Source organism: Oncorhynchus nerka, linkage group LG3 (genome assembly GCF_034236695.1).
Source record: "Oncorhynchus nerka isolate Pitt River linkage group LG3, Oner_Uvic_2.0, whole genome shotgun sequence".
NCBI classification, from domain to species: Eukaryota; Metazoa; Chordata; class Actinopteri; order Salmoniformes; family Salmonidae; genus Oncorhynchus; species Oncorhynchus nerka.
In genome coordinates, this window is record NC_088398.1 from 81,755,049 (window position 1) to 81,827,137 (window position 72,089).

General features: G+C 42.5%; 3 protein-coding genes and 2 long non-coding RNA genes across 6 annotated transcripts; 2 read left to right on the top strand and 3 right to left on the bottom strand.

Moving 5' to 3' along the window:
- Positions 1-8,380: 8,380 nt before the first annotated feature.
- Positions 8,381-11,735, top strand: LOC115116173 (granzyme B-like). Its single transcript, XM_029644659.2, has 5 exons — positions 8,381-8,504; positions 9,639-9,789; positions 9,912-10,059; positions 10,419-10,679; positions 10,891-11,735. The coding sequence occupies exons 1-5, from the start codon at positions 8,459-8,461 to the stop codon at positions 11,074-11,076; spliced, it is 792 nt and encodes a 263-aa protein (XP_029500519.2). The 5' UTR covers positions 8,381-8,458; the 3' UTR covers positions 11,077-11,735.
- Positions 11,736-14,764: 3,029 nt separating this feature from the next.
- LOC135570064 (uncharacterized) lies at positions 14,765-19,368 on the top strand. The gene is made up of 2 exons (XR_010463417.1): positions 14,765-15,078; positions 18,211-19,368. It is a non-coding gene; the product is annotated as an uncharacterized LOC135570064 (long non-coding RNA).
- Positions 19,369-28,794: 9,426 nt separating this feature from the next.
- On the bottom strand, positions 28,795-31,419 carry LOC135570075 (uncharacterized). Of its 2 annotated transcripts, XR_010463421.1 has the most exons (3): positions 31,391-31,419; positions 30,120-31,335; positions 28,795-29,846 (listed from the first exon to the last, which is right to left on the bottom strand). It is a non-coding gene; the product is annotated as an uncharacterized LOC135570075 (long non-coding RNA). The 2 variants fall into 2 exon arrangements; XR_010463420.1 differs by having other exon boundaries at positions 30,120-31,399.
- A 1,372-nt stretch (positions 31,420-32,791) lies between these two features.
- LOC115113696 (E3 ubiquitin-protein ligase TRIM21-like) lies at positions 32,792-37,501 on the bottom strand. Its single transcript, XM_029641631.2, has 11 exons — positions 37,392-37,501; positions 37,062-37,177; positions 36,094-36,147; positions 35,857-35,961; positions 35,387-35,488; positions 35,119-35,280; positions 34,863-35,000; positions 34,690-34,741; positions 34,266-34,292; positions 34,138-34,164; positions 32,792-33,983 (listed from the first exon to the last, which is right to left on the bottom strand). Exons 1-11 carry the CDS (start codon positions 37,408-37,410, stop codon positions 33,448-33,450), a joined length of 1,338 nt encoding a protein of 445 aa, XP_029497491.2. The 5' UTR covers positions 37,411-37,501; the 3' UTR covers positions 32,792-33,447.
- Positions 37,502-67,705: 30,204 nt separating this feature from the next.
- Positions 67,706-71,141, bottom strand: LOC135563580 (glycerol kinase-like). Its single transcript, XM_065006390.1, has 5 exons — positions 71,074-71,141; positions 70,474-70,594; positions 70,043-70,186; positions 68,867-69,229; positions 67,706-68,599 (listed from the first exon to the last, which is right to left on the bottom strand). The coding sequence occupies exons 2-5, from the start codon at positions 70,580-70,582 to the stop codon at positions 68,589-68,591; spliced, it is 627 nt and encodes a 208-aa protein (XP_064862462.1). The 5' UTR covers positions 70,583-70,594; positions 71,074-71,141; the 3' UTR covers positions 67,706-68,588.
- Positions 71,142-72,089: the final 948 nt, after the last annotated feature.

Genomic DNA, 72,089 nt, shown 5'->3' on the forward strand with positions numbered 1-72,089 from the left:
AAACATCTCCAATCGAAAATCAAATCAAGAGTCGGCTTTCTATTCCGCAACAAAGCCTCCTTCACTCACGCCGCCAAGCTTACCCTAGTAAAACTGACTATCCTACCGATCCTCGATTGTCATCTACAAAATGGCTTCCAACACTCTACTCAGCAAACTGGATGCAGTCTATCATAGTGCCATCCGTTTTGTCACCAAAGCACCTTATACCACCCACCACTGCGACTTGTATGCTCTAGTCGGCTGGCCCTCGCTACATATTCGTCGCCAGACCCACTGGCTCCAGGTCATCTACAAGTCCATGCTAGGTAAAGCTCCGCCTTATCTCAGTTCACTGGTCACGATGGCAACACCCATCCGTAGCACACGCTCCAGCAGGTGTATCTCACTGATCATCCCTAAAGCCAACACCTCATTTGGCCGCCTTTCGTTCCAGTACTCTGCTGCCTGTGACTGGAACGAACTGCAAAATCGCTGAAGTTGGAGACTTTTATCTCCCTCACCAACTTCAAACATCAGCTATCCGAGCAGCTAACCGATCGCTGCAGCTGTACATAGTCTATTGGTAAATAGCCCACCCATTTTCACCTACCTCATTCCCATACTGTTTTTATACTGTTTTTTTTATTTATTTATTTACTTTTCTGCTCTTTTGCACACCAATATCTCTACCTGTACATGACCATCTGATCATTTATCACCCCAGTGTTAATCTGCAAAATTGTATTATTCGCCTACCTCCTCATGCCTTTTGCACACATTGTATATAGACTGCCCATTTTTTTTTTCTACTGTGTTATTGACTTGTTAATTGTTTACTCCATGTGTAACTCTGTGTTGTCTGTTCACACTGCTATGCTTTATCTTGGCCAGGTCGCAGTTGCAAATGAGAACTTGTTCTCAACTAGCCTACCTGGTTAAATAAAGGTGAAATAAAAAAAATTAAAAAATGAACCAGGATCTCTAGTGGCACAGCTAGCAACTGCCTGGACATGAACCAGGATCTCTAGTGGCACAGCTAGCAACTGCCTGGACATGAACCAGGATCTCTAGTGGCACAGCTAGCAACTGCCTGGACATGAACCAGGATCTCTAGTGGCACAGCTAGCATCTGCCTGGACATGAACCAGGATCTCTAGTGGCACAGCTAGCAACTGCCTGGACATGAACCAGGATCTCTAGTGGCACAGCTAGCAACTGCCTGGACATGAACCAGGATCTCTAGTGGCACAGCTAGCATCTGCCTGGACATGAACCAGGATCTCTAGTGGCACAGCTAGCAACTGCCTGGACATGAACCAGGATCTCTAGTGGCACAGCTAGCAACTGTCTGGACATGAACCAGGATCTCTAGTGGCACAGCTAGCAACTGTGATGCAGAAGCTCCCACTTGTCTCCAGTTCCACATCCTAACCCCCTCTTCCTGGCCTGGAGGTAACACTCTCATCCTGGCCTGGAGGTAACACTCTCATCCTGGAGGTAACACTCTCATCCTGGAGGTAACACTCTCATCCTGGAGGTTACACTTTCATCCTGGAGGTTACACTCTCATCCTGGAGGTTACACTCTGATCCTGGCCTGGTAGGTAACACTCTGATCCTGGAGGTAACACTCTCATCCTGGAGGTAACACTCTCATCCTGGAGGTAACACTCTCATCCGGGAGGTAACACTCTCATCCAGGAGGTAACACTCTCATCCTGGAGGTAACACTCTCATCCTGGAGGTAACACTCTCATCCTGGAGGTAACACTCTCATCCTGGAGGTAACACTCTGATCCTGGCCTGGAGGTAACACTCTCATCCTGGAGGTACTCTCATCCTGGAGGTTACACTCTCATCCTGGAGGTTACACTCTGATCCTGGCCTGGAGGTTACACTCTGATCCTGGCCTGGAGGTAACACTCTCATCCTGGCCTGGTAGGTAACACTCTGATCCTGGAGGTAACACTCTGATCCTGGAGGTAACACTCTCATCCGGGAGGTAACACTCTCATCCAGGAGGTAACACTCTCATCCTGGAGGTAACACTCTCATCCTGGAGGTAACACTCTCATCCTGGAGGTAACACTCTCATCCTGGAGGTAACACTCTCATCCTGGAGGTAACACTCTCATCCTGGAGGTAACACTCTGATCCTTGCTTTGAGGTAACACTCTCATCCTGGAGGTACTCTCATCCTGGAGGTTACACTCTCATCCTGGAGGTTACACTCTGATCCTGGCCTGGAGGTAACACTCTGATCCTGGCCTGGAGGTAACACTCTCATCCTGGAGGTAACACTCTCATCCTGGAGGTTACACTCTCATCCTGGAGGTAACACTCTCATCCTGGAGGTAACACTCTCATCCTGGAGGTTACACTCTCATCCTGGAGGTAAAACTCTCATCCTGGGGGTAACACTCTCATCCTGGAGGTAACGCTTTCATCCTGGAGGTAACACTCTGATCCTGGCCTGGAGGTAACACTCTGATCCTGGCCTGGAGGTAACACTCTGATCCTGGCCTGGAGGTAACACTCTCATCCTGGAGGTAACACTCTCATCCTGGAGGTAACACTCTCATCCTGGAGGTAACACTCTCATCCTGGAGGTAACACTCTGATCCTGGAGGTAACACTTTCATCCTGGAGGTAACACTCTCATCCTGGAGGTAACACTCTGATCCTGGCCTGGAGGTAACACTCTGATCCTGGAGGTAACACTCTGATCCTGGAGGTAACACTCTGATCATGGAGGTAACACTCTCATCCTGGAGGTAACACTCTCATCCTGGAGGTTACACTCTCATCCTGGAGGTTACACTCTGATCCTGGGGGTAACACTCTCATCCTGGCTGGAGGTAACACTCTGATCCTGGAGGTAACACTCTCATCCTGGAGGCAACACTCTCATCCTGGAGGTAACACTCTCATCCTGGAGGTAACACTCTCATCCTGGGGGTAACACTCTCATCCTGGAGGTAACACTCTCATCCTGGAGGTTACACTCTCATCCTGGAGGTTACACTCTCATCCTGGAGGTAACACTCTCATCCTGGAGGTAACACTCTCATCCTGGAGGTAACACTCTCATCCTGGAGGTTACACTCTCATCCTGGAGGGGCCACTCTCATCCTGGAGGTAACACTCTCATCCTGGAGGTAACACTCTCATCCTGGCCTGGAGGTAACACTCTCATCCTGGCCTGGAGGTAACACTCTCATCCTGGGGGTAACACTCTCATCCTGGAGGTTACACTCTGATCCTGGAGGTAACACTCTGATCCTGGCTGGAGGTAACACTCTCACCCTGGAGGTTACACTCTCACCCACGTGGGTGATGCACAGCAACCATTTTGAGCCAGAACCACAATCAGACTGCCGGATGTAAATGACAATGTTTGAGAGTGAAGATTCTGGATAGCAATTTATTGGATTACATTACAGTTCTTCTGTCTTGATCAGCCTGGAAACAGTGGGGGACACAGTGAGGAGGTATGTATACTACATGGTCAAAAGTATGTGGACACCTGCTCGTCAAATATCTCATTCCAAAATCATGTGCATTAATATGGAGTTGGTCCCCCTCTCTTTGCTGCTATAACAGCCTCCACTATTCTGGGAAGGCTATCCACTAGATGTTGGAACATCATTCAGCCACAAGAGCATTAGTGAGGTTGGCCACTGATGTTGGGCGATTACGCCTGGCCCGCAGTCGGAGTTCCAAATCATCCCAAAGAGGTCAGGGCTCTGTGCAGGCCAGTCAAGTTTTTCCACACCGATCTCGACAAACCATTTTTTGTATGAACCCCGCTTTGTGCTCGGGAGCGTAGTCATGCTGAAACAGGAAAGGGCCTTCCCCAAGCTGTTGACACAAAGATGGAAGCACAGAATAGCCAAGAATGTCATTGTATGCTGTAGTGTTAAGATTTCACTTCACTGGAACTAAGGGGCCCGAACCATGAAAAACAGCCCCAGACCATTATTCTTCCTCCACCAAACTTTACAGTTGGCACTATGCATTGGGGCAGGTCGTGTTCTCCTGGCATCCTGTCCTGTGCTGCTGACCTACTGTCCTGTCCTGTTGATCTCCTGTCCTGTCCTGTTGACCTCCTGTCCTGTCCTGTTTACCTCCTTTCCTGTCCTGTCCTGTTGACCTACTGTCCTGTCCTGTTGACTTCCTGTCCTGTCCTGTTGACCTACTGTCCTGTCCTGTATTGTTGACCTACTGTCCTGTCCTGTTGACCTCCTGTCCTGTCCTGTTGACCTCCTTTCCTGTCCTGTCCTGTTGACCTACTGTCCTGTCCTGTCCTGTTGACCTACTGTCCTGTCCTGTATTTCTGACCTACTGTCCTGTCCTGTTGACCTACTGTCCTGTCCTGTTGACCTCCTGTCTTGTCCTGTATTGTTGACCTACTCTCCTGTCCTGTCCTGTTGACCTCCTGTCCTGTCCTGTTAACCTCCTTTCCTGTCCTGTCCTGTTGACCTACTGTCTTGTCCTGTATTGTTGACCTACTCTCCTGTCCTGTCCTGTTGACCTCCTGTCCTGTCCTGTTGACCTCCTGTCCTGTCCTGTCCTGTCCTGTTGACCTACTGTCCTGTCCTGTCCTGTTGACCTACTGTCCTGTCCTGTTGACCTACTGTCCTGTCCTGTATTGTTGACCTACTGTCCTGTCCTGTCCTGTTGACCTACTGTCCTATCCTGTTGACCTACTGTCCTGTCCTGTTGACCTACTGTCCTGTCCTGTTGACCTACTGTCCTGTCTTGTCCTGTCCTGTTGACCTCCTTTCCTGTCCTGTCCTGTTGACCTACTGTCTTGTCCTGTATTGTTGACCTACTCTCCTGTCCTGTCCTGTTGACCTCCTGTCCTGTATTGTTGACCTCCTGTCCTGTCCTGTCCTGTTGACCTACTGTCTTGTCCTGTATTGTTGACCTACTCTCCTGTCCTGTCCTGTTGACCTCCTGTCCTGTCCTGTTGACATTTACATTTACATTTAAGTCATTTAGCAGACGCTCTTATCCAGAGCGACTTACAAATTGGTGCATTCACCTTATGACCTCCAGTGGAACAGTAGTGCATCTAAATATTTTCAGGGGGAGGGGGGGTGAGAGGGATTACTTTATCCTATCCTAGGTATTCCTTAAAGAGGTGGGGTTTCAGGTGTCTCCGGAAGGTGGTGATTGACTCCGCTGTCCTGGCGTCGTGAGGGAGTTTGTTCCACCATTGGGGGGCCAGAGCAGCGAACAGTTTTGACTGGGCTGAGCGGGAACTGTACTTCCTCAGTGGTAGGGAGGCGAGCAGGCCAGAGGTGGATGAACGCAGTGCCCTTGTTTGGGTGTAGGGCCTGATCAGAGCCTGGAGGTACTGAGGTGCCGTTCCCCTCACAGCTCCGTAGGCAAGCACCATGGTCTTGTAGCGGATGCGAGCTTCAACTGGAAGCCAGTGGAGGGAGCGGAGGAGCGGGGTGACGTGAGAGAACTTGGGAAGGTTGAACACCAGACGGGCTGCGGCGTTCTGGATGAGTTGTAGGGGTTTAATGGCACAGGCAGGGAGCCCAGCCAACAGCGAGTTGCAGTAATCCAGACGGGAGATGACAAGTGCCTGGATTAGGACCTGCGCCGCTTCCTGTGTGAGGCAGGGTCGTACTCTGCGGATGTTGTAGAGCATGAACCTACAGGAACGGGCCACCGCCTTGATGTTAGTTGAGAACGACAGGGTGTTGTCCAGGATCACGCCAAGGTTCTTAGCGCTCTGGGAGGAGGACACAATGGAGTTGTCAACCGTGATGGCGAGATCATGGAACGGGCAGTCCTTCCCCGGGAGGAAGAGCAGCTCCGTCTTGCCGAGGTTCAGCTTGAGGTGGTGATCCGTCATCCACACGGATATGTCTGCCAGACATGCAGAGATGCGATTCGCCACCTGGTCATCAGAAGGGGGAAAGGAGAAGATTAATTGTGTGTCGTCTGCATAGCAATGATAGGAGAGACCATGTGAGGTTATGACAGAGCCAAGTGACTTGGTGTATAGCGAGAATAGGAGAGGGCCTAGAACAGAGCCCTGGGGGACACCAGTGGTGAGAGCACGTGGTGTGGAGACGGATTCTCGCCACGCCACCTGGTAGGAGCGACCTGTCAGGTAGGACGCAATCCAAGCGTGGGCCGCGCCGGAGATGCCCAACTCGGAGAGGGTGGAGAGGAGGATCTGATGGTTCACAGTATCGAAGGCAGCCGATAGGTCTAGAAGGATGAGAGCAGAGGAGAGAGAGTTAGCTTTAGCAGTGCGGAGCGCCTCCGTGATACAGAGAAGAGCAGTCTCAGTTGAATGACTAGTCTTGAAACCTGACTGATTTGGATCAAGAAGGTCATTCTGAGAGAGATAGCGGGAGAGCTGGCCAAGGACAGGCACGTTCAAGAGTTTTGGAGAGAAAAGAAAGAAGGGATACTGGTCTGTAGTTGTTGACATCGGAGGGATCGAGTGTAGGTTTTTTCAGGAGGGGTGCAACTCTCGCTCTCTTGAAGACGTTGACCTCCTGTCCTGTCCTGTTGACCTACTGTCCTTTCCTGTATTGTTGACCTACTCTCCTGTCCTGTCCTGTTGACCTCCTGTCCTGTCCTGTTGACCTACTGTCCTGTCCTGTCCTGTTGACCTACTGTCCTGTCCTGTATTGTTGACCTACTGTCCTGTCCTGTCCTGTTGACCTACTGTCCTGTCCTGTATTTCTGACCTACTGTCCTGTCCTGTCCTGTCCTGTTGACCTACTGTCCTGTCCTGTCCTGTTGACCTACTGTCCTGTCCTGTCCTGTTGACCTCCTGTCCTGTCCTGTATTGTTGACCTTCCTGTCCTGTCCTGTTGACCTACTGTCTTGTCCTGTATTGTTGACCTCCCGTCCTGTCCTGTATTTCTGACCTACTGTCCTGTCCTGTTGACCTCCTGTCCTGTTCTGTTGACCTCCCGTCCTTTCCTGTTTTGTTGACCGACTGTCCTGTCCTGTCCTGTTGACCTACTGTCCTGTCCTGTATTGTTGACCTACTGTCCTGTCCTGTCCTGTTGACCTACTGTCCTGTCCTGTATTTCTGACCTACTGTCCTGTCCTGTCCTGTTGACCTACTGTCCTGTCCTGTCCTGTTGACCTACTGTCCTGTCCTGTCCTGTTGACCTACTGTCCTGTCCTGTCCTGTTGACCTACTGTCCTGTATTGTTGACCTCCTGTCCTGTCCTGTTGACCTCCTGTCCTGTTCTGTTGACCTCCCGTCCTGTCCTGTCCTGTTGACCTACTGTCCTGTCCTGTCCTGTCCTGTTGACCTACTGTCCTGTCCTGTATTGCTGACCTACTGTCCTGTCCTGTCCTGTTGACCTCCTGTCCTTTATTGTTGACCTACTGAGCTGTTCTAATCTACTGAGCTGTTCTTATCTACTGAGCTGTTCTTATCTACTGAGCTGTTCTTATCTACTGAGCTGTTCTTATCTACTGAGCTTTCTATTGTCTATTAATGTTCTGTATCATGTTTAATGTTTTTTTGTGGAACCCCAGGAAGAGTAGCTGCTGCTTTCTCAACAACTAATGGGGATCCTAGTAAATTACCAAAGAACTATGGACCACCTCTTCTCCAAGGACCCACTGACGAAACGGTTCTAGTACTTTATGGAGCAGACTGGGACAAGTCAACTGGGACAAGCCAACTGGGACAAGTCAACTGGGACAAATACGTTGCAGCTCAACTGGGACAAGTCAACTGGGACAAGTCAACTGGAACAAGTCAACTGGGACAAATACGTTGCAGCTCAACTGGGACAAGTCAACTTGGACAAGTCAACTGGGACAAGTCAACTGGGACAAGTCAACTGGGACAAATACGTTGCAGCTCAACTGGGACAAGTCAACTTGGACAAGTCAACTGGGACAAATACGTTGCAGCTCAACTGGGACAAGTCAACTTGGACAAGTCAACTGGGACAAGTCAACTGGGACAAGTCAACTGGGACAAGTCAACTTGGACAAGTCAACTGGGACAAGTCAACTGGGACAAGTCAACTTGGACAAGTCAACTGGGACAAGTCAACTGGGACAAATACGTTGCAGCTCAACTGGGAAGTTGAAACAGTTTAAAGCACATTGAATCGATTCCATGTGGACAATTATATGATGTGTTTATTTGGCTGTTAACTTACTGTATTTGTTTCTAAATGCAAGTTTATTTTTTGCAATAAATGTAAGTAATAAATGAGGTAATTTGTCAAACTTAAATTTAAAAAGATGCTTTTGGAAGGAATTATCTGAGAATTTCCAAGTCTATCACATACCTCTATCTCAACCTTAAGCTTTCACTTTCAGTATGAATAGTCGGCTAGACCACCAAACACCTTCTTGCTGTGTATGTGGGTAGTATGGAAGGGGGGGAGATGATGTTAAGGTGGTGTATATAGAGAGGAGAAACCTGCAGTCTCTCTAATCATCTAGATCTCTGCCAGTCCACCACCATGTACCTGAACCTCCTCATCCTCCTCCAACTCCTTTCCTCTGCTGGTGAGTTGATCTATTCTATACATTATATATCTACGAAGAACCAGCTAGTAAAGAAGGTATAGCTGATTATTCTCTATATAAGAACCAGCTAGTAAAGAAGGTATAGCTGATTATTCTCTATAAGAACCAGCTAGTAAAGAAGGTATAGCTGATTATTCTCTATAAGAACAAGCTAGTAAAGAAGGTATAGCTGATTATTCTCTAAGAGGAACCAGCTAGTAAATAAGGTATAGCTGATTATTCTCTATATAAGAACCAGCTAGTAAATAAGGTATAGCTGATTATTCTCTATATAAGAACCAGCTAGTAAAGAAGGTATAGCTGATTATTCTCTATATAAGAACCAGCTAGTAAATAAGGTATAGCTGATTATTCTCTATATAAGAACCAGCTAGTAAAGAAGGTATAGCTGATTATTCTCTATATAAGAACCAGCTAGTAAAGAAGGTATAGCTGATTATTCTCTATATAAGAACCAGCTAGTAAAGAAGGTATAGCTGATTATTCTCTATATAAGAACCAGCTAGTAAAGAAGGTATAGCTGATTATTCTGTATATTAGAACCAGCTAGTAAAGAAGGTATAGCTGATTATTCTCTATATAAGAACCAGCTAGTAAAGAAGGTATAGCTGATTATTCTCTATATAAGAACCAGCTAGTAAAGAAGGTATAGCTGATTATTCTCTATATAAGAACCAGCTAGTAAAGAAGGTATAGCTGATTATTCTCTATATAAGAACCAGCTAGTAAAGAAGGTATAGCTGATTATTCTGTATATTAGAACCAGCTAGTAAAGAAGGTATAGCTGATTATTCTCTATATAAGAACCAGCTAGTAAAGAAGGTATAGCTGATTATTCTCTAAGAGGAACCAGCGAGTAAAGAAGGTATAGCTGATTATTCTCTATATAAGAACCAGCTAGTAAAGAAGGTATAGCTGATTATTCTCTATATAAGAACCAGCTAGTAAATAAGGTACAGCTGATTATTCCCTAAAAATAATCACTTGGTAGCAGACAGTAAAGGAGATAGCTAATTGTTAACCAAATTGAACACAAATGATGTTGTTGTTTTGGTCGTTGTGTGTCCCAGAAGACATAGTTAACATGGTATCCTCTTTCCTCCTCCTTCCAAGGAGCCTCTGAGAGTGGTATTGTGGGTGGTAAGATAGCTAAGCCCCACTCAAGGCCCTATATGGTCTCTCTGCAACACAGAGGACACCGTGTTTGTGGAGGAATGCTCATCCGGGAGGACTTTGTCCTGACTTCAGCACACTGCTTGGAAGGGTGAGTCAACAACGGATACAAATGCATCGTGTTACATGTCTCTTGAAGGGGCATCTATGAGTAATAACTCAATGTTGACTGTCTTGTTGTTTTAATGAGACTCGTTTCGATTTGTTTTTTAGTGCTTACCCTTTAACGGTGGTTCTTGGAGCTCACGACCTAAACAAAGAAGAGAAGAAGAGTCGGCAAGAGATTCAGGTGGTACATCACCATCGCCATCCTTTGCACAGACAATATAGCCAGCTCGCTTATGACATCATGCTACTCCAGGTAAACTTTAGAAAATAAAAAAACATATTTCTTTTATACATTTCTTTGCGGTATTTACTTTTGACAGTAGATTAGCTTTAAATTTAGGGTTTATGATACGGATTTTTGTTTTACCTTCAATACGATCATTTGAAGGTTTCAATATTTTTGATGTTTTTTTGTCTGATTTCTGTCTGAAGCTGTATAATACTATAATAATAATAATAATATAATAATAATAATATAATATAATAATATAATATAATCTAATAATACTTATGTAGATAAAAAAAAAAACACTAAAAAAACCCACAACTAAAATATCTGAAGTGGTTCATACAATTTAAACCCCATGTGTTATTTTTTTTGTCTTTCAACAGTTAAAGACTAAAGCAAAACTGAACAGGTATGTAAAAGTCACTGGACTCCCAAAGAAGGATGGATCAACCCCAGCAAACATCAAATGCTCCGTAGCTGGTTGGGGCAAGACTAACTCGAACAACAACCAGGGTTCTGGCGTTTTGATGGAAGTGGCGGTGACGGTGGAGGATGACTCTGAATGCAAGAAGGTGTGGCAGAAATACTTTGACAAAAAACAAATGATGTGCACTCGTACTACCGGAGGGAAAGGATTTTGTCAGGTAACTAAATTAAATTTGGATCAAATGATTATAGTAATAGTAGAAACAGAGGACAACCAGTACAGGTTTTAGTTGGTCAGATAAGCAGTGTTTATTTATCTGTAACATTACTGTACTAAAACAGCTAAAACAGCCCTGGAAGTGTTCACTCATTCTCCTTTCACAATCTCACTTCTGTCTCTTCTCTAATTCCTGTTGTTCTGTGTTCCAGGGAGATTCAGGGGGACCTCTTATTTGTAACAACAAGGCACAGGGTATCGTTGCTTTTAATTATGCTGAGAGATGTGATGATTCCCGATATCCTCATGTGTTCATGAAAATCCCTTTCTTTCTGCCCTGGATTAAAGAGGTGTTGCACGGATATGGTGCCAACATGTCTTTAGACAAGCAGGAATAAAGGACTAGGAAGGACATTGATTATAGTGTACTAACATAATGGTATCTATTCCCAGGAAGTACATTGATTATAGTGTACTAACATAATGGTATCTATTCCTGCATAAATACACTTCTCATCATACCCTGGATAGAGGACATGTTTCTTATTTTTATCATTTTGTTTCCATTTAAAACACATTTGTAACTGATTTTAACTGATTATACCTGATTTTCTTGTTTAGATAGTGTTTTTATATATATTTTTTGCAATGAGTAATTAGAAAATAATTTAATTTAGTCTGTCATTGTTGCTATTTTTTTGTGTGCTATTTTTGGATAGTCCATCTGTGTCACGCCCTGACCATAGATTGCTTTGTATGTTTCTATGTTTAGTTTGGTCAGGGTGTGATGAGGGTAGGTATTCTATGTTTTTGTTCTATGTTTTGTATTTCTATGTGTTTGGCCTGGTATGGTTCCCAATCAGAGGCAGCTGTCAATCGTTGGCTCTGATTGAGAACCATAGTTAGGCAGCCTGGTTTCTCCCTTGAGTTGTGGGCAGTTATTTTCTGTTTTGTGTGTATCACCTGACAGAACTGTTTCGTTCTCGTTATTCCTCGTTGTTATTTTGTTTAGTGTTCAGTTTTGATTAAATTTACAAAATGAACACTTACCACGCTGCACCTTGGTCCTCTCCTTCTTCCACCTACGACGATGGTTACAATCTGGTCATACTACCAACAAACTATGTGTTGATATTCAACTGCTTGCTAAGGTTAGGGTTATGTTTAGAATAAGGGTTATGGTTTAAAGTTTAGCATAAGGGACTAAGGGTTAGGTTTACGTTCTTGGGTTAGCGTTAGTAGATAGTTAGTTGGGATGTTACAGAACTCTGTTGGCCCCATAATGACATCACAATAGCCCATAATGACATCACAATACCCCATAATGACATCACAATACCTCAAATACCCATGACCAGCCCAATTTTGATATTTAAAGAATGCGAGACCCACACCATGTAAAAAAAAATATTATGTAATCAATTTACTTTTTTTTTTGACAATGACAATTGCTATGACAATCGAAAACAAATACGTCTGACAGTATTTTTGACAGCATTTCAATCTGAAGACAGTATGGTTTTGATGTGACTGAAATGGTTCTGAAAGGTATTGGGATGTTCAGAAAATCATCAGGCAATAATGTTGTACGATCTTCTGTGCAGTGATGGGGTCAAATTGGCGTCATGATAAGGGCTACACCAAATGTTTGATGTTTTATAATAATTGATTATGCTTATGTTGTATTAATAGAAGTGGAAGGGTTATAAGACCCCTCCCCCACTACATTTATAGGGTCCTAGACTACAAATGAACTATATATATGCATTATAAGGTTTTAAATAGTTTCACAGTTATTTTCCAGTCTCTGCCGCCTATAAAGAAAAGGTCTGAGAGATGTTTGAGTTATTGCATGGGGTCTGTGAGAAAGCACTTCAAAGATAAACACAGAACCCTGTTGGGGAGTAAAAGAGTTGAGAGACTAGTCAGACCTCTATAAATCAACTTGGGGGAGTGGACATTTACTGCTGAGCCCTTAGAAAACACTGGAACTATTGTATCTCTCTTGCAAGTTTGTATAGCTGTGTATGCATGGGCTTGGTCTGTTGAGTAGAAGGTAATGACGTATGCAGTGACATTACTAGGGCTGGACTTCGGGCTGGACTTCGGGACTTTTCCTATTTTGCAGAACTCAGGAGAGACATCAGTTGTATGTGTGATGTTTGATCTTTGACTTCTGTCGACAGCTGTATTTTGATAAAAATTGTTATGATTTATAAGTACACATTTTTAGTGTTCCTTATTCGTTGAGTAACGGAGCACAAAAAAACTGAACCAACATTTGGCGAGCTTGCCAGGAGGGAGTGAGCGCAACGCTACTGGACGGAACCTGAACCCCCCTTCGCTGATCACCAAATTGTAAGGTAAGCAGACACCTGTTATATCGAAGTCTGTAATTTAAAAGAAGTGGGTGTTCAGTGTTTCGCTGGTATGTAAAAGCGCCTCCTCCCTTTTGTAATTGTAGAAACAAAGGAACCTAAAAAATGTGCATGTATAAGTCAATGAATGTGTTATAATTGCTGTATGTCAATGTGTGTTTATATGTTTTATATATATATATATATATATATATATATATATTAAGAACAGTAGCTTACCTTCTAGTGTATTCGGGGTGCTGGGGTTCTGGGAGGGTACTCAAGAGTAGTTAGGGAGCAGAAGCTGTATCTATCTAGCGTGAACATTCTGAAAACAGGCGATAAGGATAACATATAAATAATATCTTGGTGTGAGTGAAATGCACAGTGGGTGAGGAGATTAACCAATCGAGAATTGGTTATTTGGTCTGAGGACTGAGGGACCGTTATAAGTGGATTTTAGATAAAGAGGAGGACGAGGAACCATATATAGATAAAGGCGTTGCATTGGAATAGTATAAGAAAGTGATTTTTAGGACGTGAGGAACGGCAGGAACGAGTTCTGTCATTGTATAAGAAAAGGCGGGTTTAATAACGATAATACCTACAAGACGTATATTACCCTACACCCTGAGGAACTAGTAATACCCTCAACATTGGTTGAAATACGACCTAAAATTACTTGTAGAAGGATAGTTAAGGAGCCTTTTAAGTAGAATTGGTGGAGGTTTTGATTTATGGGAAGACAGGAAATAGAGATACAACTGATACAACATCCACTGATATTATTTCAAGTTAGATAATAGGTAGGAAAGGCAATGAATCATGGAGCTGAGTTACTATCATTCTTGATGTCATTAATCTTTGTTTCAAAGTGATAACAACCTTGGGCCCGATTCAGACTTAGGCACCTAGACCATTATCATTACACGACTGACTGTCAAATAAAACCAAACCGACGCTCACCATGTCTGCAAAGGCCTGTAAAAGTTTTTTAAAATTAAGTAATGGCCCAATGGTGGGATAAAAAGTTAGGAAGGACAGAAGTTATTTGAATAGAAGGTTGAACATATTTGTCAGTGACACTTTCCTACCGTAGGAGATGTACAACCCATAATATACCAGTAAAATTAATACAAGGAAGTTGAGATTTTCATAGAACATTATTTTGTGACGCAATCACCAGGGGGAACTGGTCAATAACATATTATTGTTACTCTACACCCATAAGATATAATATTAGGAATTGACGTCTAGCATGCGGTTGTCTCTGTGAGGCCCGTGTGTGAAATATATTTGAGTTTAGTAGAACCATTTACTCTAATCTGGTTGTTAAAACTTGTTAGGGATAGGGGGCAGCATTTTCACTTTGGATGAATTGCGTGCCCAAACTTAACTGCCTCCTACTCTGTCCCGGATGGGAATATATTCATATTAGTATTACTGGTGGATAGGAAACACTCAGAAGTTTCTAAAACTGTTTGAATTATGTCTGTGAGTATAACAGAACTCATTTGGCAGACAAAAACCTGAGAAGAAATCCAAACAGGAAGTGAGAACTTTTCAAAACAGTGCCATTTGCAGTCCATGTTAGTTATGGATGTGCATGCACTTCCTAGGGCTTCCACAAGATGTCACCGTCTTTAGATTCTGGTTGTATGATTCTACTATAAAGGAGGAGCTCTTTTACGGAGTGGTCTGGCAGAAACCCTCGGTCTCATTGCGCGCGGTCACGAGAGAGTACCCTCCCGTTGCTTTTCTTCAGACAATGAAATTCTCCGGTTGGAACCTTATTGCTGATTAATGTTTAAAACATCCTAAATATGGATTGCATACATCATTTGACTTGTTTCTACGACCTGTAATGGAACTTTTTGAGTTTTTGTCTGGAGGAATTGCTCGTACTTTATAAAGATTGAATGCTGGGCTGAACAAGCTAACAACAAGTGGCTAAATGATGGGCTTTATGGAACTTTATAGAACAAATCTATTTATTGTCGAACTGGGATTCCTGAGACTGCCTTCTGATGAAGATATTCAAAGGTAAGTGAATATTTAGTGTTTTTTGTAGCTTCTGTTGATGGCAAAATGGCGGCTATTTCTTTGGCTAATTAGGGTTCTGAGCGCCGTTCTCAGATTCGTCTTTTTCCGTAAAGTTTTTTTGAAATCTGACACAGCGGTTGCATAGAGGATACGTTTATCTTTAATTCTGTGAATAACACTTGCATTATTTCGGGCAAAATCACCGGATGTTTTGGAATCAAAACATTACTGCACGTAACGCGCCAATGTAAACTGAGATTTTTATATATATATATGCACATATTCGAACAAAACACACAATACATGTATAACATGATGTCCTATGAGTGTCATCTGATGGAGATAATCAAAGGTTAGTGATTCATTTAATCTATATTTCTGCTTTTGTGACTCTATCTTTGGCTGTGAAAAATGGCTGTGTGTTTTGGGATTTGGTGGTGATCTAACATAAATATATGTTGTGTTTTCACTGTAAAACCTTTTAAAAATCGGACACGATGGGTAGATTAACAAGATGTTTATCTTTCATTTTGCTGTATTGGACTTGTTAATGTGTGAAAGTGAAATATATCAGCTGAATGGGTGGGGGGGGGGTTCCTTTTGAGGGATTCCTAGCCATAACAAGTTTTAATACACACTGAAAGGAGATAGAGAATAATTTACATAGGCATGTACATACATATTACACCCACTTTAGGATAACCCTAAAGAAATTAGGTTGGATTGAGTCAAGGAGATAATTCAGACAAGAAAAATTGACCAAAAGAAGAGGAAGAAGAAAAGCGCCCTTGTATCAGAAACTGTGATGAGGAATGATGATGCTGGAAGGACAGATCTTCATGAACAAGGCTACCCGTGACCATAATTTAAAGCTGGAGAGAACAATAGCGAGAAAGGGACGAAAGAAAGAGAGAAGAAAGAAGACTGGAAAACGATAAGTTGTATACATTATGAAAAGAGATGAGGAAGTTGATAGAAGATCTGCAGGTGCTAATTGCTGATACGATTAAAAGAGACACAGATGATGTGGTCTAAAGAAAAAAGCTAAAAGAGGAGGTCGGGACAAGCCACGGACACGGTAAAGACAATACCAGAGGGAGATAGAAGAGTGTGACGAAGAGGACTAGACACTGCACTGAAGAAGGCCCAGCTTGCACAGATCGAGACAGGAAGTGGTTATTTTACTCACAATATGATGGCTGCTTAAAGTTGTTTCTACAGGCTCACCACAACTACAGCCTGCAGCTCCCCCACAGTCACACTCAGTGAACACGGTGCCTGCAAGGTATGTGCTTTTCACCACTGAGCATTATGGTGACCCACAAACATGGACTGGAAGAGGTGAGCCCGCCAGAGTCTTTCGTGACTAGAACAATGCTGGACCTGTGGGCAGTTGGGGCATGTGAGTTTGCAGAGCGGGGGAAATGAAAGAGGAAGAGGTGACTAGAACAATACTGGACCTGTGGGCAGTTGGGGCATGTGAGTTTGCAGTGCGGGGGAAATGAAAGAGGAAGAGGTTACAACAGGGGCAGAGGAAACTTTGGGTATGGCAGAGGTAGAGGAAACTCAGCCACAGTACCACTCGCCCGGAGCTGAATATGCTCCCCTGAGCCACCTATGGACAAGGAGGACAAGTTAATGATAAAGGAAAACCACGGCCAATGGGAAATCAGAATGCCAACAGTTCTTATTTCCCTCAGAATCAACAACGAAGACACCCGACTCCCCTGCTCAGTGTCCCCTGTACGAATCCAATGACGGAAGAGAAGAGCCAATGGTTACTCTTAATGTTAATGGACGTGATCTACCATTTCTAATAGACACTGGAGCTCACTGTTCCTGTTTAGGCAAACCTGGACAAGTTGTTGGAGAGCTTCCCTGAGCAAATCATCAGTAACAATAACAGGGACATCGGGACAGCCCAGGAATGTGCACCGGACAAAGACTTGTTTTGATGAACCTCTGCTTGACTCTGACATGGTGCTGTTCGTTGCTGGTTTACTAATACCACAGGCACACCTACTAAAAACAGACCTTATGTTGAACAGTTGATTGAAGCTATGTGAAAACCTAACGCATTGGCTATTGTTAAGGTTGTGGCACACACGGGTTGGTGTGATTATGCTAGAATTGGTAACAGCATAGCTGATGAGGCGGCCAAATTGGCTGTTTAAAGTTGTCACACACATGCATTTTATTTTTAGTAGTTTGTGTCCATCTGAAACTACTGAAACAGCTGCAGGCTGATATTCTCAGTCACCAGGTGTGGAGGGAGAGAGGCTCTCTGTCCTAGGTCTGGCTAATGGCTATATCTTTTATCTGACATGCCCTGTTTACCATCAATCAGGATCTCTACTATTTGCCAATTGGCTCATGGAGTGAGCCATTCGTCAAAGGGGGGATGTGGGAAAGGAGGAGGAGAAGATTTCGGCCCAATGGTTTTGCCAAAATTTGAATCAGCACGTGAAACAGTTCATTTATCGTTGCGCGATATGTTTGTTATATAACATAGACATGGGAACTCCACTACAACCAGGGAAGTTCCCCACTCCAAATGACCTTTTGTCCACCTAGCTATGGGTTTCATAGACACGATAGAGCGAAAACAAAGAGAGAGATACTGCTTGGTGATAATTGACAGGTTTACCAGGTGGGTGGAACCATCCCACCCACCAACTGTTATGCGCAAACAGTTGCAAAATTACTAGTGACGGAAATCATACCCATGTTCAGAGTGCCTGAGGTTTTGTCTGCAGACAATGGGACCCATCTCATAGGAGATGTGGTTTCCCAAGTGACCAAAATGATGGGTGTTGACCAGAAGTTTGTGTCCATCTATCACCCACAGAGTAACGGGATTACAGAGAGGGCTAATTAAAGGATCAAAAGCCTGCCATTCCACAAAATTGAGCTGGGTGGAATGCTTGCCCTTGTCCTCATGACAACGTGCAGCAGCCTTAACAAAGGTATTGGGCGTACACCTTATGAAATGTTAAAAAGACGACCAATGAACACCCCAGGGGTGAGACCTATGACTGACCGACAGATAGGCATAACTAAAACATAGTGTGACCATCTTGAGTACATGAAGGAACTAACTTCTGTTGTATGTTTTCTCCACTCTAACACTAGGAAAGCAGCAGAACCAATCCCAGGTGAGGATCCAGATGCTCTGACCATCTGCGTAGGAGACTGGGTGAAACTACGAGTCCATAAAAGAAAATGGAACCAGCCAAGATGGATGGGACCCTTCCAGGTGACCATGACAACTGATGAGGAAGGAACAGAGGAGAAACGGGGAAGAGGACAGCCAGAGGGCCCGAGAACAAAGGCAAAGAAGAACCAACAGAGGGTTCAGCCACAGGTCCTGAACAGTCATCAGATGTTACCATCATACACATCATAAACAAGAAAATCGCACCCATAGAAACACACATGCAGGGAATTTATTGTTCTCCAAATCCAACTCGTTCCCTTTGTGGACGGGGATGTGGAGACCAGTCAATGTGTGAAAGCAGTGACATGCATAGGATTACAGGGGAAGGGGAACACATCTGGCACACGGGTAATGACTTCCCAGAAATCCACCTCCACAGCCTTTCTGTGGGTAGTATCAGGTCATCTATAAGACTACGCTAGGTAAAGCTCCGCCTTACCTCAGCTCACTGGTCACGATAACAACACCCACCTGTAGCACGCACTCCAGCAGGTATATCTCACTGATCATCCCCAAAGACAGCACCTCCTTTGACCGCCTTTCCTTTCCAGTTCTCTGCTGCCAGTGACTGGAACGAATTGCAAAAATCACTGAAGCTGGAGTCTTACATTTCCCTCACTAACTTTAAACACCAGCTATCTGAGCAGCTAACCGATCGCTGCAGCTGTACATAGTCCATCTGTAAATAGCCCACCCAATCTACCTACCTCATCCCCATACTGTTTTTATTTTATTTTCTGCTCTTTTGCACACCAGTATCACTACTTGCACATCATCTGCTCATCTATCACTCCAGTATTCTGCTAAATTGTAATTACTTCGCTACTATGGACTATTTATTGCCTTACCTCCTCACGCCATTTGCACACACTGTATATATACTTTCTTTTTTTCTATTGTGTTATTGACTGTACACTTGTTCATTCCATGTGTAACTCTGTGTTGTTGTTTGTGTCGCACTGCTATGCTTTATCTTGGCCAGGTCGCAGTTGTAAATGAGAACTTGTTCTCAACTGGCCTACCTGGCTAAATAAAGGTGAAATAAAATAATAAAAAACATACCAATTGGCAAAGGAGCAATACCAAGGTTTTGACAAAGAAACAGCAGTTATACTATTCTGATGTTGGTCACTGGAGGGAAGGAAGAAGGGAAGGTGAATTATCCACTAGGACAACAGGTAATAGTTCAGATGCAGCTAAAGAATTTAAGGAGGGTGGGCCATTGAGACTAAATGGTACTCGATTACATATTGGTGCCTGCAGGGCCCTTGGAATAGATGATCAGGATTACTGTGTCATGTTGCTTCCTGACTCCTCTGACAACATCACAGCGTTTATTGATGACCTGGCTAAATTAGGAGTTACTCTGTCAAAAACTGTCAACACCATCTATGACCAAATTTGGACACTGGTTTAATGGTGTATTTGGATACGTGATGGGTAAGGTGATGATGTTCATCTCTGCCATGATCCTTCCACTTCTGGTAGGACTACTGTGCTTTGCTGTTGCTTTCTGTATAATAAATTGCTTGGCTAAAAAGACTGTTAAACATTTGGTGATAATGGGACACGTGTATGTCGGGGTGGTCACAAGAAGGGGGCAAATTTACCTAATGTGGTAGAAGGAAGATATGGGAGATACTAGAGCTTGTCGTGTATATATGGGTCAACTGAGAGCATATAGTATAGTGATAGGAGAAACTATGCTAAAATGTGACTTTAGTGTAGTAGATGTACAGCAAAAGGTGACAGGTATAAAAATGTCCAGGATAGAGGAAGGCATGGGAGCACCTTTTGGATGTGGGTATGTTGTGACAAGGGGTACCTCACTTTACCTCCTGGATGGGGGGTTGTTATTTGGGGAGAACAGAAATGTACATTTTAAGAATTCCAGTCACCTATCTTTTCAATAAAACAGGCAAAACCAACTCTGGGGAACTGAAGTGTACCAAACGACTCATTCCAGACAGTCAGGAAGCCTATGGTCATGTCCTACACCCGGGTGAGATTTTTTGGTATGTCAGTCCTGGGGTGTGGCTTTCCTGGGAAAGTGGGTAAATAATTTAACCTCAATCTTTACAGGCCCACATGAATTTAACGATCCGAGGATTTAGCCAACTCTCATTAGATGTCCAAAATCTGAAAGCAGTCGTCGGCCGCCATGAGTTGGCTTTAGATGATCTTTTGGCGAAGGAAGGAGGACACTGCAACGTACTAGGTACTATTGATCCTGAAAATTGTGTTATGCTCCTCCCTGACTCCTCTGAAAATATGACTGCGATAATTGATAGGATTGCTGATCTTGGTAAAACTCTCTCAAATCTGAAAAATCTGTTTTTGACTAAATTGGTGACTGGTTAAATGCACAATTTGGAATTGTAATGGGGAAAGTTTGTTGACTTTGTTTTCATTGTTTACTCCTATACTTGTAGGAAGTTTGGTGATTTTGGTTACTGTTTATATTTGTAAGAAAATGACTGTAAACTGTAACTGCTCTTGAACATGCTGGAGTGATGGTGTTGGTGGAAGTTGATACAAATCGTGCTGAAGGTGAGACTGGTGCATTTCTGGTTTCTCTTAATTCCATTGTTTATTCAACTCCATGGTTCTTCCCAGGACTCAGGAGGAATGGGAGTATAGACAGACTCACCCCACCTCCACCAGCATTCCAGGAAACTCATTTTATAACAGGCCATCCCAAATGGTTCCGTGGGCCAAATCTGATTTGATTTCAGAGGAGAATTTTATGATTGAAACTCTGGGTGAGTCTCAAAGGGGGGAATGATGGGGTCAAATTGGGGTCATGAAGGGGTTGAACCAAATGTTTGATATATTATAATAATTGATTATGCATATGTTGTATTAGGTGAAGGGGAAGGGTTATAAGACTCCTCCCCCACTACATGTATAGGGTCCTAGACTACAGATTAACAATATATATATATATATATATATATATATATATATATATATATAATAAGGTTTAAAATTGTTTCACAGTTCTTTTCCAGTCTCTGCCGCCTATAAAGAAAAGGTCTGAGAGATGTTTGAGTTATTGCATGGGGTCTGTGAGAAAGCACTTCAAAGATAAACACAGAACCCTGCAGGGGAGTAAAAGAGATATGGGACTAGTCAGACCTCTATAAATCAATTTAGGGGAGCGGACATTTACTGCTGAGCCCTTAGAAAACACTGGAACTATTGTATCTCTCTTGCAACTCTGTATAGCTGTGTATGCATGGGCTTGGTCTGATAAGTAGAAGGTAATGACGTATGCAGTGACATCACTAGGGCTGGACTTCGAGCTTAATAAAATAACTTGGGACTTTTCCTATTTTGCAGAACTCAGGAGAGACATACGTTTTTGGGACAACCCTAACGGTCGCTCGCTCAGTGGGAGGGTCTTATCATCTGGGAAGGCTCCAGGGTTGAAAGTGATCCAGCGACCTTATAGCTGTGATGTATGTGAGAATAGTTTTACTCAATCAGGAAACCTACACAGACACCAAACAGTACACTAACAGTACACTAAGTACATCAGACTGATTTAGTGCCTGGTCTTGTCCACTCGGTTCTAAAGGCTTATGGGCATAGTAGAGGGAAACAGTATATACAAACGTGTTCCTGAGTCTCTTATCTTTCAGTAATGGGTTCATAATATTTTGTAGCTTAAACCATTCAAAAGATAGACTCATTTGTAGGAAGAAAACAGAAACTGCTCTGTTTACCGGAGGCTACTGACATAACCCCGGTTTTATGAACAAAGCGCAAATGTTCTCTTATAATCCCAGTTTCAAAGTCTTTATGCCAGAACAGCAGCATACCACCCTGCATCCCACTAATGGATTACCTCTGAAGTTCAGCCGGATTGGTCCTGGTCATCCCTGGATGGGAGACCAGATGCTGCTGGAAGTGGTGTTGGAGGGCCAGTAGGGGGCACTGTTTCCTCTGGTCTAAAAAACATATCCCATGATTGGGGACATTGCCCTGTGTGGGGTGCTGTCTTTCGGATGGGACGTTAAACGGGTGTCCTGGCTCTCTGGTGTTATTTAAAGTTCCCATGGCACTTATCGTAAGAGAAGGGGTGTTAACCCTGGTGTCCTGGCTAAATTCCCAATCTGGCCCTCATACCATCATGGCCAACTAATCATCCCCAGTTTCCAATTGGCTCATTCAGCCCCCCTCCTCTCCCTTGTAACTATTCCCCAGGTTGTTGCTGTAAGTTAAAATGTGCTCTCAGTCTTCTTACCTGGTTAAATCAAATAATCAGGTGACCCCACAAGCCCTAGTTTGGGAAACCTTGTTGTACAGATGGATTATCCAAATAAAGTGTTAAAGGATGTGATGCAGAAACAAAATATTCAATCAATTTTATAATATAGCCAATTGTTCAATTACATTGGTCTGAAGTTGAAAAGCACATTATGCATTTTATAAATCTACTCCTATATAATTGTGACAGGCTCAAACCAGTCTCATGTAGCAAAATTTGAAATAGTTTTTAAATAAATAGTAAATTAATGTACAGATATCCCCCCCCCCAAAAAAAATACCTAAGTAGTACTTTACACCACTGCCCAAATGCCTTCACACCAGTACATTAGCATAATTTATGTACTTTTACACAGTATTCCATACATAAGTTAAGGCCATGCAACCTGAGTTGAAACCTGAGGTGCACAAGTACAGTACATGTACAGCAAAAAAAGAAACGTCCTCTCACTGTCAATTACATTTATTTTCAGCAAACTTAACATGTGTACATATTTGTATCAACATAACTAGATTAAACAACTGAGACATAAACTGAACAAGTTCCACAGACATGTGACTAACAGAAATTGAATAATGTGTCCCTGAACAAAGGAAGGGGGTCAAAATCAAAAGTAACAGTCTTGTACCAGGTGTGGCCACCAGCTACATTAAGTAGCGCAGTTCCTCCTCATGGACCGCACCCGATTTGCCCATTCTTGCTTTGAGATGTTACCCCCCTGCCGGTGATGTCTGGTGAGGACCTGCCTCACAACAAGCCTACAAGCCCTCAGTCCAGCCTCTCTCAGCCTATTGCAGACAGTCTAAGCACTGATGGAGGGATTGTGCAATCCTGGTGTAACTCAGGCAGATTGTTGTTGCCATCCTGTACCTGTCCCGCAGGTGTGAGGAACATCAGCTGTCCGTCCTGTCTTCCTGTAGCGCTGTCTTAGGCGTCTCAAAGTCTGGATGTATTGCCCTGACCACATCTGCAGTCCCCATGCCTCCTTGCAGCATGCCTAAGGCACATTCATGCAGATGAGAAGGGATCCTGGGCATCTTTATTTTTGTGTTTTTCAGAGTCAGTAGAAAGGTCTCTTTAGTGTCCTAAGCTTTCATAACTGTGACCTTAATTGCCTACAGTCTGTAAGCTGTTAGTGTCGTAACATTTCTTTGGGACTGGGGGGCAGTATTGAGTAGCTTGGATGAATAAGGTGCCCAGAGTAAACTGCCTGCAACTCAGGCTCAGTTGCTAATATATGCATATTATTATTAGTATTGGATAGAAAACACTCTGGAGTTTCTAACACTGTTTGAATGATGTCTGTGAGTATGACAGAACTCATATGGCAGGCAAAAACCTGAGAAAAAATCCCACCAGGAAGTGGGAAATCTGAGGTGTGTAGTTTTTCAAGTCATTGTCTATTGAATATACAGTGTCTTTGGGGTTATATTGCACTTCCTACGGCTTCCACTAGATGACAACAGTCTTTAGAACCTTGTTTGAGGCTTCTACTGTGAAGGAGGGTGTGCCATGAGCTGATCACGCACTCTCACGTGAGAGTGACCTGCGTTCCATTGCATTTCTACAGACAAAGGAATTCTCCGGTTGAAACATTATTGAAGATTTATGATAAAAACATCCTAAAGATTGATTCTATACTTCGTTTGACATGTTTCTACAAACTGTGATATGACTTTTTGTCTGAACTTTTGCCTGGACTTGCCCGCGCCTCGTGAGTTTGGATTGTGTACTAAACACGCAAACAAAAAGGAGGTATTTGTACATAAATGATGGACTTTATCAAACAAATTAAAAATGTATTGTCGAACTGGGATTCCTGGGAGTGCATTCTGATAAAGATCATCAAAGGTAAGTGACTATTTATAATGCTATTTCTGACTTCTGTTGACTCCACAACATGGCAGATATCTGTATAGCTTGTTTTGTTGTCTGAGCGCTGTACTCAGATTATTGCATGGTGTGCTTTTTCGGTAAAGATTTTTTGAAATCTGACACAGCGGTTGCATTAAGGAGAAGTTCATCTAAAGTTCCATGCATAACACTTGTATTTTCATCAACATTTATGATGAGTATTTTTGTAAATTGATATGGCTCTCTGCAAAATCACCGGATGTTTTGGAAGCAAAACATTACTGAATGTAACGCGCCAATGTAAACTGAGATTTTTGGATATAAATATGAACTTTATCGAACAAATGTAAATGTTATGTGGTGATATTGTTTAAAAAAACATGTTGCAATGTATACTCTTTAGTATGTTTACTTAAATGGAAAATGTAGGTTTGACTAGGTAATTGCTTAATTAATTAGGGTTAATTGTTCTGAGGGGAAGGGCTAGCCCTACAAAAGGAGCCTCTCTTTCAGTTCATGGAGAGGCCATTTTGGATTGAGCTGTGAATGGGGCAGCATTGTTTTTTTTGTGTGTTTTCTAATATTTTTTTTATATAGCTGTCTCATAAGGTATATGTTTTGATGGCAGTACTGTAGTTTTTGTTCCGGAATCACTTTGTAAATAAACACCCAGAAGCGCAGAAGAACATTTGCGGCTCCGCCATCTTCTTTTATTTTGATAGAGGTCAGGTTTTCCAGTATAGACTTCTGGCCTACTCTACGTGATAGAGGTCAGGTTTTCCAGTATAGACTTCTGGCCTACTCTACGTGATAGAGGTCAGGTTTTCCAGTATAGACTTCTGGCCTACTCTACGTGATAGAGGTTAGTTTTTCCAGTATAGCCTTCTGGCCTACTCTACGTGATAGAGGTCAGGTTGTCCAGTATAGACTTCTGGCCTACTCTACGTGATAGAGGTTAGTTTTCCAGTATAGCCTTCTGGCCTACTCTACGTGATAGAGGTCAGGTTCTCCAGCCTTCTGGCCTACTCTAAGTGATAGAGGTTAGGTTTTCCAGTATAGACTTCTGGCCTACTCTACGTGATAGAGGTCAGGTTTTCCAGTATAGACTTCTGGCCTACTCTACGTGATAGAGGTCAGGTCTTCCAGTATAGACTTCTGGCCTACTCTACGTGATAGAGGTCAGGTTTTCCAGTATAGACTTCTGGCCTACTCTACGTGATAGAGGTCAGGTTTTCCAGTATAGACTTCTGGCCTACTCTACGTGATAGAGGTCAGGTTTTCCAGTATAGCCTTCTGGCCTACTCTACGTGACAGAGGTTAGGTGTTCCAGTATAGCCTTCTGGCCTACTCTACGTGATAGAGGTCAGGTTTTCCAGTATAGACTTCTGGCCTACTCTACGTGATAGAGGTCAGGTTTTCCAGTATAGACTTCTGGCCTACTCTACGTGATAGAGGTTAGGTTTTCCAGTATAGCCTTCTGGCCTACTCTACGTGACAGAGGTTAGGTGTTCCAGTATAGCCTTCTGGCCTACTCTACGTGATAGAGGTCAGGTTTTCCAGTATAGACTTCTGGCCTACTCTACGTGATAGAGGTCAGGTTTTCCAGTATAGACTTCTGGCCTACTCTACGTGATAGAGGTCAGGTTTTCCAGTATAGACTTCTGGCCTACTCTACGTGATAGAGGTCAGGTTTTCCAGTATAGCCTTCTGGCCTACTCTACGTGATAGAGGTCAGGTTTTCCAGTATAGCCTTCTGGCCTACTCTACGTGACATACTTGTTACTTTTATTTCTTAGTCTACACCCGTATTCGGCGCATGTGACTTTAAAAATGTGATTTTATTTGACACCATAGACCCACTTCAATTTGCTTACCGCCCCAATAGATCCACAGACGATGCAATCGCCATCACACTGCCCTATCCCATCTGGACAAGAGGAATACCTATGTAAAAAAACTGTTCATTGACTATAGTTCAGCACTCAACACCATAGTACCCTCCAAGCTCATCATTAAGCTCGGGACCCTGGGTCTGAACCCCGCCCTGTGCAACTGGGTCTGGGACTTTCTGACGGGCTATGTGACTCTAAATTGAGCTCAGGTCCATCCTGTTTCCTTTGATCATCCGTGAGATGTTTTCACAACTTTATTGTAGTCCACCTGTGGTAATTTCAATTGATTGGACATGATTTGGTAAGGCACACACCTGTCTATATAAGGTCCTACCTTTGACTGTGCATGTCAGAGCAATAACCAAGCCATGAGGTTGAAGGAATTGTCCGTAGAGCTCCAACATAGGATTGTGTCTAGGCACAGATCTGGGGAAGGGTACCAAAAAATGTCTGCAGCATTGAAGGTCCCCAAGAACACAGTGGCCTTCATAATTCTTAAATGGAAGAAGTTTGGATCCACCAAGACTCTTCCTAGAGCTGGCCAAATTGAGTAATCGGGGGAGAAGGGCCTTGGTCAGGGAGGTAACCAAAAACCTGATGGTTACTCTGACAGAGCTCAAAAGTTGCTCTATTTAGATGGGAGAGCCTTCCAGAAGGACAACCATCTCTACAGCACCCCACAAATCAGGCCTTTATGGTAGGGTGGCCAGACGGAAGCCACACTTCAGTAACAGGCACATGACAGCCAGCTTGGAGTTTACCAAAAGGCACCTAAAGACTCTCAGATCATGAGAAACAAGATGTTCTAGTCTGATGAAACCAATATTGAATTCTTTGACCTGAAGGCCAAGCTTCACATCTGGAGGCAACTTGACACCATCCCTACGGTGAAGCATGGTGGTGGCAACATTATGCTGTGGGAAAGTTTTTCAGCCGCATTATGGGGTATTGTGATGTCATTATGGGGTATTGTGATGTCATTATGGGGTATTGTGATGTCATTATGGAAACTAGTCAAGATCGAGGGAAGGCTGAACGGAACAAAGTACAGAGATCCCTGATAAAAACCTTCCAACAGGACAAATGGGAGAACCTTCCAGAAGGACAACCATCTATGCAGCACTCCACCAATCAGGCCTTTATGGTAGAGTGGCCAGACAGAAGTCACTCTTCAGTAAAAAGTACATGACAGCCTGCTTAGAGTTAGCCAAAAGGCACCTAAAGGACTCAGATCATGAGAAACCAGATTCTCTGGTCTGAAACAAAAACAAGATTGAACTCTTTGGCCTGAAAGGCAAACATGACGTCTGGAAGAAACCTGGCACCATCCCTACTGTGAAGCATGGTGGCAGCATCAAGCTGTGGGGATATTTTTGGGAGACTAGTCAGGATCGAGAGAAATATGACCAGAGCAAAGTAAAGAGATCCTTGATGAAAACCTGCTTCAGAGCACTCAGAACCTCAGACTGGGGTGAAGGTCCACCTTCCAACAGTACAACAACCCTAAGCACACAGCCAAAACAACGCATGAGTGGCTTCGGGACAAGCCTCTGAATGTTCTTCAGTGGCCTCGCCAGAGCCCGGACTTGAACCCGATCGAACATCTCTAGAGAGACCTGAATATAGCTGTACAGCAACCCTCCCCATCCAACCCGACAGAGCTTGCGGATCTGCAGAGAAGAATGGAAGAAACTCCTCAAATACAGGTGTGCCAAGCTTGTAGCGTCATACCCAGAAGACTTGAGGCTGTAATCGCTGCCAATGGTGATTCAACAAGTACTGAGAAAACGGTCTGAAAGTTATGTAAATGTAATATTTCCGGGGGGGGTTTTACATTTGCAAAATTTTCTGAAAACCTGTTTTTGCTTTGTCATTATGGGGTATTGTGATGTGATTATGGGGTATTGTGATGTCATTATGGGGTATTGTGTGTAGATTGATGAGGAGGAGAAACAAAACAATTTAATCCATTTTAGAATAAGGTTGTAAACTAACAAAATGTGGAAAAATTCAAGGGGTCTGAATACTTTCCAAATGCACTGTACATTGACCTTTAACGTAATATCGATAATTCATGGTCATTTTGTTGTTTTTCAAATAGCATTTTTTTAATTGTGTAAAACTACAGTAAATGAGCTATAACTTCCAGACAATTCCCCCATAATCCACCCCACCTTGTTTTGCCGTACCCTAGGTTTAGCTGTGGTCACGTTCCCCTGCTCAGACGTTGCATGCATCAACCAATGTTTGCTTGACACATCATCAACTGCCAGGTCGCTATAACATAATGATTTGGTGAGACGCTGAGATGTGAAATACCTATCCAGGCGTTGTAAGATCTGAGTCAGCAATGCTTTAAAAGATGCCATGTATCTTCATTGAGACAATGTTGAATCGAACAAAGTTAGGCTGCTAACTCCTCAATCTGCTTTCATTCATATATATATATACAGAACCAGTCAAACGTTTGGACACACCTACTCATTCAAGGGGTTTTCTTTATTTTTACATTGTAGAATAATAGTGAAGACATCACAACACTGAAATAACACATATGGAATCATGTAGTAACCAAAAAAAAGTGTTAAACAAATCAAAATATATTTTATATTTGAGATTCTTCAAATAGCCTCCCTTTGCCTTGATGACAGCTTTGCACACTCTCTCTCTCTATATCTATATATATACCCCTCAAGGATCACCATGGGAGTAATCCTACAGAAGCGTATTAGTACCAACTGATTATTTTTTAGATTAGTTTCATTACTGAATAAAGTTTAAATATGTTTTTAAATTGTGGAAATAATATTTCAATAATGAAGCCAAAAGATTTAGAGAAGAAAGTCAGACGGGCTCAGTTTTTCTATGATTTTGGGATTTCTATGTTTCGGCCTAGGATGGTTCTCAATCAGAGGCAGGTGTCATTAGTTGTCTCTGATTGAGAATCATACTTAGGTAGCCTGGGTTGCACTGTTTGTTTGTGGGTGATTGTCTATGTTGATTGCTGGTGTCAGCACAGTTCTCATTAGCTTCACGGTCGTTATTTCGTTGAATTGTTTTTGTATAGTGTGTTTCAGTGGTTTCTTTATTAAAATTCATGATGAACACATACCACGCCACATTTTGGTCCTCCGATCCTTCTCACCTCTCCTCTTCAGATGAAGAGGAGGACGTCCGTGACAGAGCCAATGCGCGGCAGGGACATAAAGGCTCATCTTTAAATATTTAATCTGAACAATAATTGCCAGTTGGCTGTGTTTACACAGGCAGCCCAATTGTGATCTTTTGCCCAGTTATTGGCAAAAGAGCTGATCTGATTGATCAAAAGACCAATTTGTGGAAAAATAATCAGAATTGGGCTGGAGGTGTAAACGCAGGACCTGCACTTCCATAGAATCCTAATCCACATTCATCAATGTGCCTGGTTTGAAAACGTTGAGAAAGCATTGTGCTCCCAGAGACCATCAATTGGTGTGGTATTGGTGGCGTAGTGGTGGCGGGTGGTCAGGCTACCTCATAAACACGGTCCTACCTCATAAACACAGGCGACCTCATAAACACAGTCCTACCTCATAAACACAGTCCTACCTCATAAACACAGGCGACCTCATAAACACAGTCCTACCTCATAAACACAGGCGACCTCATAAACACAGTCCTACCTCAAACACAGTCCTACCTCATAAACACAGTCCTACCTCAAACACAGTCCTACCTCAAACACAGTCCTATCTCATAAACACAGTCCTACCTCAAACACAGTCCTACCTCATAAACACAGGCGACCTCATAAACACAGTCCTACCTCATAAACACAGTCCTACCTCATAAACACAGTCCTACCTCATAAACACAGGCGACCTCATAAACACGGTCCTACCTCATAAACACAGTCCTACCTCATAAACACAGTCCTACCTCATAAACACAGGCGACCTCATAAACACAGTCCTACCTCATAAACACAGGCGACCTCATAAACACAGTCCTACCTCAAACACAGTCCTACCTCATAAACACAGTCCTACCTCAAACACAGTCCTACCTCATAAACACAGGCGACCTCATAAACACAGTCCTACCTCAAACACAGTCCTACCTCATAAACACAGTCCTACCTCATAAACACAGGCGACCTCATAAACACAGGCGACCTCATAAACACAGTCCTACCTCATAAACACAGTCCTACCTCAAACACAGTCCTACCTCATAAACACAGGCTACCTCATAAACACAGGCTACCTCATAAACACAGGCTACCTCATAAACACAGTCCTACCTCATAAACACAGGCGGCCTCAAACACAGTCCTACCTCATAAACACAGTCCTACCTCATAAACACAGTCCTACCTCATAAACACAGGCGGCCTCATAAACACAGTCCTACCTCATAAACACAGTCCTACCTCAAACACAGTCCTACCTCAAACACAGTCCTACCTCATAAACATGTTTTTACCTCAAACACAGTCCTACCTCAAACACAGTCCTACCTCATAAACACAGTCCTACCTCATAAACACAGGCGACCTCATAAACACAGTCCTACCTCATAAACACAGGCGACCTCATAAACACAGTCCTACCTCAAACACAGTCCTACCTCATAAACAGTCCTACCTCATAAACAGTCCTACCTCATAAACACAGGCGACCTCATAAACACAGTCCTACCTCATAAACACAGTCCTACCTCAAACATAGTCCTACCTCAAACACAGTCCTACCTCAAACACAGTCCTACCTCATAAACACAGGCGACCTCAAACACAGTCCTACCTCATAAACACAGTCCTACCTCATAAACACAGTCCTACCTCATAAACACAGTCCTACCTCATAAACACAGGCGACCTCATAAACACGTTTCTACCTCATACACAGTCCTACCTCATACACAGTCCTACCTCATAAACACAGTCCTACCTCATAAACACAGGCGACCTCATAAACACGTTTCTACCTCATACACAGTCCTACCTCATAAACACAGTCCTACCTCAAACACAGTCCTACCTCATAAACACAGTCCTACCTCAAACACAGTCCTACCTCATAAACACAGTCCTACCTCATAAACACAGGCGACCTCATAAACACAGGCGACCTCATAAACACAGTCCTACCTCATAAACACAGTCCTACCTCAAACACAGTCCTACCTCATAAACACAGGCTACCTCATAAACACAGGCTACCTCATAAACACAGGCTACCTCATAAACACAGTCCTACCTCATAAACACAGGCGGCCTCAAACACAGTCCTACCTCATAAACACAGTCCTACCTCATAAACACAGTCCTACCTCATAAACACAGGCGGCCTCATAAACACAGTCCTACCTCATAAACACAGTCCTACCTCAAACACAGTCCTACCTCAAACACAGTCCTACCTCATAAACATGTTTTTACCTCAAACACAGTCCTACCTCAAACACAGTCCTACCTCATAAACACAGTCCTACCTCATAAACACAGGCGACCTCATAAACACAGTCCTACCTCATAAACACAGGCGACCTCATAAACACAGTCCTACCTCAAACACAGTCCTACCTCATAAACAGTCCTACCTCATAAACAGTCCTACCTCATAAACACAGGCGACCTCATAAACACAGTCCTACCTCATAAACACAGTCCTACCTCAAACATAGTCCTACCTCAAACACAGTCCTACCTCAAACACAGTCCTACCTCATAAACACAGGCGACCTCAAACACAGTCCTACCTCATAAACACAGTCCTACCTCATAAACACAGTCCTACCTCAAACACAGTCCTACCTCATAAACACAGGCGACCTCATAAACACGTTTCTACCTCATACACAGTCCTACCTCATAAACACAGTCCTACCTCATAAACACAGTCCTACCTCATAAACACAGGCGACCTCATAAACACGTTTCTACCTCATACACAGTCCTACCTCATACACAGTCCTACCTCATAAACACAGTCCTACCTCATAAACACAGGCGACCTCATAAACACGTTTCTACCTCATACACAGTCCTACCTCATAAACACAGTCCTACCTCAAACACAGTCCTACCTCATAAACACAGGCGACCTCATAAACACGGTCCTACCTCAAACACAGTCCTACCTCATAAACACAGTCCTACCTCAAACACAGTCCTACCTCATAAACACAGTCCTACCTCAAACACAGTCCTACCTCATAAACACAGGCGACCTCATAAACACGGTCCTACCTCAAACACAGTCCTACCTCATAAACACAGTCCTACCTCAAACACAGGCGACCTCATAAACACAGGCCGACTGACTGATGCTGAGAGACAAATATATCTGATTGGTTTGGACATCATCTGTGCCTATATAAACGTCCTCATGGGTTTTTCTTGAATTAAATTCTGCAAACGGTCTGTTTGAACAAAAAATATATAAATGTTTCCCATGTTTCATGAGCTGAAATAAAACATCAAACCAAGGAAGCCACGATACTAAAATATGCTCTGTTTATTCCATACTTGAAAGAATAACAGAAATTGCAAAGTGCAAAGAATAAACATATATTTTTTATCTTCTGTAGCTTCAGTGCTGTACAAACTCATTGAGGGTAGCTACAGTAATTATTTATATTTTTTCATACTTCCTCAATGTCACATTATCATTCAAATTCACAAAGTAAAGCTTCCCAAGTCATAAAGAAAGATACATCTGGCTTCATTAATCATAATGCAGACAACTCTTTAGAAAGATAGACTCTAGCAAACAGCTGATTTCTAACTGGATAAAGGATAATAAATGGTCACCATTATGGATTACCATCGACCTGCTGTGAGAACAGAACGAAGTTACTGAATATTATATACACCATGTCATGTATGGGAATTAGCTGTGTTTTGGCGATGGAAGAGAACAGAACGAAGTTACTGAATATTATATACACCGTGTCATGTATGGGAATTAGCTGTGTTTTTTTGTTGGCATAATTGGTGCCATCGTGGGCAGAGTAATTTCCCCCAAAATGTCAATGTTAAAAATATGTGGATGTCATCACATGATGGCCTGTGGTCTAGGGTGGTATAGGGTGGTATAGGGTGGTCTACGGTTGTCTTCTGTGACTTTTCTTTTCCATTTAGCTGTGTACTACAGTATGATAAGGTCTCTGTCTGTCTCTACTGTGCCAAAGACTGGATAAACCTGTTCAGAAAACGTGTCATTGAAGGTGTAGATATGGCTGCGTCTCACAACGTCATAAAAGGAGAGCTGCCCCTCCTCAATGTCAAGGTAGACCCCAATCTTCTTGAGATGTTCTGGAATCTTGATATCAACAGCCGGAACACTTAGAGCCTTCAGCCCACTGACCTGCATCCGTAGTGTCCAGTAACCTGTTGATGTGTTCAGTTCAATGAAGCCTTTTCTTGGTGCAGACTCCCTAGCTATCCCTATCCTCCAGTCTGTCTTCCCGTCCACCCCCACCTCCCAGTAATGTCTACCCTTTGTAAAGCCCTGTGTTCCCAGTGCACACCACCACCCGTCATACTTGGGAGATGCGAGGCAGTGACGGTATCCGTCTCTAGGATCATGTTCACTCTCTATTATTTTGCCCACTCTCACACGTTTCTGATTGTTGGACACTATGAAATCTGGATTGGCTGATTCAGGGTCCAAGAGGATGTCAACTGTAGGTAAAAAAAGGGACTTTTGATTTCCGTAATGTAATTTTTTTTTGGGTGCATGAAACAAAAATATTAACAATTCTGAATAAAAAACAATTCTGAATAAAAATGCCATTGTCATGTTGAAATAGCATAATGGTTTAGTAGTTTAATTTACCTGATGCTTTGCTTATCCAGTCCCATACTGAAATAAAACAATGTTTGAAAACTTGATGAGTTTACAACCCCAAAAGTAATTTGATAAAAGTGAATTCAACTGAATGTATTTTTAATCTTACTGCTTACCTGGTTCAGGAATCACTGTGGTGAAGGCTGAGGACAAAATGAAAGCATTTTGAAGAATGGTCAATTCATGCAGGCATTTGCTTAATCAAACAGACAGTGTTTGAGGAATGATCAAAAAAACAGGTTTCGTGCAGGTCAAATTATATACTGAACGTATTGTGTAGGCCTACAGTCAGGGTAATACTAATGTTAACATAGCTCATGTTGAAAATGAAAGAGATAACTTAGCTCATGTTGAAAATGAAAGAGATAACTTAGCTCATGTTGAAAATGAAAGAGATAACTTAGCTCATGTTGAAAATGAAAGAGATAACTTAGCTCATGTTGAAAATGAAAGAGATAACATAGCTCATGTTGAAAATGAAAGAGATAACTTAGCTCATGTTGAAAATGAAAGAGATATCTGAGCTCAAATGAGAGGTACCTGAGTGTTTGAACCTCTGCTTGGATTTGAGCCACAGCTCTGGGATGGAGCCCTGTATGACAAAGTGACCAATGATTAATGATGAATTATCCTACTAATCACTCAGAAATATATTCCATCATCATAAATTAAGAAAAAAAAACCTATCATAATAGGTTACTATCATGCCACACCTCTTGAGGTTGTTCCTGTAACACAGTCCAGATGATGAAGTCCATAACAGGGAGCATGTTGGGTAGTTTCCCTCTCTTCCACTGTCCCTCCAGATCCTGCAGGACTGAACACACATCCTCTCCTGGACACACTGAGTCCTACAGAGACACAGAAATCATATATGAGAATTTACTAACCTTAAAAAGTTTAAATTCTTTTATTTTGTGTCTTAATAAGCACAGGTTGTTTAAAATAGTTTGTTGTTAGTTGTGAGACCTGTTTTCGTGATTGCAGTCCTGCAGCCCATTCTGAGACGATGCGCTGAGCTTCTGCCAGTCTTCTCTCAGCCTCTTTTGGAGATGTTCTCTCCTCTACCTCATAGTCCTCCCAGCAGGAACGCAGGGGCTTTGGTGAGCTCCTGCTTTGCCCCACGGATATCTTTGAACACAGATGTTTGTCACTCATACACAATCATTACAGGAGCATTGCATGGATAAATTGATGTTTCTGTTGTTGTTTTTTTTGTGGTTGTTCTCAACAGTACCTTTGGTAAGATGCTCAACTCCTCTGCCCATTGTAGGATGAACTGTTGACACTCTGCCAGGCTGTAGCCATCCTCGTGGCTGGTGGTGAAATTAGCTTGATACTATGGAGATAGAAAACACATATACAACTGAAAGGTTGAAGGGAAAACACCTACATGTTCCCCTCGACCCTTCTCTCTCTCTCTCTGTCTGTTTTGAATGGCAGTGTTTGCAGCACATGCAATTTTCATGTGTCCTTTTACAATGCAAACTCTTTATTCTTTCCCTATTCGTCCCCTATTTTTTTTTATTTATTTATTCAAATGTTCCATCAGATGTTGCAATGCAAAATGTTTGTTATACCGTATCGGCCTGTTCTATCTCTACCTCTCTGCTATTTCTGAACATCCTGTTCAATCCTTTTCACGCCTGTTTAATCCGGTTCATCCTGTTAATCCGGTTATCCTGTTCAAATGTTAAGCAGGACTACCTTTGATATCCGATGTAGCTCGGTGGCCAGTTCTCTGATTATGGCTTTACACTCATCCAGAGATGGAGACTGGCTTGTTTCTACGGTGGAAATCCGAGAGGGTCCCTACACAGAAAACAACTATTAGGAATTCTATAGTGTCTCAATGACTTGACACAACATATAATAACAATACTCATGATTAATTCAACAAAACAAAGCATTCAATCAATAATTTTGTAAAAGTATTACATTTACCTTAAGAAAATTCTTAAATAAAATATTACATTTCTTCAGCGGTCTTGTGATTGTCTGCAAGCAAAAAATAAATATGGTAGAAGTTCATCAACACTGGACCTATTCTAGAATTCGATGCAGAGTTGAAGAGGAAGTTGAGTTGAAGAGGAAGTTGAGTTGCAGAGGAAGTTGAGTTGAAGTGGAAGTTGAGTTGCAGAGGAAGTTGAGTTGAAGTGGAAGTTGAGTTGAAGAGGGAGTTGAGTTGAAGAGGAAGTTGAGTTGAAGAGGAAGTTGAGTTGAAGAGGGAGTTGAGTTGAAGAGGAAGTTGAGTTGAAGAGGGAGTTGAGTTGAAGAGGAAGTTGAGTTGAAGAGGAAGTTGAGTTGAAGAGGGAGTTGAGTTGAAGAGGAAGTTGAGTTGAAGAGGAAGTTGAGTTGAAGAGGAAGTTGAGTTGAAGAGGAAGTTGAGTTGAAGAGGAAGTTGAAGAGGAAGTTGAGTTGAAGAGGGAGTTGAGATGAAGAGGAAGTTGAGTTGAAGAGGAAGTTGAGTTGAAGAGGAAGTTGAAGAGGGAGTTGAGTTGAAGAGGAAGTTGAAGAGGGAGTTGAGTTGAAGAGGGAGTTGAGTTGAAGAGGAAGTTGAGTTGAAGAGGAAGTTGAGTTGAAGAGGAAGTTGCAAAACTCTGAAGTTGTTTACATCCAAAAAAGAACAAGAAAAAAAACTGGCACCACGCCGACAGCGATTAAAAATAAAGGTCACGCACACACACTCACTCACTCACTCACTCACTCACTCACTCACTCACTCACTCACTCACTCACTCACTCACTCACTCACTCACTCACTCACTCACTCACTCACTCACTCACTCACTCACTCACTCAGTCACTCACTCACTCACTCACTCAGTCACTCACTCACTCAGTCACTCACTCACTCAGTCACTCAGTCACTCACTCACTGCGTGAATTGAGTTGTTTGTTGTTTTCCTTACCTGATAAAAGCTGAGATTAGGCTTCCCAAATGGTTGTGAACAACAATCATAAGGATGTGGTACTTTTTCCCAAGATTTGCCAAAACTTCCAAAGCTCTGGCTGTCGTTTAATGTTTCTGGAAATGATCATCACAACCAATGAGAATAGACTTTCAACAGCAACAATAACAACGTAAAAACATCTATTCATTTATCATACTGCTTGGATCAAATTGAATTAAAATATGCATTTTTGAATATTTGGAAAAAACACAGTGAAAGCTATATCGACGGTTACAAAATGCATGCCATATGTGCCTCTTTATAGTCTTACTGCAGCAATTGACTCACCTGCAGTCCAATTTTGCATTGTTTCTGAAACGTTTATACATAACTGAATTGTCTAGTATAGAGTTAGTAGCCAAGCCTGCTCCCCACAGAGACTGAAAGGGGAAATATTCAGTAAACAGATACCAACTGTAGCTAGACACTCCCCTCCCCTCCCCTACACTCGACACTCCCCGCCCCCTAGAGCGCAGCAAACATACTTTTTCATTAAATTCTTTCAGTCGTAGGCTACATACATGTTGGAAAGTTTGGGTTTTATGAGAGTTGGACATGGAAAGCACCAAAACCGGAGAATTTAAGAAATACTTTATTTACCCTGTTGGCTTAATTGATTGGAAAAGTAAGCCAGTATTGGGGAGAAAATGCACGCTGTTCCAAACGACTGAATTCATGGTCAATACCATAGCCTCTTGTATAATCCGATAGGGCGTATACTTCCATTTTAATGGTGTCACAAGTTTGATTTGCTGTTTTCTTAACCTCCCACCACCCACTCCTAGCCGTAACAAAACACACAAACACTTCCCTATATTTCTTTCACTCTCACCGTAAGTAAAGCTGTCAAAAAAACAAAACTATAACAGTTTCTCCATATCTAGGACAAGCCTGTAGATTGAGGTTCTAGGACCAGCCTGTAGATTGAGGTTCTAGGACCAGCCTGTAGATTGAGGACCTAGGACCAGCCTGTAGATTGAGGACCTAGGACCAGCCTGTAGATTGAGGACCTAGGACCAGCCTGTAGATTGAGGACCTAGGACCAGCCTGTAGATTGAGGACCTAGGACCAGCCTGTAGATTGAGGTTCTAGGACAAGCCTGTAGATTGAGGTTCTAGGACCAGCCTGTAGAGTGAGGACCTAGGACCAGCCTGTAGATTGAGGACCTAGGACAAGCCTGTAGATTGAGGTTATAGGACCAGCCTGTAGATTGAGGACCTAGGACCAGCCTGTAGATTGAGGACCTAGGACCAGCCTGTAGATTGAGGACCTAGGACCAGCCTGTAGATTGAGGACCTAGGACAAGCCTGTAGATTGAGGTTCTAGGACCAGCCTGTAGATTGAGGACCTAGGACCAGCCTGTAGATTGAGGACCTAGGACCAGCCTGTAGATTGAGGACCTAGGACCAGCCTGTAGATTGAGGTTCTAGGACCAGCCTGTAGATTGAGGACCTAGGACCAGCCTGTAGATTGAGGTTCTAGGACCAGCCTGTAGATTGAGGACCTAGGACCAGCCTGTAGATTGAGGACCTAGGACCAGCCTGTAGATTGACGACCTAGGACCAGCCTGTAGATTGAGGACCTAGGACCAGCCTGTAGATTGAGGTTCTAGGACAAGCCTGTAGATTGAGGTTCTAGGACCAGCCTGTAGATTGAGGACCTAGGACCAGCCTGTAGATTGAGGACCTAGGACCAGCCTGTAGATTGAGGACCTAGGACCAGCCTGTAGATTGAGGTTCTAGGACAAGCCTGTAGATTGAGGTTCTAGGACCAGCCTGTAGATTGAGGACCTAGGACCAGCCTGTAGATTGAGGACCTAGGACCAGCCTGTAGATTGAGGTTCTAGGACCAGCCTGTAGATTGAGGACCTAGGACCAGCCTGTAGATTGAGGACCTAGGACAAGCCTGTAGATTGAGGACCTAGGACCAGCCTGTAGATTGAGGTTCTAGGACCAGCCTGTAGATTGAGGATCGAGTGGAAAAGCAGCTATCCACATTTTTTAAGACACTCTTGAATGTCCACAGTCTAATGCAAGAAGTTGTTACATTAAAATACAATGTCAACTACCCTCTAAACCACGTATCCAAAAGGACATGTAAAATGTGTCAAATATGACAGAGTAGCGAATAGTTGTCTGAACTGAAAGGAATTACAAGTCCAAATTCATATTCACATTGACGGACAGAAAAAGCTTCTCAAAACAAGAACTGTACTTGCTGTTGGAATGACCCAAACAAACCAGAGGTTTTCACACCAGAGGAGGCTCCTCAGGGGAGGACCATCACACTCAATGAATTTCGTAAAAATTGAAATAGTGAAAAATGTGTCATTTTTACATACAAGTATACTAAAATAATTATTCACATGTCAACCTAATAACTGACTAGAACACACTGTTTTGCAATGAAGGTCTACAGTAGCCTCAACAGCACTCTGTTAGGTAGCACCATGGTGTAGCCGGAGGACAGCTAGCTTCTGTCCTCCTCTGGGTACATTGATTTCAATACAAAACCTAGGATGCGTTAGTTCTAGTTGCTATGTTGATAATGATGTTAGCTAATGTGGTGACAACTATACGATATGGGCTGTGTGTTGCAGTTATGGTATGAAGGTTTGGCGTTGAGCAAGTTTGGGATGCTCTGGATCGACATGTATGACAGCGTTTTCCAGTTCCCTTCAATATCCAGCAACTTGGCACAGCCATCGAAGAGGAGAGGGACAACATTCCACAGGCCACAATCAACACCCTGCTCAACTCTATGTGAAGGAGATGTGTTGCGCTGCATGAGGCTACTACTTCACAGGAGAGCAGTTTGAACGTAAACTTTTAATGCAGCTTTTTAAAAAAAATGCATTGTATGTATTAAAACAGCGTAAATGTTGCTCTCCACTTTCTGGAGGACTGAGTTTTGAAATCAGTGGAATTCGAGTATAATTGCATCTGGATTTCATCCTCACCCAACAGGAGATGCATCCATGAATGATGTAACGGTATACAGGTAAGAGTCTGGCTAGCTGCATTATCAGATATGAAATGTTTCTAATTTTGTCAGAAAGAGACATTTTCTTGGCTAGCTATAGCCTAATGTTAGCTAGCTGTAGCCTAATGTTAGCTAGCTGTAGCCTAATGTTAGCTATCTGTAGCCTAATGTTAGCTAGCTATAGCCTAATGTTAGCTAGCTGTAGCCTAATGTTAGCTAGCTGTAGCCTAATGTTAGCTAGCTGTAGCCTAATGTTAGCTAGCTGTAGCCTAATGTTAGCTAGCTGTAGCCTAATGTTAGCTAGCTAACATTGAGCCTGTGTCACGTGTGCTCCCTCTCCGGCCTCTAGGTCACCAGGCTGCTCGTTATGACACCAAACTGTCACCATCGTTACGGGCACCTGCGCGTCATCTGACTCACCTGGACTCCATCACATACTTGATTACCTTCCCTATATATATATATATATATATATTTTTTTTTTGTACCTTTATTTAACTAGGCAAGTCAGTTAAGAACAAATTCTTATTTTCAATGACGGCCTCCTTTTGGTTCCTTCCCCAGGCGTTATTGTTTCTGTGTCAGTTCTGTGCGTTGTTTGTGTTTCTTATTTTGTATTACGTTGTGTTTATTTATTAAAACACTCACTCCCAGCACACATCATTACAACCTCCTTGGTAAACTACCTGCAGATTCATTCAGGGTAGTAACGTCATGAGTTAGGATCATGGTTCATTGTATAGCTAGCTAGCTTTATGTCTTAACAAAAGACTCCACTATGCAAGTAACCATTTTGGGTGAGTTCGTAAATTCAGTCTGGCCCTCTACTCCGATTTCAGAGCATTCTCGTCTGAGTGTGCCAGAGAGAGCAGAATAATTGATGAATTTACAAACGCTCAATACCCGTTGAATATGGCTGTTGTCAGGAAACTTCAGTAAACTCATTGACCAGAGCATCCACTGTGCGAAGCACTCTGAATTTACCAACGGACAATTTGACAGCACAGTTGCAGTCACCAACGCTCTGAATAACATAACAGCCTAGCCAGCTCTGCTACGGCAAATAATGTTCAGTGAGCTGTTCTCTCTCTCTCTCACTTAGATGTCTGGAAGAAGCTGGAAAGTTAGCTTGGGTGCTTGACTGCTGTTGTTGGTACAGAACGTTTGGATCTTAAAGAGATGGGCGGGGCTAAAACTTTAGAGCGTGTGAACACTGAATGGGTGTAGACAAAGAAGAGCTCTCCAGTAGTAGTACCAAAACATTCAAAGGCCATTTTCTCAAAAATGAGTTTACAAGTTAACTTTCAAAGCAAAATTACTTTCAGATTGTTCCTCAACTGTAGTGTATGAAATAAACCATTTTGTAGCATTGAGTCTCTACTTTTATCCAATGTAATAAAAAAATTAAATTTCAAATGTTGCTACATACTGTAAGACCGATTTGAGCCTGTCGGTCACAAATGCTCAGATGTTGACACTGGCTTCTGCATTTTGACTGAAAAGTGAAACTGAAAGCAAACAGAAAAACATTGTTTAGTTCAACTGAGCAAAGGTGCAGACAGTTTAACCACTTCCCTCTGAATGAAAGCAGCAGTATAAAGCTATTTTCCTGTCGGGGGACAGTAGGAGATTTGGTTTGGCTGTTTTTTCAATCCAGTGTGATCTTAGCTGTAAGGAAATAAATCAAATGAAGTTAGAAATTATAAAGATAGTGGCAGGAGAAACCTTGCTGTTTGTGACAGGATTGTTATGATGGTAATAAATGTATTTTGCATTGATAATCATCCTAGTTAAATAGCCAACCAATGATGTCTTTGTTCATACTGGAACACTGAAACTAGTCTTTGCATGTTATCTCGTTTGAATAACATTTGCGTTGGCAATGAACCATACTGTCATACTGTCATACTGTCACGCCCTGACCGTAGATTGCTTTGTATGTTTCTATGTTTAGTTTGGTCAGGGTGTGATGTGGGTGGGTATTCTATGTTGTAGGTCTAGGTGTTGTGTTTCTATGTTGTTCCTGGTATGGTTCCCAATCAGTTCCTGGTATGTTCCTGGTATGGTTCCCAATCAGAGGCAGCTGGTTATCGTTGTCTCTGACTGAGAACCATACTTAGGCAGCCTGTTTTCCCACTCTTGTTTGTGGGTGGTTATTTTCCGTTTTCAGTGTTTTTCCTGTTCATGGTGTGTGGATTTATGTTTGCACATGATGTGTGCTGTGTACAGTTTGACTGTTGTATTTAAACCGGGTCTAGGTTCACCTCTAACATACAGTATCTGGGAGGTTTCCCCGGATACAGATTCATCTAAATCCTGGATCTACATGGAATATTATTTTTAGTCTAGGACTAACATTTATTCTGTGTCTGTTTTAACTGCCCCATGGTGTATATACCTGTCCAGTCTGTGGTGACTGGTTTATTTACCTGTCCAGTCTGTGGTGACTGCCCCATGGTGTATATACCTGTCCAGTCTGTGGTGACTGGTGTATTTACCTGTCCAGACTGTGGTGACTGGTGTATGTACCTGTCCAGTCTGTCGTGACTGGTTTATGTACCTGTCCAGTCTGTGGTGACTGGTTTATGTACCTGTCCAGTCTGTGGTGACTGGTTTATGTACCTGTCCAGTCTGTGGTGACTGGTTTATGTACCTGTCCAGTCTGTGGTGACTGGTTTATGTACCTGTCCAGTCTGTGGTGACTGGTTTATGTACCTGTCCAGTCTGTGGTGACTGGTGTATTTACCTGTCCAGACTGTGGTGACTGGTGTATGTACCTGTCCAGTCTGTGGTGACTGGTGTATGTACCTGTCCAGTGAAGGAAAGCCTGAGATTTTCCTTCACCTTTGCAAACTGTTGAATAGAACAAAGTACGGGCATTACAATGACTATTGCTGTTCAAAGGACATTTCGTACTGTAGATTACTGGCATGGAAAAGACTGGTTTGACCACAATCCTTTCCTGTCACTGCCTGTCACATATGTTATGGTTGCTAATCTGTATCTTGCACGTAGCCTGATTGACTTCTCAGATGGCTTCAGAAAATAGTGTCTGAACTGTGGAATGATGTCCAGATAGGTGAAGGAATAATCATTCGTCAATACAATAAAGTATTGACGAATAGAACGAAAAGAACGTTCTGCATAGTGGAGCTCCTTCACAATATATCAATGGTCATTTAATAAAGCCACGTTATTACGTTCTCAAGTTTCAGTTGACCTTTAGTGTGGTTCCTGTTTTGTCAGATGAGACCTTCATGACCGAAACGTTGGTTTAAGTGATCCGTGTCAAGAAAGGTGCAGCACATATCTTTCCGTTTAATCAAACGTGAAATTGAAACCCTCCATACCTGTTTCTGATAAGAGTTGTTTACCAGAACTACACAGCACACAATGACAGGGTGAGGGCATGTCTGAGCATCTAAAGCATCTAAAGCACAATCTTGTCTATGACACAGACTCATTGTATTCCCTCAGCTGAGATGGAATGCTCTTTCTACTGAGATGGAATGCTCGTTCTACTGAGATGTACAGTGCATGCATAGGCAGTTACAACTAAAATGCAACCCACTATCAGGGAATTTCTACCACAAAATGTGACTACTATATTCAGGTCCAAGATGGCGACCGGCAAGTTCAGCATGGTGGCAGCACTTTTCATTTATGTGTTTGTTTTAAATGTCACTGGAAATAATTGCATCTGCAACCTAGATGAAAGAATAGTAAATTCTCAGCAACTTCTCAGTCATACAAACACTTTTGATAGGCATTCAGCACTTCTTATTTGAAAGGACTGTTACATACACCAAACTTTCATAGCACCTTGGCACAAACCAAAACGATCATCGAAGGCCAGTCTGAAATCACAAATGAATGGTGGAGATCTTATAATAACTCTATGCCTTTTCTTATCGGGGGATGTCCATCAATGCCCTGGACCTCAGTTTATCACCTACCCCATCAGACGACCTATGCACCAAGGCTCCTCTTGCGAACGTTGGGATAAGAGTAACAGCAAAGCCTTGGTATGTTAGGAAATGGGCGCAGTGGATTCATTTAAAATGCAGCGATCCTAGATTTGGACATGGGGTCAATGAAGCTTACCGTTGCTGTCTGTGTGCTGTACCCGAAGGGTGCGTGAGCATTGAAGGTAGAGTTGGTCCAGAGGACTTACCGCGGGTGGAGAGTGCAACGGAGGAGGGGGGATCCACAGCCGAGGGTGGAGAGTGCACCGGAGGAGGGGGGGGTCCACAGCAGAGAGGCAAGTGACAAGTGGGTCGGGAATTAAATGAGGCCTTTGGGAAGAAAGGCTTACATTTTGTGCACTTCAACGTCCGAAACCTACTACCAAAGATCGATGAGATACGCCTGTTGGTTTGCAAATCAGAGGTGGGTGTCTTATGTTTTACTGAGACATGGTTGGATTCATCTGTTTTTGACTCAGAAATTGAGATGCGTAATTATTCTGTCGTCAGGAAGGATCGATACGGTGGAGGAATATGTGCGTTTGTAAGATCAGACATTACTTTTAACGTCAGATTGGATTTGTATATTAACAATATAAAAAACTGTGAGTTGTGGCGTTCCGCAGGGGAGCGTCCTTGGGCCTCTACTGTTTTTATTGTATATTAACGATATGAAAGATGCTTGTTCTTGCCGTCTTTTCCTTTTATGCGGATGACTCTACACTTCTGGTGTCTCACAAAAGTAAAAATATGTTGGAGAGCAGACTTAGCACAGAGCTGACTAACTTTAGCAAATGGCTTGGAGATAATAAACTATCTCTGCACTTAGGGAAAACTGAAGAAATAATTTTGGGATCCAGACCTAAATTGTGTTGGTCCTCTGAAATCAGAGTGGAGTTAGGGAGCGAGGTGCTGACTACTAAAACCTCTGTTAGCTACCTGGGATGTATCCTTGATGGAAGCTTGGGAGGTGTGAGCATGGCCAATAAGGTTCTAGGGAAGGTTAATGCCAGGACTACATTTTTGGCCAGAAAGTCCAAGCTGCTTGGACTCCATGAAAGTGTTAGCTACTGCCCTCATTCAATGCCATTTTGACTATGCTAGTACTTCCTGGTTTGGGGGGCTTATCTTAACTTATGAAGGAGAAGCTCCAGATAGCCCAGAATAAGCTGATCAGGGTAGTATTGAAGGTGAGTCCACGTACTCGCATAGGCAGGAGCTGCTTTCAGGAACTAAACTGGCTGCCTGTTGAGGGTTTTCCTGATTAGACCTGATGTGGTTTACAGGAGTATTTTTGGTCCTGTGCCCAGATATCTAAGTCATTACGTTCCTCGTGTTAGGATGCACACAATCACAGCACCAGATCAAGTGTTGCTGATGTGTGCTTATACAGGTTCATGAGTAATGCTGGGAAAGGTACTGTCTTGTATAGTGGAGCCTCAGAATGGAATGAGTTGCCTCTGCCAATAGAAACAACGTCCTCTCAGGGCAGCTTTAAAAATAAAGTAAAAATATGTTGATGTCCTCTGTGCCCGTATGAATAACCCCTATGATGTAACTGCAACGATGAGATAGATGTTCTTCTTCTCTGTTTTAGATGAGATAGATGTTCTTCTTCTCTGTTTTAGATGAGATAGATGTTCTTCTTCTCTGTTTTAGATGAGATAGATGTTCTTCTTCTCTGTTTTAGATGAGATAGATGTTCTTCTTCTCTGTTTTAGATGAGATAGATGTTCTTCTTCTCTGTTTTTGAGGAGATAGATGTTCTTCTTCTCTGTTTTTGAGGAGATAGATGTTCTTCTTCTCTGTTTTTGAGGAGATAGATGTTCTTCTTCTATGTTTTGGTGTGATTATTTCACTGCCATACTGTGTTTAACTGTGTTGGATCTTGTCCAGCCATATTGTCTCAAAAGGACCTCAATGGAAATATGTATAGAGAGAGAGAGAGAGAGACGTCAAACTATGACACCGTTTGCAAGGAATTCTAGTTCCTGTATGGACTTGTGTTCTAGTTCCTGCAAGGACTTGAGTTCCTGTATGTTGTTATGATCACACCACGACTCATTAAACATAAGGCATACACCCCCGCCCTTCTTCTTACCAGAGAGATGTTTGTTTCTGTCGGCGCAATGCGTGAAGAAACCGGGTGGCTGTACCGACTCTGATAACGTATCCCCAGTGAGCCACATTAATAATTAGAAATTGGATGTAATAAATGTATCACTAGTCACTTTTAAACAATGCCACTTTATATAGTGTTTATATACCTTACATTACTCATCTCATATGTATATACTGTACTCTATACCATCTACTGCATCCTGTCTATGCCGTTTGGCCATCGCTCATCCATATATTTATGTACATATTCTTATTCATTCCTTTACACTTGTGTGTATTAGGTTGTTGTTGTGAAATTGTTAGATTACTTGTTAGATATTACTGCACAGTCGGAACTAGAAGCACAAGCATTTTGTTACACTGGCATTAACATTTGCTAACCATGTGTATGTGACCAATAACATTTGATTTGATTTGATAACACATATGGAATCATGTAGTAAGCAAAAAAGTGTTAAACAAATCAAAATATATTTTATATTTGAGAATCTTCAAAGTAGTCACGGTTTGCCCTGATGACAGGTTTGCACACTCTTGGCATTCTCTCAGCCAGTTTCATCTGGAATTCTTGAAGGGGTTCCCACATATGCTGAGCACTGGCTGCTTTTCCTTCACTCTGCAGTCCAACTCATCCCAAACCATCTCAATTGGTTTGAGGTCGGGTCATTTGATGCAGCACTCGATCACTCTCCTTGCTGGTAAAATAGCCCTTACACAGCCTGGAGGTGTGTTGGGTCATTGTCCTGTTGAAAAACAAATGATAGTGGGACTAAGTGCAAACCAGATGGAATGGCATATCGCTGCAGAATGCTATGGTAGCCATGCTGGTTAAGCCTGAGGCGTTCCTTCACCTTTGCAAACTGTTGAATAGAACAAAGTACAGGCATTACAATGACTATTGTTGTTCAAAGAACATTTCGTACTGTAGATTACTGGCATGGAAAAGACTGGTTTGACCACAATCCTTTCCTGTCACTGCCTGTCACATATGTTATGGTTGCTAATCTGTATCTTGCATGTAGCCTGATTGACTTCTCAGATTGCCTCAGAAAATAGTGTCTGAACTGTGGAATGATATCCAGATAGGTGAAGGAATAAGTATTGACGAATAGAACGAAAAGAACGTTCTGCATAGTGGAGCTCCTTCACAATATATCAATGGTCATTTAATAAAGCCACGTTATTACGTTCTCAAGTTTCAGTTGACCTTTAGTGTGGTTCCTGTTTTGTCAGATGAGACCTTCATGACCGAAACGTTGGTTTAAGTGATCCGTGTCAAGAAAGGTGCAGCACATATCTTTCCGTTTACACACAGAATTATTTTATTCCCTCAGCTGAGATGGAATGCTCGTTTTAATTAATAAACTAAACTTAAATCTAAATGATGTAAACTCAGTATTGATTTGATGAAAGGTTGTGATGAACAGGTTCTGGTATTGTTCTCTTTTCGTTCTCATTTTGAAAACATGCCCTTTGCACTCTTTGTTGGTCTGCTTCCAGTAGCTATTTTATTAAGCAATAGCACTTCAGATAACAACTGTTATTGTTGCTGTAAATGTGAGAAGCTACATTTCAAACTACCAGCTGTCTGTGATGCCATCTTTGTCCTATAATGATGTCCTTAATGTGCAGTGAGAGTATAGAGAATCCTTCCTGTTGTTCATCACCATCCAGAGAATGAAGAACGTCTCTTATTTATATCGTCTCAGAGACTCCACCCTCTCTTCACTACCTCTAACCAGTCGTACATTTCACAATGTTGTTTGTTACAGTCTCAGACTCCACCTTCTCTGCTGCCCTTCAACCAGTCGTCCATATCACACATTGTTTTTTTTTAAATGAATGACACAGAAAGTGAAATTGAAAACAGTAATGCAGCTATATTCCAATTACTAAGCTTCACTACAATATACAACCATCTAAAAAAATATTACAATACTGTACAATATGAACATGGTTTTGTCTCAAAAATTGTAGTTCATGACATCACAAATATGTAAATGAGAAATCATGCCACCTAAACTCAGAATTGTCAGACTAGGGAACTGGATGTAGAAATAGCACTTCAGATAACAACTGTTAAATATAAATGAGAAGTCATGCCACCTAAACTCAGAATTGTTAGACTAGGGAACTGGAAAGATGAGCTCTGAGTTTCCCACTTGGAAAGTATCGGAATTAACCAACAGGAAGCTCTATGCAAAAAAACATAGGTACATTTTTACTGGGAGGTTCTGCGTTGTCTTGAAAGCACCAAGAATACGAACCGGAAACATTCAAATGAAGACGTGGTGTGATCATAACAGCATCTCTCTCTCTATATATATATAGTAAGAAGGGCGGGGGTGTGCCTTATGATTAACGAGACGTGGTGTGATCATAACAACATACAGGAACTCAAGTCCTTCTGTTCACCTGACCTAGAATTCCTTGCAAACTGTCTGTCTGTCTGTCTGTCTGTCTGTCTGTCTGTCTGTCTGTCTGTCTGTCTGTCTGTCTGTCTGTCTGTCTGTCTGTCTGTCTGTCTGTCTGTCTGTCTGTCTGTCTGTCTGTCTGTCTGTCTGTCTGTCTGTCTGTCTGTCATTCATGCATTCATTCATTATAGTTCCTGTATGGACTTGATGTTTCTGATCTGTGAGGACTGGTACAGGACAACTGATTTGGACTCACAAAGAGTCACATTCTTTTCCCTACATAGACAGTCAAACCTGAATTACCCTGCTCAGTTCAGCAGCAAGTTCCCTAATGACGTGAAAGTGAAACCTGTTTCTGATAAGAGTTGTTTACCAGAAATTACACAGCACACAATGACAGGGTGACAGCTGGTCTGAGCACATCAAATCTTGGGTATCATTGTCAGCCTCTATAGAGAGAAACCTGTCCTCGTGAAAACTATGCAAGTAGCGACACCTTGTGGTGAAACAAAACAATGTGTATTTGTATTTTTTTCCTTTGTGTTTTGTTGTTGTAATGCATAAATTTAACCACGAGATGGCATTGTGAGGTAATTATTGATAAAGTATCTCCTGCCAAATGGCATGGTTGGGTTCAATTCAGTTTTCAGATCAGCAATGAGTATGTGGATTGAAATTACATTTTTAATTAAAGAATCTTCATAGAAAAACAACAGTGTTTTCTATCCACTTCTTGACTTGACCCCAACCAGCTACCACCAGCCCCCAGTCTCTCCCTCAAACCTTCACACAGATCCTTACCGTAACTCAACTTAGTAAATGTCCTAAAGTTGTGTCATGTGACAAAACCACACAACATCATCCAATAGCATTGTAGCAATACCATTACACCCTCCCCCAGCTCCAGGAAGTACTGCATTATGATGTCATTACCAACAGTCTGCTTTTCATTCAAACATCAAAGATCCACCACCACCATTATGATGTCATTACCAACAGTCTGCTTTTCATTCAAACATCAAAGATCCACCACCACCATTATGATGTCATTACCAACAGTCTGCTTTTCATTCAAACATCAAAGATCCACCACCATATTTTACAGGAAGGATGAGGTATTTTACAGGAAGGATGAGGTATTTTACAGGAAGGATGAGGTATTTTACAGGAAGGATGAGGTATTTTACAGGAAGGATGAGGTATTTACAGGAAGGATGAGGTATTTTACAGGAAGGATGAGGTATTTACAGGAAGGATGAGGTATTTACAGGAAGGATGAGGTATTTACAGGAAGGATGAGGTATTTTATAGGAAGGATGAGGTATTTTACAGGAAGGATGAGGTATTTTACAGGAAGGATGAGGTATTTTACAGGAAGGATGAGGTATTTTACAGGAAGGATGAGGTATTTACAGGAAGGATGAGGTATTTTACAGGAAGGATGAGGTATTTACAGGAAGGATGAGGTATTTACAGGAAGGATAAGGTATTTTACAGGAAGGATGAGGTATTTTCTGCCTGTGCATTGTTTTTTTTCAGTGGACAAACACACCCCTGGTGGGCGTGGCCAAAGAGCTCTATTTTTCCTGTCATATGACCAAAGCAACAAGCAAAACAGGCAACCCCCCCCCCCCTCCCCCCAAAAAATGATTTTTCTTACCTAAAAGTGTGGTGCTCAAAACAGGTACCCTGAATGACGGGTCACCACTGATAATAAGTGATGTCCTTATCGCCGTAGACGACACCACTGATAATAAGTGATGTCCGTATCGCCGTAGAGACACCACTGATAATAAGTGATGTCCGTATCGCCGTAGAGACACCACTGATAATAAGTGATGTCCTTATCGCCGTAGACGACACCACTGATAATAAGTGATGTCCTTATCGCCGTAGACGACACCACTGATAATAAGTGATGTCCTTCGTCGTAGGCGACACCACTGATAATAAGTGATGACGACACCACTGATAATAAGTGATGTCCGTATCGCCGTGAACGACACCACTGATAATAAGTGATGATCGCCGTAGACGACACCACTGATAATAAGTGATGTCCTTATCGCCGTAGACGACACCACTGATAATAAGTGATGTCCGTATCGCCGTAGACGACACCACTGATAATAAGTGATGTCCGTATCGCCGTAGACGACACCACTGATAATAAGTGATGTCCGTATCGCCGTAGACGACACCACTGATAATAAGTGATGTCCTTATCGCCGTAGAGACACCACTGATAATAAGTGATGTCCTTATCGCCGTAGAGACACCACTGATAATAAGTGATGTCCGTATCGCCGTAGACGACACCACTGCTGTCGTCCTTTACCTCCAAGTGGTCTCTGATTGGTGGTCATCATTTGGTGTGTCATCATCGTGGTCTCTGATTGGTGGTCATCATTTGGTGTGTCATCATCGTGGTCTCTGATTGGTGGTCATCATTTGGTGTGTCATCATCGTGGTCTCTGATTGGTGGTCATCATTTGGTGTGTCATGTAATGGAATGGATGGAATGGCCAAAATTTTATTTCTCTCGCTAACATCCTTTCTGAATTTTAAAAGTAATCCTTGATGTAATCATCTAGTTTTTCAAAAGTATCTGTAATCTGATTACAATTTTAAAAAATGCTGGTAACGTAATGGATTACAGTTACCGTTTTTTGTAATCCCTTATATGTTACATTTCATCCGTTACCCTGCAGGGTTATGGGTCAGAAGGTTGAGAGTTCGTTGACCACCACAGATGACCGCACTCTCCCTGTTTTCATACACGGCAATCAGAGTTTTTTTTCAGTGGACAAACCCACCCCTGGTGGGCGTGGCCAAAGAGCTCTATTTTTCCTGTCATGTGACCATAGCACCGGTTCCAAGCCAAGTGCCAATGCCATTTAGCAAACTCCAGGAAGTAAGATGGTGAGATGACATGAAATTAGGTATTTGGCCACGCACACAAATCCTGTATTGTCTTTCATTCAAACATTGCCTGTGTCTCAGTCAAGCTTGTATCTCTTTTATGACAAGGATTAGAAAGGATTTGCCTGTAGATTGTCGACTTGATGGCAACTGATGATGACTGCTTGAAAGTAAGATGTCGACGTGGTCAGTCCAATCAAAGCTACTGTAGATACAACGTGATTTGATGTCATTCTATCTGTGGCCAATGACCTTGAGCCTTCTTGGATGGGCACTTCTAATATAAATCTATGGCAGAACCCAAGGGGCTAAAATGTAATCCGTTACTCCCCAACCCTGCACGCAGGGCTACAGATCAAAAGGTTGAGGACCACCACAGACGAGTTCTTTCTCCTCGTTTCAAACACTGCAACCAGAGATACAGTGGGGCAAAAAAGTATTTAGTCAGCCAGCAATTGTGCAAGTTCTCCCACTTAAAAACATGAGAGAGGTCTGTAATTTTCATCATAGGTACACTATGGTTCAAACAGGTGCCATTAATACAGGTAATGAGTGGAGGACAGAGGAGCCTCTTAAAGAAGAAGTTACAGGTCTGTGAGAGCCAGAAATCTTGCTTGTTTGTAGGTGAGCAAATACTTATTTTCCATTATAATTTGCAAATAAATTCATTAAAAATCCTACAGTGTGATTTTCTGGATTTTTTTCTCATTTTGTCTGTCATAGTTGAAGTGTACCTATGATGAAAATTACAGGCCTCTCATCTTTTTAAGTGGAAGAACTTGCACAATTGGTGGCTGACTAAATGCTTTTTTTGCCCCACTGTAGCTGCAGACAATGATTATCTAGGGGGAAATTGATGCCATTTTATAATTATAATTATATAAAATATATGCAACAAATTTTACACTGACAGGGTTCTGTGCCAATGCACCACACAATCAATAAACAAAGTATCCTGACTTCGGGCACTTCAATATCATGGTTTGCATTTTCAACACCATAATAAAAATACTATGTAAATCTGGACAAACATAAAATACATCCCTCCCATTCTTGTAGGACAATCTCTAAATGTCATTCAACTTTTTGGTGTTTAGTAACAGGTATGTCTTTCCATTCACCAATCGGCCGCTGCACCGTTTGGATTGATTGTCAATATTTATTTGAAAGTAAAAGAAAATACACATATACACAAAGATTTTTAAAGTGACGGGGATCAGGGACTTATTTACATTGTGGTGTCTAATATTTACATACAGTACATTGGGGAAAAGTGACTTTTTCCACATTTTGTTACGTTACGGCATTATTATAAAATAGATTAAATGTTTTTTTCCTCATTAATGTACAATACCTTGTCCCGGTGCTGACTTTGGCCCGTCGTCTGCAGCAAAAGCCTCTATCCCGCCCCCTGGCTGGGCAGAGTACTGTAGGATTTAACAAGGGCCTTGCCGTGCGGCCCCATCAACTCAGTGGACAAACCCACCCCTGGTGGGCGTGGCCAAAGACCTCTCCCCCTGGCTGGGCAGAGTACTGTAGGATTTAACAAGGGCCTTGCCGTGCGGCCCCATCAACTCAGTGGACAAACCCACCCCTGGTGGGCGTGGCCAAAGACCTCTCCTCCTGGCTAGGCAGAGGACGGGATAGAGGCCCCACCAACTCAGTGGACAAACCCACCCCTGGTGGGCGTGGCCAAAGACCTCTCCTCCTGGCTAGGCAGAGGACGGGATAGAGGCCCCACCAACTCTTCTATGTATTCGTAATGATCCTTCGCGTGAGTTGGGTTTGTTCCTTCGTTCACGTTGTCACTCCCTTATTTCCCGGTCTAGTATAGGGCCTTGGATAGATGAGTACTTTATTTATTTAAAAAAAAAAATTTACCCTTTTTTCTCCCCAATTTCGTGGTGTCCAATTGTTGTAGTAGCTACTATCTTGTCTCATCGCTACAACTGCCGTACGGGCTCGGGAGAGACGAAGGTTGAAAGTCATGCGTCCTCCGATACACAACCCAACCTAGCCGCACTGCTTCTTAACACAGCGCGCATCCAAACCGGAAGCCAGCCGCACCAATGTGTCGGAGGAAACACCGTGCACCTGGCCACCTTGGTTAGCGTGCACTGCGCCCGGCCTGCCACAGGAGTCGCTGGTGCGCGATGAGACAAGGGCATCCCTACCGACCAAGCCCTCCCTCACCCGGACGACGCCAGGCCAAACCTCCCGGTCACGGCCGGTTACGACAGAGCCTGGGCGTAAACCCAGAGTCTCTGATGGCACAGCTGGCGCTGCAGTACAGCGCCCTTAACCACTGCGCCACCCGGGAGGTCGATGAGTACTTTATTACTTTATGTTTATAGATTCTTCCTACACTCCCTAACCTTGTGTCTTCTTCTTTCATATATCAATATCTAATAACTTATTCTAACCTTGTTAGTTATTATGCTGGTCAGCTAGTAGTCACTTGGAAACTAGTATTGTTGTATGTATTTGACTTTTCCAAAGATATATTATTGTCCACACAATGAAATATTCTTTAGTGCAATCACTTTAACCTATAACCAGGGTCACTTTCTGTTCAGTGAGAGTGTCAAAAAGGCGTTTGCTCTCCAGATCGTTAATCTGGCCTAGTTGTCAAAGTTTCAAAGCTTTTATTAAGTCACTCTGTTGTTTTGTCTTATACACATTATTACAATTCAATAGTTATACAGTTTCTCAATACATCAATAATGCTCAATCAATCCTTAATGTGCTATACTATGCCAGATATGGTATAATTAGCTCAAAACACTTCTAAAACTCTTAAACAAAACAAACACACATATATTTACCTTGAAGCTCTATTCCCTTGGTCCTTCCACTGGTCTCTATAAGAGTAGTAATATGTACCTTGAAGCTCTATTCCCTCGGTCCTTCCACTGGTCTCTATAAGAGTAGTAATATTTACCTTGAAGCTCTATTCCCTTGGTCCTTCCACTGGTCTCTATAAGAGTAGTAATATTTACCTTGAAGCTCTATTCCCTCGGTCCTTCCACTGGTCTCTATAAGAGTAGTAATATTTACCTTGAAGCTCTATTCCCTCGGTCCTTCCACTGGTCTCTATAAGAGTAGTAATATTTACCTTGAAGCTCTATTCCTCGGTCCTTCCACTGGTCTCTATAAGAGTAGTAATATTTACCTTGGCTCTATTCCTCGGTCCTTCCACTGGTCTCTATAAGAGTAGTAATATTTACCTTGAAGCTCTATTCCTCGGTCCTTCCACTGGTCTCTATAAGAGTAGTAATATTTATAAGCTCTATTCCTCGGTCCTTACTGGTCTCTATAAGTAGTAATTTACCTTGAAGCTCTATTCCCTCGGTCCTTCCACTGGTCTCTATAAGAGTAGTAATATTTACCTTGAAGCTCTATTCCCTCGGTCCTTCCACTGGTCTCTATAAGAGTAGTAATATTTACCTTGAAGCTCTATTCCCTCGGTCCTTCCACTGGTCTCTATAAGAGTAGTAATATTTACCTTGAAGCTCTATTCCCTCGGTCCTTCCACTGGTCTCTATAAGAGTAGTAATATTTACCTTGAAGCTCTATTCCTCGGTCCTTCCACTGGTCTCTATAAGAGTAGTAATATTTTTAGCTCTATTCCTCGGTCCTTCCACTGGTCTCTATAAGAGTAGTAATATTTATTCTATTCCTCGGTCCTTCCACTGGTCTCTATAAGAGTAGTAATATTTACCTTGAAGCTCTATTCCCTTGGTCCTTCCACTGGTCTCTATAAGAGTAGTAATATTTACCTTGAAGCTCTATTCCCTCGGTCCTTCCCTGGTCCTATAAGAGTAGTAATATTTACTGGTCTCTATAAGAGTAGTAATATTTACCTTGAAGCTCTATTCCCTTGGTCCTTCCACTGGTCTCTATAAGAGTAGTAATATTTACCTTGAAGCTCTATTCCCTTGGTCCTTCCACTGGTCTCTATAAGAGTAGTAATATTTACCTTGAAGCTCTATTCCCTTGGTCCTTCCACTGGTCTCTATAAGAGTAGTAATATTTACCTTGAAGCTCTATTCCCTTGGTCCTTCCACTGGTCTCTATAAGAGTAGTAATATTTACCTTGAAGCTCTATTCCCTTGGTCCTTCCACTGGTCTCTATAAGAGTAGTAATATTTACCTTGAAGCTCTATTCCCTTGGTCCTTCCACTGGTCTCTATAAGTCCTTCCACTGGTCTCTATAGTAATATTTACCTTGAAGCTCTATTCCCTTGGTCCTTCCACTGGTCTCTATAAGAGTAGTAATATTTACCTTGAAGCTCTATTCCCTTGGTCCTTCCACTGGTCTCTATAAGAGTAGTAATATTTTGGTCCTTCCACTGGTCTCTATAAGAGTAGTAATATTTGAAGCTCTATTCCCTTGGTCCTTCCACTGGTCTCTATTAATATTTACCTTACTATAATCTGGTCCTTCCACTGGTCTCTATAAGAGTAGTAATATTTCTGAATTCCCTTGGTCCTTCCACTGGTCTCTATAAGAGGTAATATTTACCTTGAAGCTCTATTCCCTTGGTCCTTCCACTGGTCTCTATTTTATTCCCTGTCCTTACTGGTCTCTATAAGAGTAGTAATATTTACCTTGAGCTCTATTCCTTGGTCCTTCCACTGGTCTCTATAAGAGTAGTAATATTTACCTTGAAGCTCTATTCCCTTGGTCCTTCCACTGGTCTCTATAAGAGTAGTAATATTTACCTTGAAGCTCTATTCCTCGGTCCTTCCACTGGTCTCTATAAGGTAGTAATATTTCAATTTTCCCTTGGTCCTTCCACTGGTCTCTATAAGACTGTAATATTTACCTTGAAGCTCTATTCCCTTGGTCCTTCCACTGGTCTCTATAAGAGTAGTAATATTTAAAGATGGATCTATTCCCTTGGTCCTTCCACTGGTCCAAGAGTTCTTGGTCTTCCACTGGTCTCTATAAGAGTAGTAATATTTACCTTGAAGCTCTATTCCTCCTTCCACTGGTCTCTGTTGAGGTCCTTCCACTGGTAAGAGTAGTAATTTTCTTGAAGCTCTATTCCCTTGGTCCTTCTGTTGAGTAATATTTTGGCCTCCGCTGTTTATACTACTATAATCTTCTCTGAATTTCTATGGTTTTTACTGCTCTGTTGATTGGGTGACCCTTGGTTCTCTCTCTCGCTTTTCAATCTCTGTTGTCTCTGGCACACAAAGATGGAAGTTCTCTCTCTCGCTCTGTTGAGGGGTGAAGTTCTCTCTCTCGCTCTGTTGAGGGGTGAAGTTCTCTCTCTCGCTCTGTTGAGGGGTGAAGTTCTCTCTCTCGCTCTGTTGAGGGGTGAAGTTCTCTCTCTCGCTCTGTTGAGGGGTGAAGTTCTCTCTCGCTCTGTTGAGGGGTGAAGTTCTCTCTCGCTCTGTTGAGGGGTGAAGTTCTCTCTCGCCTGTTGAGGGGGGAAGTTCTCTCTTTCACAACTTTGTTGTCTTATTCTTTTAAAGAGGTGTGAGCTTCCAGTGTACAATACAATATCTTAAGATATACCAGTCGATAGTTTGCTCGTGCCTTGATGTCAAAGTAGTCAATACAAACAGAGTATAGTAAAAGTAATTTACCTTGTTCTGATGATTCTCTATGATGTCCAAATCATATGGGTAGAGGATCATGCCTAGGCACTTATCTCTCCTCCTTTTATACCTCTTTTAGACACTCAGTTTGGAGGAAGATGTTCGGGAGTGCAATCTATCTTAAACTTCTAGTGACTCCCCCACTCCTGACTCCGCATGCGGGAGCGTAATCATCGCATAACGCAACGGACATAAATATCCCTTGAAAATATTCCTATTCATGAAAATAACAAATGAAATATATTGAGACACAGCTTAGCCTTTTGTTAATCACCCTGTCATCTCAGATTTTCAAAATATGCTTTACAGCCAAAGCTAGACAAGCATTTGTGTAAGTTTATCCATAGCCTAGCATAGCATTTTGTCCAGCTAGCAGCAGGTAACTTGGTCACGGAAATCAGAAAAGCAATCAAATGAAATCGTTTACCTTTGATGAGCTTCAGATGTTTTCACTCACGAGACTCCCAGTTAGATAGCAAATGTTCCTTTTTTCCCAAAATATTATTTTTGTAGGCGAAATAGCTCCGTTTGTTCTTCAAGTTTGGCTGAGAAATCGCCCGGAAATTGCAGTCACGAAAACAGCGAAAAATATTCCAAATTAGCTCCATAATATCGACAGAAACATGGCAAACGTTGTTTATAATCAATCCTCAATGTGTTTTTCAAATATCTATTCGATAATATATCCACCGGGACAATTCGTTTTTCAGTAGGACCGATTGGAGTAACGGCTACCTCTGTATTTTACGCGAGAATCTCTCTGGGAGCATCAGGTGACCAGTTGCGCAATGTAGCCGCTTACGGGTATTCTTCAACATAAATGCGTAAAACTACATCACAATGCTGTAGACACCTTCAGGAATACGGAGAAAAAGTAATCTGGTTGATATCTCATTCACTGCTCAATAGGGACTCATTGGAACGCAGCGCTTTCCAAACATGAGGCACTTCCGGATTGGATTTTTCACCTGCAATATCAGTTCTGTTATACTCACAGACAATATTTTTACAGTTTTGGAAACTTTAGAGTGTTTTCTATCCCAAGCTGTCAATTATATGCATATTCTAGCATCTTGTCCTGACAAAATATCCTGTTTACTACGGGAACATTATTTTTCCAAAAATGAAAATACTGCCCCCTAGTCACAAAAGGTTGGTTAACACTAAGTGTTGCAGTCAAAAAAGCAGCATAACTTGATTGATAGCCTGAAAACTTACTTGTTATGAGGTAAGGAGACGTTGAACCTATCTAGCTGGCTAGCTAAAGCAAACTTCAAAAAAAATTGCTAGGAATCAATAAGTTGCAGATATTGATAAAAAATGAACACACACACACCGACTGAAAAATCATGCCAGCACATCAACCGCTGTGTCTTTGCTCCATGGCGCGTACACCTTGGAATACCCCCCGACAGGGGAGGGAAATCAGTCCTCCCCCTACACCTTGGAATACCCCCTTGAATACCCCCGACAGGGAGAGGGACCGACAGGAGGGAAATCAGTCCTCCCCTACACCTTGGAATACCCCCCCCGACCTTGGAATAGGGGAGGGAAATCAGTCCTCCCCTACACCTTGGAATACCCCCAGGGGAGGAAATGACACCTTGGGGAGGGAAATCAGTCCTCCCCTACACCTTGGAATACCCCGACAGGGAGGGAAATCAGTCCTCCCCTACACCTTGGAATACCCCCGACACACCTTGGGGAGGAAATCAGTCCTCCCCTACACCTTTGGAAAATACCTTGGAATACCCTGACAGGGGAGGGAAATCAGTCCTCCCCTACACCTTGGAATACCCCTGACAGGGGAGGAAATCAGTCCTGCCCCTACACCTTGGAATACCCCTGACAGGGGAGGGAAATCAGTCCTGCCCCTACACCTTGAATACCCCCGACAGGGGAGGGAATAGTCCTCCCCTACACCTTGAATACCCCTGACAGGAGGGAAATCAGTCCTCCCCTGACACCTTGGGGGAGGGGGAAATCAGTCCTGCCCCTACACCTTGGAATAACCCCGACAGGGGGAGGGAAATCAGTCCTCCCCCTACACCTTGGAATACCCCCTGACAGGGGAGGGAAATCAGTCCTCCCCCTACACCTTGGAATACCCCCTGACAGGGGAGGGAAATCAGTTCTCCCCCTACACCTTGGAATACCCCCTGACAGGGGAGGGAAATCAGTCCTGCCCCTACACCTTGGAATACCCCCCGACAGGGGAGGGAAATCAGTCCTCCCCCTACACCTTGGAATACCCCCTGACAGGGGAGGGAAATCAGTCAGTTTATGATAAAACGCGAGTTTTAAAATGAAAAACAAATATAATAAACGGCCAATCTAAAAGGGGCACGTGCTCTTGATCCCCCAATGGGCATAACACCGCTGGCCACTTTCATTGTGTGATCGATTCGCAAGCAAGACAGGTTTAATATAGCGTTCATCAATCCCTTATGGCACCTAGACAGGTTTATTACAGCGTTCATCAATCCCTTATGGCACCTAGACAGGTGTATTACAGCGTTCATCAATCCCTTATGGCACTTGGACAGGTTTATTACAGTGTTCATCAATCCCTTATGGCACCTAGACAGGTTTATTACAGCGTTCATCAATCCATTATGGCACCTAGACAGGTTTATTACAGTGTTCATCAATCCCTTATGGCACCTAGGCAGGTTTATTACAGCGTTCATCAATCCCTTATGGCACCTAGACAGGTTTATTACAGCGTTCATCAATCCCTTATGGCACCTAGACAGGTTTATTACAGCGTTCATCAATCCCTTATGGCACCTAGACAGGTTTATTACAGCGTTCATCAATCCCTTATGGCACCTAGACAGGTTTATTACAGCGTTCATCAATCCCATGGCACCTAGACAGGTTTATTACAGAGTTCATCAGACAGGTTTATTACAGCGCCTTGGCACCTAGACAGGTTATGGCACCTAGACAGGTTTATTACAGCGTTCATCAATCCCTTATGGCACCTAACGGTGAAGGAAAATCCAGACCCAGTTTTTAAAAAGTAAAACTTTATTGCAATGTGCATTGTCACATTCTTCTTTGCACAACAGAATAGAGGCACCCAAACCCATTTTTCAGGAAAAGACAAAAACAAGGACAAATCAAATAAAACATTACAACAGAAACAATTCAAATGAAATGTGTAGTTTAAAACATTTTTAAACAACTTTAAGATAAGTGTCCTTTCCTTTCCATACACAGAATGAGGGCTTTAGATTTCATATTACAGACGTTACAGAAAATGTATGAGATCATTATACATAACAAGGTCCATACCATGCTTCTCTGTATCAATGTCTGAAAAGCAGCCATTTGGGATATGAAGCACATTGGACAGATTCATTTCCTCTTTACAACAATTTTACAAGTTGACATTTCTCAGTAAATTAAATAACCAAAACAGATCATCTTGTACAGTTTACATTTAGATTCCTCTGTCACTGTTATTTCAGGCCTTATTTCAGGCCTTCACATTGACATTGTGATCCCCCAATTCAGGCCTTCACATTGCCAATTCAGGCCTTCACATTGATCCCCCACAATTCAGGCCTTCACATTGATCCCCCCAATTCAGGCCTTCACATTGATCCCCCACAATTCAGGCCCCATCCCCCAATTCAGGCCTTCACATTGATCACCCCCCAATTCAGGATCCCCCCTTCAGGCCTTCACATTGATCCCCCAATTCAGGCCTTCACATTGATCCCCCCAATTCAGGCCTTCATTGATCCCCACAATTCAGGCCTTCACATTGCCAATTCACATTGATCCCCCAATTCAGGCCTTCACATCCCCCCAATTCAGGCCTTCACATTGATCCCCCCAATTCAGGCCTTCACATTTATCCCCCCATTCAGGCCTTCATTGTTCCCCCAATTCAGGCCTTCACATTGTTTTCCCCCATTTCAGGCCTTGACATTGACCCCCCCAATTAATTATCAATTGATAATAAATCTCTTGCAAAAAGCAAAAAACATTACCGTTGATTGACTTTATGTTTTAACATTTACATTAGCCCATTGTACCCGTGCAAATCACCCATTATAAAGTGCTGTAAGGACAAGACAATTCATGACCAAAAATTAATTAGGAAGTAATATACTTTTCTTCAACGACAGAAAAAAAAAATAGGTCTTATGAAGCATTTTGTAGTTAAAACTTCAACTTTACAACTGAAGTAAATGTGTTTCACAGACCTTTCATTATACACTGATGATCCCTTTAAAAAAGGCTTTATCGGTATTTCATTATTATTTTTTAAATACACAAATGTCCCTTTAAAAATCCAGAGCGTCGTACTCAGATCATGCACTCCACACGTAAATCAATCATTATAAAGTGCTGTACTCAGATCATGCAATCCACACGTAAATCAATCATCATAAAGTGCTGTACTCAGATCATGCACTCCACACGTAAATCAATCATTATAAAGTGCTGTTCTCAGATCATGCACTCCACACGTAAATCAATCATTATAAAGTGCTGTTCTCAGATCATGCACTCCACACGTAAAACAATCATTATAAAGTGCTGTTCTCAGATCATGCACTCCACACGTAAATCAATCATTATAAAGTGCTGTTCTCAGATCATGCACTCCACACGTAAATCAATCATTATAAAGTGCTGTACTCAGATCATGCACTCCACACGTAAATCAATCATAAAGTGCTGTACTCAGATCATGCACTCCACACGTAAATCAATCATTATAAAGTGCTGTACTCAGATCATGCACTCCACACGTAAATCAATCATAAAGTGCTGTTCTCAGATCATGCACTCCACACGTAAATCAATCATTATAAAGTGCTGTACTCAGATCATGCACTCACACGTAAATCAATCAAGTGCTGTTCTCAGATCATGCACTCCACATAAAACAATCATTATAAGTGCTGTACTCAGATCATGCACTCCACACGTAAATCAATCATAAAGTGCTGTACTCAGATCATGCACTCCACACGCAAAATCAATCATTATAAAGTGCTGTTCTCAGATCATGCACTCCACACGTAAATCAATCATTATAAAGTGCTGTTCTCAGATCATGCACTCCCACGTAAATCAATCATAAATCATGCAGACTCCACACGTAAATCAATCATTATAAAGTGCTGTTCTCAGATCATGCACTCCACACGTAAATCAATCATTATAAAGTGCTGTACTCCAGATCATGCACTCCACACGTAAATCAATCATCATAAAGTGCTGTTCTCAGATCATGCACTCCACACGTAAATCAATCATTATAAAGTGCTGTTCTCAGATCATGCACTCCACACGTAAAACAATCATTATAAAGTGCTGTTCTCAGATCATGCACTCCACACGTAAAACAATCATTATAAAGTGCTGTACTCAGATCATGCACTCCACACGTAAATCAATCATTATAAGTGCTGTTCTCAGATCATGCACTCCCACACGCAAATCAATCATTATAAAGTGCTGTACTCAGATCATGCACTCCACCACGTAAATCAATCATTATAAAGTGCTGTACTCAGATCATGCACTCCACACGTAAATCAATCATTATAAAGTGCTGTACTCAGATCATGCACTCCACACGTAAATCAATCATTATAAAGTGCTGTACTCAGATCATGCACTCCACACGTAAATCAATCATTATAAAGTGCTGTACTCAGATCATGCACTCCACACGTAAATCAATCATTATAAAGTGCTGTACTCAGATCATGCACTGTACTCAGATCATGCACACGTAAATCAATCATTATAAAGTGCTGTTCTCAGATCATGCACTCCACACGTAAATCAATCATTATAAAGTGCTGTACTCAGATCATGCACTCCACACGTAAATCAATCATAAAGTGCTGTACTCAGATCATGCACTCCACACGTAAATCAATCATAAAGTGCTGTACTCAGATCATGCACTCCACACGTAAATCAATCATAAAGTGCTGTACTCAGATCATGCACTCCACACGTAAATCAATCATTATAAAGTGCTGTACTCAGATCATGCACTCGACACGTAAATCAATCATTATAAAGTGCTGTACTCAGATCATGCACTCCACACGTAAATCAATCATTATAAAGTGCTGTACTCAGATCATGCACTCCACACGTAAATCAATCATAAAGTGCTGTTCTCAGATCATGCACTCCACACGTAAATCAATCATTATAAAGTGCTGTACTCAGATCATGCACTCCACACGTAAATCAATCATAAAGTGCTGTTCTCAGATCATGCACTCCCACACGTAAAACAATCATTATAAAGTGCTGTACTCAGATCATGCACTCCACACGTAAATCAATCATAAAGTGCTGTTCCTCAGATCATGCACTCACACGTAAAACAATCATTATAAAGTGCTGTTCTCCCAGATCATGCACTCCACACGTAAATCAATCATTATAAAGTGCTGTTCTCAGATCATGCACTCCACACGTAAATCAATCATTATAAAGTGCTGTTCTCAGATCATGCACTCCACACGTAAATCAATCATATAAGTGCTGTTCTCAGATCATGCACTCCACACGTAAATCAATCATTATAAAGTGCTGTACTCAGATCATGCACTCACACGCAAATCAATCATTATAAAGTGCACTCAGATCATGCACTCCGTAAATCAATCATTATAAGTGCTGTTCTCAGATCATGCACTCCACCGTAAATCAATCATTATAAAGTGCTGTTCTCAGATCATGCACTCCACACGTAAATCAATCATTATAAAGTGCTGTACTCAGATCATGCACTCCACACGTAAATCAATCATTATAAAGTGCTGTACTCAGATCATGCACTCCACACGTGAATCAATCATTATAAAGTGCTGTTCTCAGATCATGCACCCACACGTAAATCAATCATTATAAAGTGCTGTTCTCAGATCATGCACTCCACCGTAAATCAATCATTATCAGATAAACGTGCTGTGCTCAGATCATGCACTCCACACGTAAATCAATCATTATAAAGTGCTGTACTCAGATCATGCATTCCACACGTAAATCAATCATTATAAAGTGCTGTACTCCAGATCATGCACTCCACACGTAAATCAATCATTATAAAACGTGCTGTACTCAGATCATGCACTCCACACGTAAATCAATCATTATAAAGTGCTGTACTCAGATCATGCACTCCACACGTAAATCAATCATTATAAAGTGCTGTACTCAGATCATGCACTCCACACGTAAATCAATCATTATAAAAGTGCTGTTCTCAGATCATGCACTCCACACGTAAATCAATCATTATAAAGTGCTGTACTCAGATCATGCACTCCACACGTAAATCAATCATTATAAAGTGCTGTACTCAGATCATGCACTCCACACGTGAATCAATCATTATAAAGTGCTGTACTCAGATCATGCACTCCACACGTAAATCAATCATTATAAAGTGCTGTTCTCCAGATCATGCACTCCACACGTAAATCAATCATTATAAAGTGCTGTTCTCAGATCATGCACTCCACACGTAAATCAATCATTATAAAGTGCTGTACTCAGATCATGCACTCCACACGTAAATCAATCATTATAAAGTGCTGTACTCAGATCATGCACTCCACATCGTAAATCAATCATTATAAAGTGCTGTACTCAGATCATGCACTCCACACGTAAATCAATCATAAAGTGCTGTTCTCAGATCATGCACTCCACACGTAAATCAATCATTATAAAGTGCTGTTCTCAGATCATGCACTCCACACGTAAATCAATCATCATAAAGTGCTGTTCTCAGATCATGCACTCCACACGTAAATCAATCATAAAGTGCTGTTCTCAGATCATGCACTCCACACGTAAATCAATCATTATAAAGTGCTGTTCTCAGATCATGCACTCCACACGTAAATCAATCATTATAAAGTGCTGTACTCAGATCATGCACTCCACACGTAAATCAATCATCATAAAGTGCTGTTCTCAGATCATGCACTCCACACGTAAATCAATCATTATAAAGTGCTGTTCTCAGATCATGCACTCCACACGTAAAACAATCATTATAAAGTGCTGTTCTCAGATCATGCACTCCACACGTAAAACAATCATTATAAAGTGCTGTACTCAGATCATGCACTCCACACGTAAATCAATCATTATAAAGTGCTGTTCTCAGATCATGCACTCCACACGTAAATCAATCATTATAAAGTGCTGTACTCAGATCATGCACTCCACACGTAAATCAATCATTATAAAGTGCTGTACTCAGATCATGCACTCCACACGTAAATCAATCATTATAAAGTGCTGTACTCAGATCATGCACTCCACACGAAATCAATCATTATAAAGTGCTGTACTCAGATCATGCACTCCACACGTAAATCAATCATTATAAAGTGCTGTACTCAGATCATGCACTCCACACGTAAATCAATCATTATAAAGTGCTGTACTCAGATCATGCACTCCACACGTAAATCAATCATTATAAAGTGCTGTACTCAGATCATGCACTCCACACGTAAATCAATCATTATAAAGTGCTGTTCTCAGATCATGCACTCCACACGTAAATCAATCATTATAAAGTGCTGTACTCAGATCATGCACTCCACACGTAAATCAATCATTATAAAGTGCTGTTCTCAGATCATGCACTCCACACGTAAATCAATCATTATAAAGTGCTGTACTCAGATCATGCACTCCACACGTAAATCAATCATAAAGTGCTGTACTCAGATCATGCACTCCACACGTAAATCAATCATAAAGTGCTGTACTCAGATCATGCACTCCACACGTAAATCAATCATAAAGTGCTGTAGATCATGCACTCGTAAATCATTATAAAGTGCTGTACTCAGATCATGCACTCGACACGTAAATCAATCATTATAAAGTGCTGTACTCAGATCATGCACTCCACACGTAAATCAATCATTATAAAGTGCTGTACTCAGATCATGCACTCCACACGTAAATCAATCATAAAGTGCTGTTCTCAGATCATGCACTCCACACGTAAATCAATCATTATAAAGTGCTGTACTCAGATCATGCACTCCACACGTAAATCAATCATAAAGTGCTGTTCTCAGATCATGCACTCCACACGTAAAACAATCATTATAAAGTGCTGTACTCAGATCATGCACTCCACACGTAAATCAATCATAAAGTGCTGTACTCAGATCATGCACTCCACACGTAAATCAATCATTATAAAGTGCTGTTCTCAGATCATGCACTCCACACGTAAATCAATCATCATAAAGTGCTGTTCTCAGATCATGCACTCCACACGTAAATCAATCATAAAGTGCTGTTCTCAGATCATGCACTCCACACGTAAATCAATCATTATAAAGTGCTGTTCTCAGATCATGCACTCCACACGTAAATCAATCATTATAAAGTGCTGTACTCAGATCATGCACTCCACACGTAAATCAATCATCATAAAGTGCTGTTCTCAGATCATGCACTCCACACGTAAATCAATCATTATAAAGTGCTGTTCTCAGATCATGCACTCCACACGTAAAACAATCATTATAAAGTGCTGTTCTCAGATCATGCACTCCACACGTAAAACAATCATTATAAAGTGCTGTACTCAGATCATGCACTCCACACGTAAATCAATCATTATAAAGTGCTGTTCTCAGATCATGCACTCCACACGTAAATCAATCATTATAAAGTGCTGTACTCAGATCATGCACTCCACACGTAAATCAATCATTATAAAGTGCTGTTCTCAGATCATGCACTCCGTAAACACGCTGTACTCAGAAATCAATCAATCATTATAAAGTGCTGTACTCAGATCATGCACGTAAATCAATCATCATAAAGTGCTGTACTAAATCAATCATTATAAAGTGCTGTACTCAGATCATGCACTCCACACGTAAATCAATCATTATAAAGTGCTGTACTCAGATCATGCACTCCACACGTAAACAATCATTATAAAGTGCTGTTCTCAGATCATGCACTCCACACGTAAAATCATTATAAAGTGCTGTTCTCAGATCATGCACTCCACACGTAAATCAATCATTATAAAGTGCTGTTCTCAGATCATGCACTCCACACGTAAATCAATCATTATAAAGTGCTGTTCTCAGATCATGCACTCCACACGTAAATCAATCATTATAAAGTGCTGTACTCAGATCATGCACTCCACACGTAAATCAATCATTATAAAGTGCTGTACTCAGATCATGCACTCCACACGTAAATCAATCATTATAAAGTGCTGTACTCAGATCATGCACTCCACACGTAAATCAATCATAAAGTGCTGTACTCAGATCATGCACTCCACACGTAAATCAATCATTATAAAGTGCTGTACTCAGATCATGCACTCCACACGTAAATCAATCATTATAAAGTGCTGTACTCAGATCATGCACTCCACACGTAAATCAATCATTATAAAGTGCTGTACTCAGATCATGCACTCCACACGTAAATCAATCATTATAAAGTGCTGTTCTCAGATCATGCACTCCACACGTAAATCAATCATTATAAAGTGCTGTACTCAGATCATGCACTCCACACGTAAATCAATCATTATAAAGTGCTGTACTCAGATCATGCACTCCACACGTAAATCAATCATTATAAAGTGCTGTACTCAGATCATGCACTCCACACGTAAATCAATCATAAAGTGCTGTTCTCAGATCATGCACTCCACACGTAAATCAATCATTATAAAGTGCTGTACTCAGATCATGCACTCCACACGTAAATCAATCATTATAAAGTGCTGTAAGGGACCCTGCGATAATTTTCATACAGAGGTTCCTTCAAGTGGACCCACATATAACTAGGTACATCTACGATCATCAGAGTATCAAACCATCTCTCAGCAGGCCTTCCATTCCACATTATAGATATGTAGCCTACAACATTCTCACAACACTGGTTCAATGGTGGCGCTATTACTAACCAGTGTCATTAATTTGTCTTTTGTTTTTTTTAAATGTACAGTGTCACCATTTGTTAAAATGACAAGATGCACAACATATGACAAACAAACAAGATAAACATTCAAATATCATCTGCTTAATCAATTCATAGAAAACAAGACACGATTGGATGTTTTTTTTCCTTCCACAGGAGAATCAGTCTCTTCCATCACAGTTCAGACACACAGTAGAGTTCCATCAATTGATTCCATCTTTGGGCATTTCTTCCAAGATAAAGGTTCACACCTTGTCCATGGGACTAAGAGAACGGGGCTGAGTACATGTACAGGAGGCAACAGGATGTGCACTAGGAATGCTCTCAGGAGGAAAGGAAAGTCCACAGCATGCCCAAACAGCCATCAGATGTAGGTGCCATGTGGAACTATGGAGGGACGGGTGTTACATTCTGTATGTTCCCCCTCTCTTCAACTCCATATGTATCCTCAACGGTTCCTAGTGTTGGCTCAGATCCTACTAGTGGTGTCCTGTGTGATGACAGAGAGAGGAAGAGGGTGACAAGGTTTAGATGAGAGAAAAAGGAGACGGCTCATTAGTGGTACTTGGCTTCAGGTAGGTAGCATGCACTATGTTGGTAGCATGTAACTAATTGTCTTTCTACATTACATTATCCCTGTATCAGTCTCAGCCTCATCCTGCCTCTATAGAGAGGCCCCCAGGCTATCGCGGCCAGCCTCTATAGAGAGAGAGAGACCCAGGGTATCAAATGGGTGTGCTTATTGCTCAATGCTCACCATTCCCATTGCCCACCGGGCCGTTCCCATTGCCCACCGGGCCGTTCCCATTGCCCACCGGGCCGTTCCCATTGCCGACCGGGCCGTTCCCATTGCCGACCGGGCCGTTCCCATTGCCGACCGGGCCGTTCCCATTGCCGACCGGGCCGTTCCCATTGCTCACCGGGCCGTTCCCATTGCTCACCGGGCCGTTCCCATTGCCCACCGGGCCGTTCCCATTGCCCACCGGGCCGTTCCCATTGCCCACCGGGCCGTTCCCATTGCCGACCGGGCCGTTCCCATTGCTGATGATGGGCTCCGTGGTCTCCCAATTCATGGCCTTCTGGACGGCCTTCTTCCATCGTGCGTACCGGAACTCACTCTCTACAGGAGAAAAAAGGAGGGACAGACAATTCCATTGGAGGCTCCTATCCTCAAGGTAACTGCAGTACATACATATAACCGCTAGATGTCAGTGTTAAACTCACTACCAAAACTAAATAATTGTAGAGAGTCTGTCATGTAAACCCTGACTTTAGGCAAGACAGTGACTAGGGTCTGGTTTCAACGATGAACTCTTGGCCTGGAGGAACTATGTCACATCCTCAGTCGATACGGGAGAAAACATTTTCCGGGGACCCTGCCAACAAATCACAAGGCAGACATGCCAGAACGTCACGATTCAAAACTAAAAAGTTTCCATGCCAAACCTTGGCAGTGGTTTTTCCAGAGTGAAGGTGGTGGATGCAAATTAGCCACATGCGAAATGCACTCACTAAAAATAAACTCCGTGATGTCCATCTTGGCAGCTACTATTTAGTGTTTTATTCAAGGGGATAAGGCAGTGACCTAAAGCCTCTATTGCCCCCCCCCCAAAAAAAATAAAAAGTTCATTAGTGAAACCAAACCCTAGTCACTGTTTAAGGTTTGAGAATATTAACTGAACGGTTTTTAGTGTAAGATACATTTAACCACCAGATGACAGTAGGACACATATTGATACGGTTTCACAAATCATGGTGACAGGGTCAGGGGTCAATTCAGTTTTCCAAATAAGTCAATTCAAGAAGTGGATTTAAATGTTAAAATAATGAATTGTAAATTATATATATATATATATATATTTTTAAATGGAATTTTCAAATCACTTTGACCCCAACCCTGGCTACTGATCAAGGTCTGACGCTGTTCTCTCACCCTCAGGATTGATCAGGGGTTGGTATTTGTCAGTGGGGATGGTTGTGAGGTTACCAGGGGTCAGACTCCAGACACCCACCCCCTCCGCTGCCCCTGCTGCCATGGCGGCGCCCAGCGCCGTAGTCTCCGACATGGACGGCTTCACTGAGGGAACACAACACAGAAATCCAATACTGCGCCGTCCTCAGGGGGTATGTGTATTTGGGTAAAAAAAAAAGTTAATGTTAGAGAGTGTGCACTGTGCAGCAGCTGTGTCTGCCTTTACGGAGTTTACGGAGTGCATGATGTCAACATGTCTGTATGTTCTTGGAAGTAGACGTAAAATGTGTGTGTGGTTGAGTCAAAGTTTCAAATGAGAGATTACCGAGTGCGTGTTCTTTACCTCAATGCAGTGTGTACGTGTTGGTGCGTGTTGGTGCGTCCGTACTTACCCACGGGGATGCAGAGTACATCAGCTTGAAGCTGCATCAGTAGTCTGTTGGAGGTCATGCCTCCGTCCACCTGGAGCTGGGTCAAAGGAACCCCGTAATCCTGATTCATAGCCTCCAGGATCTGGACAATAATAATAAATACAATTATATTAGGTTCATAGCAGAGTCTGCTGTTTGACTTCTGTGATTTGAGTCTGAATGGAACTCAGAGCCATATTCTCTGAAAACAGACAGCCAGCGTAGCGAAGGCCTAGGTGAGATCTGTTAGTGAACCGGGTCTGGCTTAGCAGCGAAGGCCTAGGTGAGATCTGTTAGTGAACCGGGTTTGGCTTAGCAGTGAAGGCCTAGGTGAGATCTGTTAGTGAACCGAGTCTGGCTTACCTCTCTAGTCTGAAAACAGACAGCCTCCAGTGCAGCGAAGGCCAGGTGAGATCTGTTAGTGAACCGGGTCTGGCTTAGCAGCGAAGGCCTAGGTGAGATCTGTTAGTGAACCGGGTCTGGCTTAGCAGCGAAGGCCCAGGTGAGATCTGTTAGTGAACCGGGTCTGGCTTAGCAGCGAAGGCCCAGGTGAGATCTGTTAGTGAACCGAGTCTGGCTTACCTCTCTAGTCTGAAAACAGACAGCCTCCAGCGCAGCGAAGGCCAGGTGAGATCTGTTAGTGAACCGGGTCTGGCTTAGCAGCGAAGGCCTAGGTGAGATCTGTTAGTGAACCGGGTCTGGCTTAGCAGCGAAGGCCCAGGTGAGATCTGTTAGTGAACCGGGTCTGGCTTAGCAGCGAAGGCCCAGGTGAGATCTGTTAGTGAACCGAGTCTGGCTTACCTCTCTAGTCTGAAAACAGAACCGCAGCGAAGGCCAGGTGAGATCTGTTAGTGAACTGAGTCAGCCACAGATGATACTGTCGAAACGAGAGAGAGAGAGAGAGAGAGATGATACTGTCGAAACGAGAGAGAGAGAGAGAGAGAGAGATGAAATCAGGATGGAAACAAAACTGGCAGCTCTGTTGAAATGGAGGGCAGAATACACACATGTTAACTTTTAAAAAATAAAAACACCTCAAATCTAGTGAAATTTTGTCACATAAAAAACCCAAGTGAAATTAATGACGTCTGAAGCGCAAGGATTGTGTCACAATTAGGTGCAAGAGGCCTACCCTCGTGCCCTGGGCTCCCAGTAGGGGGCGTACAGCCCGGAGAAGGCAGGAACAAAGTAACATCCATAGGACGAGCCCACATCACCTGCCAGCTTCTCTGTGAGAGGAAGAGGATGATGACGACGGCCTTAAGTAAATATGACCATCAACCTAAAAACGTACAGTGTGTTGCAGAGCTCACCGATCTCTGCGGAGGATTGGATGATTCCCAGGTTATCTTTCAGCCAGCGTACCACCGCGCCAGCTATGGCCACCGACCCCTGGAATAGACCAATCACAGGTCAGCACCAGCATAGAGGAGCCAATCAGAACCTGACAAACATACTGCAGGGCTGTATTTCAGACAGGGCACAACAAGACTAGCACACAACAAGACTAGCACAACAAGACTAGCACACACCAAGACTAGCACACACCAAGACTAGCACACACCAAGACTAGCACAACAAGACTAGCACACAACAAG

Bases quoted from the DNA above. Each gene is read 5' to 3' on its own strand.
- LOC115116173 (XM_029644659.2), top strand. From the start codon at position 8,459: ATGTACCTGAACCTCCTCATCCTCCTCCAACTCCTTTCCTCTGCTG. The intron at 8,505-9,638 runs GTGAGTTGATCT...CCTCCTTCCAAG, and splicing joins CCAACTCCTTTCCTCTGCTG to GAGCCTCTGAGAGTGGTATT. The intron at 9,790-9,911 runs GTGAGTCAACAA...TTTGTTTTTTAG, and splicing joins TCAGCACACTGCTTGGAAGG to TGCTTACCCTTTAACGGTGG.
- LOC115113696 (XM_029641631.2), bottom strand. The intron at 35,281-35,386 runs GTACTGTTGAGA...CTGTGTTCAAAG, and splicing joins AGTTGAGCATCTTACCAAAG to ATATCCGTGGGGCAAAGCAG. The intron at 34,165-34,265 runs GTAAGCAGTAAG...GTTTTATTTCAG, and splicing joins CACAGTGATTCCTGAACCAG to TATGGGACTGGATAAGCAAA.
- LOC135563580 (XM_065006390.1), bottom strand. From the start codon at position 70,582: ATGAATCAGGATTACGGGGTTCCTTTGACCCAGCTCCAGGTGGACGGA. The intron at 70,187-70,473 runs GTAAGTACGGAC...GTGTTCCCTCAG, and splicing joins TGTACTCTGCATCCCCGTGG to TGAAGCCGTCCATGTCGGAG. The intron at 69,230-70,042 runs GTGAGAGAACAG...TTTCTCCTGTAG, and splicing joins ACCCCTGATCAATCCTGAGG to AGAGTGAGTTCCGGTACGCA.